Source organism: Archocentrus centrarchus, chromosome 11 (genome assembly GCF_007364275.1).
Source record: "Archocentrus centrarchus isolate MPI-CPG fArcCen1 chromosome 11, fArcCen1, whole genome shotgun sequence".
NCBI lineage: Eukaryota > Metazoa > Chordata > Actinopteri > Cichliformes > Cichlidae > Archocentrus > Archocentrus centrarchus.
The window spans coordinates 33,821,235-33,887,087 of record NC_044356.1 but is presented as its reverse complement, the minus strand read 5'-3'; the positions used below and the strand labels follow the sequence as shown (position 1 = coordinate 33,887,087).

Below are 65,853 nucleotides of genomic sequence, written 5' to 3'. Positions count from 1 at the left end.
ACCTTACTTCAGGTGACCTCAATAGGTCACATGATGGGATGGAGCAACATCTCACAGTGGTTTCACCCAAAACCCCTGATGGTAATGACCCACAGCTTTGTTCACAGCTTGGCTCGTGTGATGATGAACATGATTAATAGCAGGTCAACGACCACCTCCCAAGGGTTTAAATACCTGGGACTCTCCACCTTTTGCTTTTAGAACTGAAGAAGCCTCTTGGATGAGAGGTACGACAATCTTCTGTGAGCTGTCACAGATAAGACACAGTGAACAAATCTCTCTCAGCTTTATGTTTACATTAAATTCAATACTTAGAGTTCACATTTTCTTACAGTGAAATCAAGTGTTGAAAAGTCAAACTTGGAACAGTTTTATTCACTTCTAACTGTTGAAGAAATGGCTCCAAGTCCAGAGCGTGGGTCTGGGATGGTCAGTGACTCAGAGCCACTGAAAAAGCCTGGTATTTGTATCAGTATGAGAGGAAGTGAGAAGAGAGCAATGATTGAAGGTATGATTTACATGTGGATGTTAAATAGGAGACAAAAAGGTATGACATCAAGGGTCTGGAGACAGCAACGGGGTTACAAGATTAAAGATTAACACATAAACAAGAAAAACCAAAGTAAGGTCTAAAGCTCAAACACTCCAGGGGGTAGCCAACTGCCTTCTGCTTCTTAAAGGTATTTTATACACATTTGGTGGGTCAAACATCTGTATTTATTTCAATTCAAATTTGAATTGATGTTTGAATCATTTCACATTTACTTGGGAAATAAATCCAACTGTCCGTGAAGACATTTGTCCAACAGCTGTTCTTTAAGTTCATCAGAAAAAACATTTGTTTTAATTCAAACTGATCTCTCCACTAGATGTCATGAATGATGTAATTGTGTGCTCACTGTTCACTGCATGTTATACTGAGGACAGCTGCAGCTGACTGACTCTGTGTGTTTGCATATGTGTCCTGCCTCTCTGCTCCCAGCTGTTAAGAGGCCAGTGTTGATCAGAGGCTGTCCAGGCCTTTCACAGCCACTCACACAGCAGCAGCACAATGATGATGTCACTGACTCTCCTGCTGGCCACCCTGGGGCTCCTTGCTCAGGGTGAGACTCTCTGAGTGAAAACTTTGCTTCAGGATGCAGCCAGGTTCACCACAATGATGTTCTGCTCTGATGGAGAAACACTGAAACCAGCAGCATTGACCTTCTTCCATCTGTTCTCCATGTTAAAGAAATGATCCTCTTTTTTCTACTGTTTCAAAACTCAAGAGGACATCTCTGAACCTGACCCTGTACCCTACGACCTGTAACTACACATCAGGTCGACACAGCCTATAAGGTTTGAGATTACTCTGTAGAGTTCAGAGGTCATTTCCAGTTATGGACGTAGGCCCTGCAAAGACCCAACACAGAAGTCTAATTCCGGCCTGAGGGGGAAATCCTTATTGGCTTCACATATGAACGTGGTATCTGAGTCCCAGTGAGAGTCTCAGGACTGGGAACACTGGCCTCTTATGAGCATCTCTGAGACTGCAGAACAACATTAATTATGATGTTAATTAATTATGAATAATTATGATGTTGAAACACCAACACAGTGATAAATACACTGTAAGGCTGCACGTGTGCAGTCCACCACAGGGTAACCAGAACTCTGTAACAGCTTGATCAGTCTGAATGGAACACTAAGAGTCTGTTAGTGGAACAGTTTGGTTCTCAGCTCCTACATTCAATATGAGAACGTTTCTGCAGGTCCAACAAAACTTTCAGGACTGCCTTCAATGTGAACCTCCAGCTCTCTGAATGTTCTCTGAGCGGTGCTGAGAGAGGAGAGCAAATCAAACATCACACCAAAATCTGTGGCAGTCATTCAGAGCTTCAGACATCTGCACCCTCCAAAACAACAGCAGCTTCAGCTGATCCAGGGCCTGTCTGCTCCTCCAGCAGGACCTCCATCATCATACAGGACTCCACAGGAGCACTCCTTTTTGATAAAACTGTGGAAAGTTTGTAAACTGTTCAACAGTGTGACACACATTTCAAAGAGTATCTCAGAGATTTTCACAGAAGCAGAAACTGAACATAATAACACAACAAAAGCAAAATAAACAGAAACAGTCCTGGTATCAGCTACTGTCCAGTTTGTTACATATAAACATCACCATTAGAAAGTCAAAGGATAAAAACACAGGTCACAGTTTGAAGGTTAAAAATAGCTGCTGAGTTAAAAAATATGTTCATATTGTCCAGAAATGGGCTCACCTGCTGGCTCTTCATGATCAGCATTGTTTCATGGAGATAAAGGATGAACCCTTCAGTGTGTCAGATGAGGATGACCACGTCTGCATAAACACAAAAACACATAATTATTCCAGCGTCGTCATTATTACTGAGTTTTATAGTGAATTTGCTTTTGTAGTTATTACCTCTGCTGCTTTAGAAATTACACTTAATGAGGCGGACAAACATAAAACAGATTAGTAACAATTTCACAGATTTTTTTAGTTTATTCAACTTTTTAAAAAATGCTGGAAAAACTGGAACTTCACATTAATATTTAGCCGACAACATGCTCACAGTTCAAAGTTCATGGAACATTTTTATAATTATTTTATGATTTATATATTTAAGTTTCATTTGTAATAAATTATGTTTTCCTTTCCACTATTAGAATTTGTTGTCATTTTTTCATGCACACATAAACATAAATCCAGAAATACATCTTTAAAAGGACAGACACATTCAGAGACACATTTCCATAGAGAGCCACTTTGCATCAGCAGCACCATGCTCCAGTGCTCTGGGAGACTTTATAGTCCTGACAGTTGAACACTGGATGACTGACAGCTGTCCTTCATCACAACAGAAGCCACAGAAATCGTCCTCATCAAAAACATGACTTTGATCTGCGTCCTCATCTGGACTCTCCTCTGCTGCTGCTTCACAGGTAAAGTCCAGAGAATCAAACTCCTCTCCTCTATCAACATCTGTCCCTCTGAAATGAAGCTGACAAAACCATCAAGCTGCTTTATGTTTGTGTCTCTGTATCCTCAGAGTCCAGAGGACAGATCACAGTGACTCAGCCTGGAGCAGTGAGCTCTGCTGTGGGAGGATCTGTGAACATCAACTGTAGGACCAGTCAGAGTGTTTATAACTCCAACCATTTAGCCTGGTACCAACAGAAAGATGGAAAACCTCCCAAACGTCTCATTTATGGTGCTAGCAACAGAGATTCAGGGATTCCAGCTCGTTTTACAGGCAGTGGATCAAACTCTGACTTCACTCTGACCATCAGTGGAGTCCAGGCTGAAGATGCAGCAGTTTATTACTGTCAGAGTTATCACTATATCAACAGTCAGCATGTGTTCACACAGTGAAAAACAGTCGTACAAAAACCTCCCTCAGTCAGACTGAACAGAAAGTGAACTGACTGCTGCAGCTGGAAGCTACTGCAGAGACTGATACAGTTCACTGAGGACACACACACACACACACACACACACACACACACACACACACACACACACACACACACACACACACACATTTTATCTCATTTCTGAAAACATGAACATGAACTGAGCTGTGACAGTTAATGAGAAAATGCTCAGCCATGATGTCTGTACCTCAGCTTCACACTTCTCAGCTACCCTCACTTAAAATAATCCACACATGAAGACAAAGATCAGCATCAGAATCCTTCACAGTCACAAACACAAAAACACGACACACCCCTCAAAATATATTTTTAATATTTATAGAAAAAAGCTCAGTGTCAACAGGAATCATAAAAAAGTAAAAGTTTCCTCCTGTATGTTTAATAATTATTGAACATATTGTGTAGTTGATAAGTGAACACATTATGGATGAAGCTGCTGTGAAACCTTCAGTTATATCAATTGAAGGTTTTACATTAATACTTCTGATTCATATATGTTGTTGTAAAGCTCCACAGAAACTGATGGACAGACCTGGTGTTCCTGTTATTAAAAATCAAAGTTCTCTTTATAAATCACCGTCCATCTGAAAATGTGCACATGATTCATCTCATATCACACCCTCTAAACACTCACATTCAACCATAAAACCTCATGAATGTTCACACACATGAAGCTTATGATCCTGTTTGTCCAATCACATCGTCCCCCTGCAGTCACAGCTCAGCCCTCGTGCTGCATTAACGTTCCCAAATGATGATGGAAACAGTGGTGTCTCCCACCCTGGGATATCATTCAAAAATGAAACTTCTGTGAATATGAATGTGTGTTTATGAGTTTTTGTTAATTGGAGGTTTAAAGTATTCACACTTAGTGTTGGGGAAACAAATAACACTGCTGATTTAAATGTTAATATAAAGTAGATCTATGAGCAGCATCTGAAATGATATGTGTGAGTCATATTTCATTTTTACCCTTGCCATCAGTTCACCACCTCTCCATCTGTACCTCCAGTTTCTGTCTCCTAAATCTTTGGATGTCAGGGTCAGATGTTGCATTCAGGTTCACACCTTCTCCTGTTAACTTCAGCTTTAGAAATTCCAACTTTTGCAGTGGAAATGATGCACGTCTATTTCAGGCCATGTTTTCTTCATTTACCACATTTATAAATGAGACCCCTGAAATGTATTGATTTGATCACCAAGTATGAACTCTGTTATAAATTTCAAGCCAAAGTTATTAAAATCATCTTAAAGCAACATGAAAAGCTTCATAAAACTCACATTACTGCACACAGGTGTTACTCCATGAAGCTGAGACACAGAAATATGTGAGAGGAAGCACAGCTGCTCTGTCTTTGCTCTAACCTTATTCAGGATTTTACATGATGACGGCTTCTTTCTTCTCCCCAGATGGAGACAGGACTACACAGCAGGACAGCAGATTTATGTCCACACAGCAGCAGCAATACAAGCTCACACATGCATTCATTTCAAACAGCAGCTAAACTGAAACACAGGAACAACTATTTGAATAATGTTATTATTATTATTATTTGAAGTATTCAAACCATCAACAATGACACAAGCAAGAAAAGATGAATTTTGAACTCTGAGTGAAACAGAGACACAGAGAGAAGAGACTGGGAGCAGTAGCAGAGTCCCAGTCAGCTCAGGACTGGGAACACTGGTCTCTCCTCAGTGTCTCTGAGACCAGAGCCTGGGAGCCCTGGGTGGCCTCACAGGTCACAGAGCCCACCTTCCCCCACTGGTCTGCAGTGAGTGTCAGGGTGCTGCTCCAGCTGTAGAAGTCGTCATTCTCCAGCACCACAGGGCTCCTGCTCTCCTCCCCGTCACTGCTGCTGCTGCCGTCCATCTTCCAGGACAGCCTCCAGTCTGAGGGGAAGCCCTTGTTGGCCAGACACATGAGCGTGGCCTTCCCCTGCTGCAGCTCCTCACTGGAGGGACCCAGCACCTTCAGGGCGGGGCGCACATCACCTAGGAGACACCAATCAGCTTAGAGCACAGGAAAAACAAGCTGTTTGTCTCCTTGAAGAAGTTTCTGCCAGATGTTTTTCTGCTCCATCAGTCACTCACTCACACATTGTTTCACTTCCTTTAAGAAAGCTCTCATGCACATCAGCACAGAGAGAATCATCACAGTTTGACCTGAAATATGTTCAAACTACTCTGGAAATAAAAGCAGCAGATGTGACAACATTTATAAAACAAGTTAAGCTTAAAATCATCAGTTCTGTGTAACTTGGTAGAGATAAGAAACTTAATACCACCGCTTACTTCATGTGGATTTTAATCAGTTTTTGAACAATTTCATAATTTCAGCCTAAATTTGAAATCATTTCTGACACAATAAAAACATCTTTATCTTCACTCTGTCCAGTTTTACATGAGAACAGTAACAGTTAATTCATCCTAACAACAGTAACTGTGGAGGAAAACTAGAAAACAATCACAGCATGATTAAAGTTTATATTATTTACACATTACTGTGGGATCAGCATTGTTGGGTGTGCTGTTTGTGCCAGAGTGACCAACACAACCACATTGGCTGAACTGAACAAAATGCTGGTTGAAGAATGGGATGTCATCCTGCAGCAGTTGGTGACCAAGTTGGTGACTGGCATGAGGAGGAGGTGCCAGGCTGTTGTGGTTGTGTATGGTTCTTCCACATGCTGCTCTTTGTTAAATGAATGAATAGTTAAATTGCCAATATGTCTTATTGCTCCACATTTTAATCCTCCAATCCAATAAATGAAACTAAATGTCACATTCTGCAGGTGCAGGCAAAGCAGAGGACCCCAATGCAGGACTCAGAGGCAGGAGCTAAATTCAAGCTTTGGCTTTATTTACAAGAAGATACATCATAACGCTGGACTGGTTGGGATCCAGCAGCACACGACATAAAAAGAACTTAGAACTAAATTACAAACTATGAACTATGAGCATAGCACAAAACATAAAGCACACAGCAGGGCAGTGACACAGAGACGAGGACGCAACAAGGAACATGTGCGAACACAGACAATAAATACACAGAGGGATAATGAGGAAATGGGCAACAGATGAAGAGCACAGCTGAACACAATGCACAGACGAGCCGATGAGAAGCAAACTAAACACAAGCACACAGGACAGGAGACTGTCAAAATAAAACAGGAATTCACCAAACCTAGTAAACACAGACATAGAACATGGGGAGACTGGCACACAGAGGGAACCTAAACATGACCCAAACAGAAACCCAAAAACACACAGGGAAACACCGGGAAGTCAATCTAAACACAAGACATGAGACAAGGGACTAAGACATGAGAACAAAACAGATAGAGGAACAAAGACAGAATAAGAGGACATGGGAAGCCAAACATAAGACAGATAAACTATAACAGAGAAACATGGTAACCTAAAATCCTAATTCATATCTCCAAAACATAAAGAAACAGGATCATGATGCCAAACAAGAGCCAAGCTTTTCATGGACAGAAACCACAAAGTCAACTCTGCTGCTCAGCCCACAAATTCATTTTTCTTACAAACATGGCTCCATTTAAGGGAACATAAAGAAGCTTTCCAGCAGCACAGGATTTATTGCCAAGATGCTGTTACAGCAAAGAAAAAACTGACCAAATACAAATTTCATTACTTTCTGTGCCAAGTTTATTTACATGTAATAAAATGTTTGCACCTATTATTCCAGCTGTTTGCATGATTATTTAAATGCTGACCCGTTGTTTAAAGCCAAGAGGAATGGGATCAGATGAGCACACAGACAGAGGAAGTGGCCATCACAGAGGAGGACTTGAGGTGATTCTTGGCTCATTATTTCTAATAAACGTCACTGTAGTGAGATGTCACAACAGGCTTCCGTAGTGCGGGAGTTGTTGGTGAGAATGCGCTGTACATCCACAGGTGGCACTGAAAGAATAAAGAGGAGTTCGACAAGCTGCACCACTATAGTCCACGTCGTCTCTTTAATAACAATAGCTGTATATGACATGGTGTCAGAAGTGGCCGACAGGACGCCTACGGAGTGCGATATGGCAAAGTTCGGACCGCCAGAACCCTTTGACTTTTCCCGCCCGGCGGAATGTCCGATGTGGCGCCGTCGCTTTGACCGTTTCAGAGTGGCATCAAAGCTGGACAGAGAGAGCGGGGAAGTACAGGTTAACACGCTTCTCTACGCTATGGGAAGAGAGGCGGAGGCCATTTACGACTCGTTCGTGTACGAGGAGGAGACGAACCAAGAAGTTTCAGATGAGGAACCCGCAGAAACTCATCCCGAGCTGGACTACATGACGGTAATGGCAAAATTTAGCGACCATTTTGTGCCAAAACGGAATATTATTCACGACAGAGCGTGCTTCCATAGGAGAGTGCAGAAAGCTGGAGAGCCGGTCGAAGCGTTCGTTAGAAGTTTATACGAGCTAGCACAGTATTGTGAGTTCGGAGGGACCAAAGATGAACAAATCCGAGACAGGATCGTGATCGGCATATTGGACCGTGATGTTTCCCAAAAGCTGCAGCTCGAGGCAGACCTCACACTTGAACGAGCTATTCAAATAGCGTGCCAGAGCGAACAAATCAAGCAGCAGAGCGCGAGTCTGTGTGCAGAACATGCTGTGGACGGCATGAGTCAAGGGAGACGGCATTTTCATACAAACAAGGGCAAAAACGATGGTCACTGGCGGAAAAAGCAGGATTTCGGTGAGTCCAAAAATCCAGTTCCATGCTCTCGCTGTAACAGACAACATGGGAAAACGCAGGCCTGCCCAGCCAAGAACAAAAGGTGCCGAAAATGCAATAAAACGGGACACTTTGAAGCAGTGTGCAAAACAAAAATGCTGAAAGAGGTGACAGTGGCTTCAGATAACCTAGCCGACAGGGACGACATGTTTTTTCTTGGAGCAGTAATCGATACTAAGCCAGCTATAATTGAGCAGCCAGATTCAGAAAATGAGTGGCATGTGGAGTTACCCATAAATGGCTGTATTGTCAAATTTAAAATTGACACAGGTGCTGACATTGCAGTAATGTCACAGGCTGCATTCAACAGACTGCCAAGCAGCCCAAGAATGGTCACTGCAGGTAAAATGCCACTTGTCATCAGCCCAGGGGGTGAAGTCCAATGTGTGGGCGAGTTTCTGGCCACGACTCAGTTTAAAGGACAGAAATACCGGTTCTGGGTCACTGTCATAAAGGGACCTTATGCACATAACCTGCTGGGAGGGAGTGTTGCTAGGAGGATGGGTTTGGTTAAGAGGATTGACAACATAGACACAGACCTCCTAGAGGACGTTTTTGGAGAAATTGGCCTGCTTAAATGCGACCCTGTTAAAATCGAACTAAAAGCAAATGCAGAGCCCTACAGCCTGACAACGCCACGTCGTGTCCCATTTCCCCTTCTTGCTAAGGTTAAAACAGAACTGAAGCGCATGCTAGCTTTGGGCATAATAGAAGAGGTCACTGAGCCCACTGATTGGTGCGCCCCGATGGTTCCTGTTGAAAAGAAAAACAGAGATCAAGTAAGAGTGTGCGTGGATCTTAAACGCTTAAATAAAGCAGTAAAACGAGAGCGTTACATCTTGCCAACTTTGGAAGACATTGCCCCAAAGCTGGCTGGGGCCAAAGTGTTTTCCACCTTGGATGCTTCTTGTGGATTTTGGCAGATCCCTCTGGATGCAGGCAGCAGGAGACTGACAACATTCATAACCCCCATCGGCAGATTCTGCTTCAGACGACTGCCATTTGAAATCACGTCAGCTCCAGAAATCTTTCAAAGACAGCTATCCACTTTGCTGAACGATCACAAAGGCGTTGTCGTAGTGATGGATGACATACTCGTTTATGGAGCAACCAAAGAGGACCACGACAACTGCTTGAACGCAGTCCTGAAGACCGTCAAGGACAGTGGCTTGAAGCTGAACAAAGCAAAGTGCCATTTCAGCAAATCAGAGACTCGATACTTCGGGCACATCATCAGTGCCGAGGGCATAAAACCAGACCCAACTAAGGTGGAAGCCATCACGCGGATGCAGAGTCCTACAAATGTGGAGGAGCTTCGTCAAGTTCTGGGCTTGATTAATTATGTAGGGGGATTCCTACCAGGCCTCTCCACCAAACTACACCCAATCACCAGCCTGTTGAGGAAAGAGAACAAGTGGGTATGGGACGAACCGCAAGAACAGGCGTTCACTGCTGTCAAAGCCATGCTAGTGTCAGCCCCAGCACTTGCATATTATGATGCAAATCGGAAAACTGTCATCAGCGCTGATGCAAGCAGCTACGGCTTAGGAGCAGCGCTACTACAACAACACGAAGACGGCTTAAAGCCGGTGGCCTTCTGCTCACGCACGCTTTCGGATGCCGAGAGGAGATACTCTCAAATCGAGAAGGAGTGTTTGGCGGGCGTGTGGGCGTGTGAACGATTTGCACGCTACGTTCAGGGAATGGACAGTTTCCGCCTGCAAACAGACCACAAACCCCTGGTGCCGCTCATAAATACATATGACCTTGACAAAGCCCCTCCAAGGTGCCAGAGACTCCTGATGCGCCTTTTAAGGTTCAATGTGGAAGCTGAACATGTTCCAGGGAAACAGCTGGTGGTGGCCGACACTCTATCCAGGAGACCGCAGAAACACGTGAGTGATGAGACTACAGATCATGTAGTACAAGCACATGTAGAGTCAATAGTAGCGAATGCACCTGTCTCATCTGAAAGACTCAGCAAGATCCGTGTGGCTACTCAGCTTGATGATGAACTGCAACAGATTACAGGTTTCATCAGAAATGGATGGCCGCCCAAAACAAGGCTGTCCCCACATCTGCACCGTTATTATTCTGCAAGAGCACATCTCTCAGAAACTGATGGACTGGTGTTATATCAGGATCGGCTGGTCATTCCTGCTGCACAGAGAGCTGAAGTGTTGGCAGATTTGCATAAAGGACACCAGGGACTAACACGGTGCCGGGCACGTGCCAGGATGGCAGTGTGGTGGCCGAGCATCAGTGCTGAAATTAAACAGACAGTGTCATCGTGCAAATTCTGTATTGAAAACAAACCTACCCAGAGGCGTGAACCTCTCCTGACCACGCCCCTGCCCGAGGGCCCCTGGCAGCGCATAGCTACAGATCTGTGTGAGTTTGAGGGACAGAATTATCTCATCGTGACAGACTATTACTCCAGAGACACTGAAATAGCTCGCCTGCCTTCTATATCCAGCCGTGATGTCATCTGTCGACTTAAGGGCATATTTGTGAGGTGGGGAATACCACTGGAACTGGTCAGTGACAATGCAACTCAGTTTTCATCTGCTGAGTTCCAGGCCTTCTGTCGTGAGTATGGATTTGTGCACACAACCTCTAGCCCCTATTATCCCCAGGCGAACGGGGCTGCCGAACGAGCAGTTCAGACTGCTAAAAACATCCTGAAGCAGCCTGACCCACATCTCGCCCTGATGTGCTACAGAGCAACCCCGAGTGCTGCCACAGGTGTGAGCCCTGCGTTGCTTATGACTGGAAGAGAGATTAGAACTACACTTCCAATGCTGGAGGACAAATTGCAAGTTACTCTGGTGGACAGGCAACAGGTTCAGCAGAAGGACGACCAGACAAAGACAGCTTATCGTTTTTTTCATGACCGCCGTCACTCTGCACAACCCCTTCCCACACTACAACCTGGACAGGATGTCAGAATAAAACTGGACGGGGAAAAAGGTTGGAAAACCCCAGCTAGAGTCATCACCACATGCCACGAGCCACGATCCTATTTGGTGGAGACAGAGAATGGAGTGGTGCTGCGACGGAATCGGAGACATCTGCAAGCCGTCCCACAGTCCACTGATCAATCGGATCAGCTGCAGTCACCCAGTTCCCCAGTGGAACCAACCAGAAACCCTGCTCAGAGACCGTCGAGCCCCGTGGTGGAGGGTTCCACTCCATGTAAGGGTTCACAAGTTACATCCCGGGGTAGAGTAGTGAGAATTCCTCTCAGGTACAGAGACACTTAGTTACTCAAACTCCTGTTTTTCATGTGTTCCGGTTCACTGACTTATTTAGAGGTGAGACCTTGAGTTCAGACATTTGTTAAATTTACTGTTCTGCTAAATTCAGGGGTTAACAAGGCAAATTCTGTTGCATGCCATACAGTTCTATTATTATTTCTATAGAAGACTGATTTGTTTAAAAAAAAACAAAAAAAAAAGGGAAAAATAAAAAAAAGGGTTAAAGTGAAGTTGTACTGGTACACTATAAAGTTTCACTTATTATAGATGTTGGAGCTGTGAGCTGTTCTCTAAAAGGACAAAAGACTTTAAATTGATTTATACTAGTGGTAGGAACAGTAACTATTGAGGGCAGAATAATCCCTACGTTACTGCGGACTGAGGGCAGTCTACCCCGATGTCCTAGTGTTCAGAAATGTTATTTTCTAACTGGTTAGTATGTGTGTACAGCATCCATGTAATGTTAAGCATGTGTGTCTTATTGCTGGAAGGGGAAGATGTAGTGAGATGTCACAACAGGCTTCCGTAGTGCGGGAGTTGTTGGTGAGAATGCGCTGTACATCCACAGGTGGCACTGAAAGAATAAAGAGGAGTTCGACAAGCTGCACCACTATAGTCCACGTCGTCTCTTTAATAACAATAGCTGTATATGACAATCACCATTAGCCCTTCACCAGGGATACTGGCCTCCACTAGAATCTACTGTGTAGTCCTGGAGTGGACACACTTGGTTCAGCTCATTCTAACATGGGTCTCTTTTTTTTTCTCCGTCTTTAAACTTCAGTCTGATATCATGGATGTAAACCAGATCTTCAAGGACCTGGCTGTGATGATTCATGACCAGGGAGAGATGATTGGTGAGTAGTAACAGGAAGGATGTTATTCCCATGAGTCAGTTTGTGAAATAACCAGTAATCAGTTACAATGTCACTATTCTATCAAGCTTCCCTAAAAACATTAAGTTCACTTACAGTTCAGATCAACCTGTTAAATAACTTGTTTAATTGATTTACTAAGTTATTGACCTAAAAAATTTGTGGGCAGCGCAGTGGTTAGCACTGCTGCCTCACAGCTAGAAGGATATCTAGAAGGTCTGGGTTTGATTCTGTGTGGAGTTTGCATGTTCTCCCCGTGTCTGTGTGGGTTTCCTCCCACAGTCCAAAGACATGCACTTACAGGGGTTAGGTTGATTGGTTACTCTAAATTGTCCAAAGGTGTGAATGGTCGTCTGTCTCTCTGTGTTGGCCCTCTGACAGGCTGGTGACCTGTACAGGGTGTACCCTGCCTCTCACCCTATGTCAGCTGGGATAGCCCCCCCGACCCGGAACAGGATAGGTGGAAGAGAATGGATGGATGGATTGTGACAAATATCATTATCAGGCAGCCACAGGTTTAGTTAAGTGTGGAATCTTGTACTTGTCATTTATTTCAGGATCCCAGCAGTGCTGATAGGAGGTGGGATGTGAAGGTTCTGTTGAAGTTTGACACCATTTGTCTTTTCATCCATGCGCTGAATTCAGGGTCATGGTGGGGCACACCCTGGACAGGCCTGCAGTTTATCACAGGATTAACAGAGAGAGACAGACAATCATTTAGCCTCATATTCACTCCTATAGCTAATTTACAATCACCTGCTGCTCTAACAGACATGAGTTTGGACTGTGGAGGAAGCTGGAGTACCTGGAGAGAACCCACACAGGCACAGGGAGAGCATTCAACTCCACACAGAAAGGTGTCAGGTGGTGGATTGGAATCTTCTTGCTATGTGTCAGCAGTGCTGACCACTGTGCTGCCTCTGATATTGTCCACCTATTATTGCCACCTTTCCAAACAACAGAAAACAAGAGCTTGCTTATCCCTGTACCAAGATCAGCAGAGCACAGCTCTACAGAGGGCGAGTCAATGTGGAAAATGTAGATATCTGAACTAATTAAGCCTGTTTATTTGTTTCAAAAACTGAATCAAGTGATTAAAGAGAAAGTGGAGGTCTGGGTTGATGCAGGGGAGCAATTTAAGAACAGAGATTCCTAAATTAGTCTCACTCATACATTTCTTCTTATTAACTGCACTAACACTAGCTGTCACTGTTTTGCAAATGTAAAAATATTGTTGGAAATTATATATATAAACAAAACACAGCTTCTTTAGTTAATTGGTGACATTTAGGATTGTATTGTTTTTTAACATGTTGTTGTGGCCCCTTCTGATGTCTATTGTGTGCAGAGAGCTGTATGTCCAGCTGTGGCTCCTCACCTAAACAGGAGCTCAGTATTCTCTTGGTAATGACAACAGTGGTGAAACCACACATGCTGTAACCTCAAAGCTAAAAATGTTACCAGTATAAGTCAAATTCAAGGCTGCAAATATTCAGTTAAAACCTTGGAATCATAAATAATGACACTTTTGAATGAAATGTTTTACGTTGATTTCTATGAATGGTGACAGTATGCAGAATAAATGTCTTAAACATTTCATCTTTTTTCTTATATTTTATCCTCCTGCTCTGTACATGTTGACTTTAACTGAGTTAAAATTTTGGGAAAATAAAGAAAAAAAGACTTTTAATTGCCAGAATCACAATAAACCTTTCATCAACACTAATCTCACTGAAGGAAATGTGGATCTGATTGTCTTTAATCAATTTTCAATGATGATGCCCATTGGCCAAGAAATGGAAGAAGACAGATGCTCATATGAATCCTTTAATTTTACACAAGTCCTTAAAATTAAGACGGGAACATGTGCGTGCTGTTCCCAAAGTTAGAAAACTCTCAAGTGAGTCACCATCTCTGAAACACCCACACAGGAAGCAAAAATGTGAAACTTAATGTAGGAAAATATATTTTGGAAATCATTTTTGAACTCTAGTACAGACCTGCTGAATCAAGAAATCAAAACAAACATTGAAAACAAATATTAATATTTCTGAGGACTGTTTTGTGTCTGTGCTTATAATTTGGTGTCTAAGGCAATGAGGATCCTGATATGTACTGTGGGCTCAGTGGGGGCCCACCAACTGTGTTCTGCCCTGGGGTCCCAGAGGAGGCTGATGCAGATTGTGGATGAGGAGATGCTGGAAACGGGAGTTAAATGTAATGTTTTGAACTGTTGCCATGTAGCCTAGCAGCACTCTATAGAACACATAAACACCTGCAGCATTTGTAAAATCAGCATCTTACAGTTTGTACCAGAACCATCACTGAGCATCATTGTAAGTACTTACATCGATAGTTTTAAGGTCATTGAAGTTCATACAGTCAAACTTCTAAATAATACACTTGACTCTTTTCTACATAAATATTTCCCTAAAACTCGTGTCTGGCTGTTTGCTGTGTAGAAAGTTCAGTTTGAATTACTGACATGTTGTGTGATAGAGCAACAAATGAAGTCATTTGCATCATTTTAAGAAATTAAAAGAAGAAAATATCAAATATATTTGAATGATATTGAACAAAAAGTGCAGTATTATCAGAAAAATATACGTACAGCAGCAGTTTATGTCACACAGTACACTGTTGGTACAAATGAGTCAACGTTTGGGATGATTTGATCTCTAACGATCATATTGTATTAGTTTGTCACAGGAATGCCTGTAAAACTTTAATCTGCAGAGGAACCTGTTACTGCAGCTGTTAAATAAATGAACAATATTTCTCTCTGCAACATAGTTCAGTTTAAGCAGTTATTAAATCATAGATGTCACCATCTTAATGTTGTAACTGGCTGAGCTGAAGCTGAACTAAACAGAAACAAATCAAATTAATAACACTCATGTAGCTTATTAGCATTATTAAATATTTTGTATCTGGTAATTAATAATGATTATGTAAAATAAAATGCACACACACACACACACACAGCTGAAAACAAATCACTATATCATGTATAACGGGGTAACTGCATGTGTAACAGTGCATTATATTTGACTCTGATCGTGTTATATAACACAGTACAAAGTAAGAACTATAGTTTGCTTTCAGTCAGTTCATAAACACTTTTAAAGGTATTTGACTTCTTTATTTAAAGGTAAATACTTCAAGTTTTTGTTAAATACTCTAAAACTAACTGATTTTACTGCTAAGTGCTCCTTGTTCCCACATAATGTTTGTCCTTAGTTTAGTTCTGTGTGATAAATCATATAAGATGTCAGTCCCACTGTAAGAGGATCAAAACTATGAAAGTGTGCCACAGGATCTCAGACAGTTTGTCATTCTTATGGAATTTCAGAGAATCAGCACAAACGTCTTCAGTGGACGTCATGAAGGAGTCAGAGAGCGCTATAGAGGGGATACCCTGTAAGGTCTTGGATTCCATGCTTGAGACGGCCTTACGTGACCTCTTGGGGGAAACAGAGACTCGTCCACTTTCACCAACACCTTCTTTCCCCACTGAGCCACCCACAGTGAGTCATAATTCAAAAGTAATAATTGAGGAGAGCAAAGTGAAGCTGTCAAGAACAATAGAAACTATGGATGAATGCAGTTTAATGCAGATGTTCTCTGATCTCTGTACTCTGTGTTGTTCATGCAATCTTCTCTGAATCTGAAGGATTAGATTACCAAGGGTTCAGTCTCTCTACACATACTCTTTGTTTCTGTGCTGCTCATCATGTTGTCTTTGAAATGCTGCACTAAGTGTCAGTATTATGGATCCTGAACCTTCTCCATCCTCCACAGAACCTGCTGCATCAGCGGCCTTTAACCAGCATCCCCACAGCAGCAGCGGCCGCTGTTCCTCCTCCTGCTCCTTCAAACCCTGTAAGCTCCTGTTCTCACACTGTGCTCTCCCACATATTACTGACCTCTGTGACCTCTGTCAGCTTCATTGCTTATGTCTAAAGGAGAGGGTAAATTCTGCCACCTGGTGGATAGATGACAATAATGCAGCTTGTCTGATCACCTGTCCTGTGGTTTTTGTGTTTACAGTGTAACGTGCCTGTGATTCCAGACAGCATGGTCCAGTACCTCCGTCCTGTTGGAGTACTGGAAGTAAAACACACGAGTGAACACAGCTGCTGAACATCTGTATCTTCATAAACTCTGTTGTCTCATATCTGTGCAGAAACGGTGTGCTGGTCTGTGACTTTGATTTTTCTGCTCCTCCAGTCGGTGCACCCACTCCAAAGTAAGTTTGCTCTGCTGCTTTTAGACCTTTTAGACGGCTCCTGATCTGCAGGTATCTGCAGCCATGAATTATTGTAATGAGCCTCCTTCAATGGAGCTTTGATTCAGCCATACGGCTTTACTCATGTTTTTAAAATACTTTCCCCACAGTTGTACACAGCGGTAACGTGCTCGTACTCTGTGTTTTATTCCTGCAGAAAGAGGAAGCGTTCAGTCCAGCAGGAAGACGACCGGCCATCGTTAAGAAGCCACCCAACGCCATCATGATGTTTCTGAAGGAGCCGAGAGTGATGGTGGAGTGCAGCATACATGGAAGTGCAGCTGTGAACACAGTTGTGGGAGAGAGAGTAAGCGTGTCACTCTGCATAGATTTATGCATCTGTTAATGTTTTATGCTCATGTTTGTGCATGTGTACCTGCTGTCCTGTAGTTATGTGTAGTAGCAGTGTGGATGCTGACCAGGGACCAGCAGGAGCCTTACTACAGGCAAGCTGAGGAACAACGGGTCCTCCACACCCAGCTGCACCCAGACTGGTCACCTAAAGACAACTACGTATGTCCAAAGTGAAAACACACAAGTCGCACACGTCCACATCAGTGCACTGAAGCTGATGAAACACTGTCACTGCACAGTTTGTAACAGCTCATCAAAAGTCTGATGTGTTTGTTTTCAGGGCAAAAAGAGAAGAAGAGCTTCCACCCCAGCACAGCTAAGAGGAGATTTCTGGGAATCACAGGGAATTTTTCATGTGAAATGTGATGAAAACCAGACAAAAATGGATTCTTACTGGATCAGATCACAGACTGTAAATTCTGTGCATTTCAATAGATGACAAATATATTTGTGAACTATTTTTACTGAGATGTGTTCAGCAGTTTGAGTGATGCTGAACATTAAAACAGGAGAGACCTGCTCACTCAGACCTTCAGGTGAAGGTCAGCGTTATTACAGATGTTCAAAACACTGTCAGTTTTACCACCATCACAAAACAGCTGTCCTCCAGAACAACACAGCTGACGCACAGAAGCTCCTCCTCTCCTGAAGAACGACCTCGCCATGACTCTCATATCCAGTGACAGTTTCTTTAATATTTCCATTAAATGTTGCTTACTGCAGGTTTAAGAAGTGACAGCTTGTCTTGAAGGTGTTTTTAAAAGTCTCAGAAGACTCACTGCATGTTTGTTTGTGCTGCAATTTAGCTTGAAGACCTGCAGCCCGTCCGTCCTGCCACAGAGCCTCAGGAGCCCATCGTCCAATCACAGCTCTGGACCTTTTACTTATTAACAATTTGTATATGCTTGTTAGTTTTATTTACTTATTAGTTGTATTTAATAATTAGCTGTGTTTAATAATTAGTTGTATTTAATAATTAGTTGTATTTACTTAATAGTTGTGTTTAATAATTAGTTATGTTTAATAATTAGTTTTATTTACTTATTAGTTGTGTTTAATAATTAGTTTTATTTACTTATTAGTTGTGTTTAATAATTAGTTGTATTTACTTAATAGTTGTGTTTAATAATTAGTTATGTTTAATAATTAGTTTTATTTACTTATTAGTTGTTTAATAATTAGTTGTATTTACTTATTAGTTGTGTTTAATAATTAGTTTTATTTACTTATTAGTTGTGTTTAATAATTAGTTGTATTTACTTAATAGTTGTGTTTAATAATTAGTTATGTTTAATAATTAGTTTTATTTACTTATTAGTTGTTTAATAATTAGTTGTATTTAATAATTAGCTGTGTTTAATAATTAGTTGTATTTAATAATAGTTGTATTTACTTAATAGTTGTGTTTAATAATTAGTTATGTTTAATAATTAGTTTTATTTACTTATTAGTTGTTTAATAATTAGTTGTGTTTAATAATTAGTTGGGTTTAATAATTAGTTGTGTTTAATAATTAGTTGTGTTTTAATAATTAGTTGTATTTAGTTAACATTTTATTTACTTATTACTTATTGATCTTTGTTGTTAGTTGTTCTGTAAATAAATGATTGCAAACTAAAAAAAAGGTTTCTGTCAGTGTGTTTTGGGGTGGCTGTAGCTCAGGTAGAGCAGGTCATCTACTAATTGGAAGGTTGGCGGTTCGATCCCTTGCTGCTCCAGTCTGCATGCCAAAGTATCCTTGGGCAGGATACTGAACACCGAGCTGCTCTCTGATGCAACCATCAGAGGATGAATGTGTGAATGGATGAATGATGGTTGTATTATGTGCTGTGAGTGCTCAGAGGAGAAAAGCACTAAATAAGAACGAGTCCATCTACAGCAGGACGTGAGGAAGAACTAACTCGTGTTTTTGTCTTCATGAATGTTGTACAAGTCATTTTATTTATAGTGTTTATCACAGTATTTTACTGACCCTATGATGAGTCCCCACAAGAATGGTTTTGAAATTGCATTTTTTTAACGCTACAAACCTTATTTAATTCTTTTGTTTTCCTTTCAAACATATTACGTGCTCATCAGGGTTACCCACAGATATCAAAACTGGCTGTTCTATAATCAAAATATTAATGACTGAGGTTTGTGTTAAATGACTGATCACATGCTGGACCTTCGACTCGCCCAGAGCACCAAAATGCTGCTCTGTGTGAACGGCTCAAAGAAGCAAGAACAAAAACTGAGAAATGAAAATGAAGGTTTTGGAGCGGCCTCATCAAAGTCTTTACTTACAGCTGACTGAGATGCTTTGGCGTGACCTTAAACAGGTCATTCAACCCTCCAAAGAGGCCGAATAAAAGCAATTCTGCAAAGATGTGTGAGCCAGAAGTCCTCCAAGTGAGAGAGTTATCACAAAAACTTGATGGCAGTTTTTTAGGTTACTCACTTCTCCACATGGAGCCGGGAGGCTTGGAAAGCTTTTTTCCCACAGTTAATAAAATCATTTAAAAACAGCATTTGTGTTTCCTCAGGTTTTGTTGAATGTCACAATGTGTTTGATGATCTGAAACATGTAAGTGTGACACATGATGCAAAAAAAGAAGGTCAACAACAGAAAGCCATTTACCTCCATCTGAGGACTGACAATGATATTCATCAGTGAAGGAAAAAGAGGGATTTGGCATTAACAAATCTTTCTAGTAAATAAAATACTGATAATGATATTTTTAAGACTTGGAAACAAAGTGGTGAGTAAACTGAGAGGTTTTCTGTAACTGATAGCACAATCAGGTGGGAATAAATGAGTTTTGTTTTGGAGACATTAATGAGCTCACTAAGGGAAAACTGAACCAAAGAGGGCAAAAATGAGCTGAATGTGAGTGCAGTGATTCCCTCTGACAGCAGCATTTAATACCCATTTGATTCAGTCAGTGAAAGAATGAGCAGCAAGCTTCAAACCAACTGAGGCTCCACCGAGGAACACAGCAAACTCATTTTTCATCACTCAGTTTAAAAGGAAATCATTCTTTAAAGACTTTGAAATCTAAAGATATATTTGGGCTGGATTCTAATGTTATAAAAATATGCTGATAATTTTTCTATTAAATCTGGAGAATTCCCTCAATTACTCAAAGGAGGAGTTGTAACAGCAATTATTATATTTGGGCGACCTCATCAAATGTGTAATAGCAGACCGGTTTCAGTTCTTCCTGCAGTCTCAGAGGTTACTGAAGAGTTTGTGGCAGAGTTGTTAATAATTTATCTTGAAAAAAAGAAGCATCTCCACCCAAAAACATGCGATCTTACAGAAGAAACCAACTGAACTCATTAATCTGTGACAGTGGCTCAGAAATGATCAGTGTGTTTTTCTATCAGATGCAAATTATGTAATGATTCAATAATTATTGATCAGAAAGAAATACAGCAAGTTTATCAGTTTAAATGTTTTTCTGGATCACAAAATAAAATTTGAAACACATGCATGTATTAGGAATAAGCCTAAAACTGTAACTTGGAACTGCTTCTGACTTCTATGACCTTGTCACTGTATGTTAAAATCAGCAATAAATCAGCAATAAAACCTGTATTATTAATATACAAACAAGCTTTAAAGATTTTGGACTAGAAGCCAGTTCAACGACGTGTCTTAAAAGCCTAACCAGGGACAAGGTCTGCAAACTAGCTGTGGTGAGAAGTCCTGTGCATATTTCCTCAGCTGCTTTTTGCTTAAATGCTGCAATGCTAACATGTATTTGGGACTTCTGGAGCATGTGCCTGGGCAGCCTTGTTTACTGCGGGCACAAATCTCTCCCTGATCTTTTTAATCTTCTCTTCCCTGCTGAGTCCTCACAAGCAACAATTACACCACCCTTGAGAGGAGACTTTGTTCTTTACAAAAATGTGGTTCCCAGTTTTGTGTTCCTTGTGCTGTACAGTTCTATATGCACATGTGGACCTCTGTCTGTATACCTGCAAGTGTGGGTTAAACTGAACACCAGCCTCAGTCGTGGAGACCCTTCTGGCACGAGAAGCACGTCTCACCAAAGGGCCCAAATCATCAGTTTGCTAATGAGATGTAGAGCAGTCTCATTAGGAGGAGAGACTACACCTGCACACCTGTGATCACTCCAAAACAACTTAGTTTAATCGTGTCTTTGCTGCAACCTGCTCTGAACCGTTCTTCTTCAAAGTCTTTATCTGAGCCTTCGTGTACGTGCGCTGGAGCTCCTGTGGTTGCATGTAATGTGTTTATGAGTGTAATGTGAAACTGCAAGTATTATGTTTATGTAATCCACAGCAGATTCACAAAGTTTCCTCTCATACACATACAGTCTGGAAGAAGGACTAAACACCACAGTGAAAGCATCACGGTCACATAAGCGCTTTGAGTGTTCATACTGAGTAGAAAAGCGCTATATAAGAACTAGTCCATTTACCATTTACCATTTATTTGCTACCAGAACCCCTCAGGAACGGATTTCAGAGCCCAAAAACACACATCACATCTCTGAGTAGCAGGTTCAGAGGGCAGTGTGGTAGCAAGAACAAAAGCTGAAGTCGTGTCTTAAGTGGATTCTTTATCATGATGTGTGGACTGTTCCTCTCTGTGCGTCTGCAGAAGCAGTCAGGTCCTCTCTCTTCTCTTTCCCTTTTGTGTGGTCATTACGACCATCTGTCCAGTCTCATGGTTATTCTCAAGTCTTCATCCGGTTACACAACAGACACCCTTATCCAGCCTGGTCCAGTCTGAGTTGCCACCTCAGCTCTAATGTGGTCAGTCTGAATTCTCCACAGACTGCGCAGAGCTCAGCTGCAAATCTCTGCAACTCCCACAATGTCCCCGTTTGCCCCACAGTCTGTGGACTAATCCTGGTTCCACAGTTACCGTCTCTGAGGGTCATTCCCACTGCTTCCGTGGCCTTGTCCTCTCCCTCTGTTTGACCCCAGTGCAGAGCTCTGGGAGGTCTGACAGTCATCACAGAGCAGAACTAAGCTACATCGGGTTTGGTGAGTTTTATGTTTATTTTCCTGCATTTTCACCGTGTCGTACTTTTTCTTTTGGCGGAGGGCTAATGCTAAAAAATGTAGCCGTTACAAAGAAATGCTCTGTCATAAACTGTTACCTGATTAATATATTGGGTTTATGAAGAAGAGTTTATTTGTATAATTTGAGGATTTAAAAGGAGTTTTATTGTGTTTGTGACCTGTTACACAGGTCAGGTTTTTTGCTTGGTTGGAAGCTCGGTCGGAGCGAGGATTGGTTTGCCGTGTGCGGCGTGCACATTCACAGACGGGATTCAAGATGGCGAGCCAGACCCAGACCTTCAATTCATCTTCTCCATCGCATTAGGGAGGGATTCTCCTGCGTGTGGTAATTCGCTGCCGGAGCGGTAGGAATATCAGGAACTAGTTCGAACTGAACTGACCAGAACTGAGAACTGATTGAATTATTATCCTTTTTGGACTGAGTCAAACTGAAGCTTTTCACTGAACTGAGTACCTGAATTTACATTTTGACTTGAACTTGAATTTAAAGTGCCATACTTTGATTTTCATATGTTTATGTGTCTGAATGTGATTTGAATAGTTGTGGTCCACTTTGATTTAATTGTGTTTGAAGGTATTTTTCTTACCTCTAAAAGAAAGGAGATTGAGTTAACTCAGGAAGAAAAATAGGAATCTTAAAATAGATGCAACCTAGGAAAAAAAGACTGGTTTAACTAACTCAAATTAGTCTTATTGAAATAAGCTAGGTAAACTAAAGAGCAAAAAGAAAGAGTGACATACTCTTTATTTTTTTTCCTTTTCAATTATATTTGCCTCCTTATTAAGAACCTGCAGGGTAATTTTTGTTTCATGTATTGTATTTTATGTGTGTGTTTTTGCATTCAGTAAATTGCCGGCCTGTTCCACTTAAAGCAGCGGTCTCTGGTGGTGTTATTCTTGCTCCCCACTCCTTAGAGCCTAGAACTGGTCCAGTGGCGCAGTTAGCGGTGTGACACCGGTGCTACATGGTGCACTCTGTGAAGACCCCGCTGTCCCTTGGCCTCGATTCTCCTGCTGCTCCTGCAGTTGTTCCTCTGATTTCCCTCATAGTCTTCTGGGAGGTGGGAGACAGTCAAGATCTGAATCCTGAGACACAAACTTTTTTCAGTCTTGTAGTAAACCCTTTTATTTTAGCATTTATTACTCCTCTCTCTTTTCTTTTATAAAAATGCTTTTCTTAAGTTCAGATCAGCAGGCTCATCATCCTATTGCCAAGGTTCTACTAAACGAGATGTCTCTTGAGATGTCAGTCAACCCAGTTAACCCTGTGACACTCTTGTCTTCTCCACACTAAATCACACTGGGAGTAAAAATAAGAGTTTTTCAGATACTCAACTTTCTCCTCTTTGATTGAAGTGGTGAGCAAGCCTGGCCCTCACCTGAAAGAAGCTTCTATGTAGATTTTGTATATTACAGTTACATGTCCTACTCAGTGTTCTTTTTGTCTCAAAGCAAATGCGCAGCCTGCTATACAAATCTATATGAAGGTCAAAAAGAAGACAATAAGTCTGAGATGATTCAACTTTTTGGGACCACTTAATATGACTAAATTATGCAGTGACAAGTCAACTGACCTGACCAGGCCAATCACAGAAAAAGAAATAAGAGAAACCATCCAGAAACTTAAAAATAATAAGTCTACAAATGGGCTCACCTGAAGTTTATGTAAAACGATACACAAGAAACAGGAGAACTCATGTTGTTTCCCCCTAAATCAATGGGCAATTGCTATTATAACAGTAAAAAAGGAGCCCACCCTTTGCACAGGCTACAGAACTATAAGTATCTGATTTGTGGATTTAAAGATTTTAACATTCAAGTCAAAATAAACTAAAATTCAAAACAATGCTATCTGGAATCTGACGACTGCAATTCAATGATCTGCTGTTAGAGTTGTAGTTTTGTAATATTGTGCTATAGTTTTTATACTTATTTGTTTTTATGTAAACACGAAGTACTGCAGCAATTTCCTAATGTTGTGAACCTGTTCACCCATATGGCAATAAAACCTTCTGATTCTGATTCTCCCAGAAAAGCCTTGAATACCTTGGAATTACACTAACATTCAGATTCAAATTATAAAGAGCTAACAAAATAAATAAAAGAAGATTTAACAAGTTGGGAGATTCTTCCATTATCTCTCTTTGGAAGGATTGAAACAGTGAAAATGAACATACTGCCGAGGCTCCTATACCTGTTTCCGTTCAATCCTGTATGCGTACCTATGTCTACTTTTGCCTTGTTAGATAAACTCATATCCATTTTTTTGACAGAATAATAAACTCAGAGTAAGATTAAAAAGACTGTGCTCAGCTCAGTTTTCTGCCATATTTTAGTTCACAATGACATAAAAAGAGATAAAAAAAAAAAAAAGTTGGATTCAAATAGGATGGAATTCATTCCAAGGTATTTCTGTGTTCCTCTGGTGAGATGCAACAACAACAACAACAACAACAAAAAAAAAAGATGTCTGACATACAAACGTTTTCTCTGTTAATCTGAAATAAAGGAGACTGAGAACCAAAATGATTGACAGCCATCTCTGGTCCCACCACAGAACTTACACCTTATCTGCCAGCCATCCATCAATGCTGCATCACTGCTCCCACAATACTGTCCCCATTGTAGAGAATTAAAAAATATATTCCACAGTATTCAAGTGTTAAATAATCCAGTCACTTGTAATCGCTTTCAACAATCTTGACAGATAGCATCTCAATTTCCCCTTATTTTCTGTCATGGCTGAAGGGAAGGTGAGGACTCAATAGGCAGACGGTTTGACTCACTTTATTTACAGTGCTCAAAAAAAAGAATGCAAGTCAAACCTTCTGGAACCATGGAGTGCATACCTCACCCACTCTCATGGAGTGCATACCTCACCCACTCTCATGAAGTGCATACCTCACCCACTCTCATGGAGTGCATACCTCACCCACTCTCATGGAGTGCATACCTCACCCACTCTCATGGAGTGCATACCTCACCCACTCTCATGGAGTGCATACCTCACCCACTCTCAGGTATGCACTCCATGGTTCCAGGTACTAGACAGAGAAGAAACAGAAGGTCAACAGACATCCACAGGAAAATAACAACAAGACACTTGACCACTTACATCTACTGACTGGGAGGTAAGTAACAATCCAGTGTCAAGGGTAGGTCTTCCTCCACTTAAATAGGCCAGATGATCACCCAAATCATAATCAGCTGCTGAAACCGGTCCAAGTGTGCTAGTAGCTGAGGGTTGGAGGAGGACTGCCAGAAAAGCACAGGATAGGTTAAACACATGACCAGAATGGGAGAGGCCAGTGGGGTCCATGACATTTTCCCCTTTATGTGTGAAGGGAGATCACCATCCTCACTAAGAAGCAGTCTGTGTCTTCTGTTTTGAAAATAAGCTGCCAGTCCTTATAAATGAAAAGCCATTAAACACTGTGGTGTAAGATGTTTTTTTTTTTCCCATTAAGCATATGCAGTTATCAATCATAATTTACTTACATTTGATTGATAATGCTAATGTTAATACACTAGAAGTGAGCAAATATACTTCATCTGTCAGGTACTATATTTTTCTGCATGTGGCCCTCAGTGACAAAGTTTGGACACCCCTGCTTTATGAATATGTGCTAAAGTCACAGCAAGTGTGGGCAGAGCACTGTCTTTATCACAAGCCATGCAAGTAGCTGGTAACAGATTTCCTCCCATCATTGTGGGACAATGGACACTCCAAAGGCCTGAGTACAATAAAACAGCTCTTAGATTATAGCAGAATAAAGTCATTTGCACAATTACAAAATCAGTTTACCCTTTCACTACTGACAAAAAAGGCCACTACATCCTGAGTCACCTGGAGATGAAGGCCTGAAGGGAGATCAATATTTTGTTACAGTAAATGAAAAATATCTGCCAACTAAGAATCATATCTTACATATCTATAGGATGCTGGGAAATGACTTGGCAGAAAACACCCTGAGTATAGAGTCACAGAGATATTAATATTCATCTGTGGAAGGAATTTGATTGGAAGGTGAAGGAGGTCTTTCAGATAATGATAATTTTCATGATTTTTCTTTATAAATCATTGGTTGTTCGGATGAGCAATTTCAGTTAATTATATCATATAGTGATATTTGAGAAGTGAAATGAAGTTTATAGGATTTACAGAAGGTGTGCAATAATTATTTTAACAAAATTAGGCAGGTGCATAAGTTTGGGCCCCCTTGTTGTTTTATTGATTTGAATACCTTACTACTACTACTGTACCTACTGTGTTTTGCTGCTCAGTAGGAGGATTAGGAAGTGGACGATAAGCCTGTTGTGCCCTCACACATTCACACACCAGACACTTCATTAGTTACACCCTTGCTGTTACTGGGTTTGACCCACTTTTGCCTTCAGAATTGCCAATTCTTCATGATACGGGTTCAACAAAGTGCTGCAAACATTCCTCAGAGATGTTGGTCTATACCAGGGGTATTCAACTACATTTTTCTATGGGCCAAATTGTCATGAGGCTATTTGCCAGTGGGCCACATATTTCTCGGGACACTTACTCTTGTGCATACTTATCGGTCCAGTTGAGGACCGATAAGTATGTTCTATTTTCGCTGTCCACCTTCTCTTTTGAATGCGACATGTTTTCATCAGAAACTGCTGTCTGGCCTCCTGCCAACTCCTCAGCAAGGACAGTAGCTATTGGATGTCCTAAAAGTCACTATATGACATCATCACCAAATTTGCATAATTGGTTATTTGCGTGTAGTTGCAATCAAGGCTGTAGGAGAGAGGAATAACATATTTGGAGAGACAAAAAGTGAAGAAAAAATATGTTTAGAACTACTAGGGCTGGGGAATATGGACCAAAATAATATCTCGATATTTTTTACCTGATATACAAAATATATCTTGATATTTTTTTCTTCCCAAAGGTATAAACAAAAAGGCACCTCTGAGTCAAAGCTACAGGTCCCAAATGTCACACAGACACTTTTATTGGCATTCAGCTGTAGATGTACATGAGAAACGGATGTAAGTACAAAGGCTGTATGTACGCAAAACACGGCAATAGCGGAGGATTTCAGGTTAACAAAAAAACTCTCAAAAAGTCACCAACCTTAAAGAGAAAACTCGCTAAATTTGTCACTAGTTGCTTTTAGGAAAAAACTCGCTAGAGGGGTCTGAAAAGCCACTAGCTCTAGCGACAAAGCCGCCAATTTGGCAACACTGATAAAATGTCATTCTTCTTCTTCTTTTTCTTCTTGAGTTTAATGGCAGTTGGTAATCTATGGTGCGTTACCAACACCACCTATAAGGAGTGTGAACTACATGCCGTGCTTACAGTTTAGTCACAGCTTCTTTTAAAATTTTTATTTAACAGAAGTAAATGGGCAGTGGGCCGGTCCAGAATGACTGATGGGCCGGTTCTGGCCCTTGGGCCGCCAGTTGAATACATCTGGTCTATACTGACGTGATAATTTCACACATTTCCTGCAGATTTGTCAGCTGCACATCCATAATGCAAATCTCCCCATCCATGACATCCTGTAGGTGCTCTACCAGATTGAGATCTGGAGAGTGGAGGCCATTTGACACCAGTGAATTCATCCATCCATCCTCTCCCACTTATCCTGTTCAAGGTCGTGGAGGGGCTGGAGCCTATGCCAGCTGTCATAGGGCGAGAGGCAGGGTACACCCTGTACAGGTCCCCAGCCTCTCGGAAGGCCAACACAGAGAGACAAACAACCATTCACACCTATGCACAATTTAGAGCAACCAATTAACCTAACCCCAGTAAGTGCATGTCTTTGGACTGTGGGACAAAACCCACGGGGAAAGCACGCAAACTCCACACAGAGAGGCCTGGGAGGATTCAAACCCAGACCTTCTAGATGTGATTCTAGCTGTGAGGCAGTAGTGCTAACACCACGCCACCATGCTGCAGGAATTCATTTTCATGTTCAAGAAAAAAGTTTGATGATTTGAGCTTTGTGACATCATCTGCTATTGTGCTGAAGCAGCCATCAGAAGTCAGGTACACTGTGGTAATAAATGGATGTGGTGAGTAAAATACTGAGGTAGACTGTAGCCTTTAAATAATACTCAGTTGGTAGTACGGGGCCCAAAGTGTGCCAAGAAAATATCCCCCCCACACCATAACACCACTACCAGCAGCCTGAACTGCTACAGTGGCTTGCAAAAGTATTCATACCCCTTGAACTTTTCCATATTTTGTCACATTACAACCACAAACATAAATATATTTCACTGGAAATTAATGTGAAAGACCAACAGAATATGGTTACAATTGTGAAGTGGAAAGAAAATTATACATGATTCAAAACATTTTTTACAAATAAAAAACTGAAAGGTATATCCTCAAAATCATATCACGACATTTCAAAGAAATTTGTAATTTTTCTGATGATATAGAAAACAATAGTGAGGAATGTTTTTATCTGTGACTACAGCTCTGAGACAGGAGCATTTATTATATTATATTATATTATATTATATTATATTATATTATATTATATTATATTATATTATAGTGCAAACAAAATAGAGGGAACTTAAAATCTTTCTTTGTCTATGAGTTATGAGTTATTGGTGATACACTGCCTAATTCAAAGTATGAATTATGTAGCACTGTAATATAGCAGCAGCATATTACTGCTTTTCCACCATGTAACTGCATCTGTAACATCCGTCCACCATGAGTTACACTTTGTATGGCAGGAAGAGCTGCCAGGTGCTCCAGCCACCCTGGTCGAGTTATTTGTTTGCTTTTCAGTCACCGACTGGTAACGTCTCTATATAGATAGGATATTATCTCATCCTATCTATATAACTAATGTATCTATGTTTTGTGCTCAAGAGAAGAATAAGTTGGGAGAAGATCTGGAAAAATGGAAAGAGTTGTTGAAAGAAGAGGGCTGAAAGTATCAACAGCTAAGACAGAATATGTGTGTTTACACTGAATAGCAGATGGAAGCATCCAGATGGATGGAGAATGACTGCAAGTGTCTTGGGAGTACACTGCAAACTGACGGAGAAGTGGAGGCAGAAGTGAATAAAAGGATCCAGTGTAACAACTGGAGAAAAATCCCACCAGCCGCCAAAGGGAAAATCCAGAAGATGCCTGTGCAACATGCCATGTTATATGCAATGGAAACCCTGCCACTGTCAAACCGGAATACAAAGACATTGGAAGACTCTGCATCAGACTGTCTATACTTAGAAGATAATTCCATGTTGATCCAATGAATCAAACAAGATCTGTACGAAATGAGACCTCCTTCATTCAGAGCCTCATTTTATAGCGGTGACAATGAAACCTGAAGTTTGGTCAGAGGCAGGAGGACGAAGGAGACGATGAGCAGCAGATCAGAGACTCGAGGAAAGCTCACAGAAAGAATCAGATGTTGTTGTGCTCCCTCCGCTCCAGCAGGAGCGCTCTTCGTGATCCCCAATCCCCTCCGCTCTCCTCGACGCGGAACTCGGAGCGTGTTTACCTCCCTGCTGCCTCTCTTTGTCCCGGAGGGTCCCGGTGCAGAAAAGCCGCAGAATGTGCGCCGTACAGCTGCTGCGAGTGTCGGTGCACCAGCGGATCAGCGCCGCCGCCGAAGACTTCCTGCTGCAGCTGGAAAAAGGAGAAGAAGCGGCCGAGCTGTCGGCACTGAGAGCGCTGCTGACCGAGCGGCTGACGGCGGCTGCAGAGGAGATCGTCGCTCTGTTGGAGGAAACCGTGGCGGAGTACGAAGACAGAGTGGAGCGCTCAGAGCGGGAGATCTGCCGGCAGAGGAGGCTGCTCGATGCCGTGCTGAAGCCCGAAGTCCGACTGCACGCAGCAGGTCAGTGCCCGGAAACAGCCGCTCCGAGCGCTTGTTGTATTCGGCCAGGGTCCCTGCGCACGGAGTTCAGAGCGGAAACTACCTCAAGGAGTTTTCACACAGAAAGAAGGAAGAAAAAGCTGAGAGACAAGCAGGAGGCTGTTAGGCTGGAACCACAACTCCCAGGAGGCAACGAAGCACAACCCCATGGGAGCTGTAGTTTTAGAGCCTTCCTCATGAAACATACCTGCGCTCTCTCTGTGAGCTCTGGGCCACTTCAAGCTCCTCTAGCGTAAATATTTGCTAGTTTTTCAGAGTTTGTCCAGCTCAGAATGGCTGTAGGAGGTGAAAACAGGAGGAGGCCGTAGAACTTTGTGAAAGGAGTCTGATACGAGTTGATGAGTCAGGGAAACTCACTTCTGTCTGATGACAGCGATGCTGAACTTTAAAGTCAGTAAGAGCTGCTGTTTTTGCCACTGTTAGTGAAACTGTGAAGGGGATGTAACTTTATTAGACTCTGATGCTTAGTGAATAAACTCTCATACGATGTGAGAATGTAATCAAACTTTATCAGAGGAAAGTGTGATTTTTTTTTTTTTATTAATTTATTATTATTATTTAGGACACTCAAGCCGAACATTAGCTGGCATAATGTTAGCTTATAACCAGCTGTTGTTGATTAGCCGGCTCCTGTCAGCTGTCTGGAGCCAGGAGGTTGCAGGTCTGATTTGCTGACAGCAAGTAATGGCAACAATATTAGGAATAAATAAGTGTGTTTATGCATGTTTTTGTGTGTAGCAGCCCTGACTTCAGGAGATAAAGCTTGAGAGGAGGAGGGAGAGGATGACATTTTATTAAGATGCTGGTCACGGTTCCTCTTTAGTTCAAGGTTTTGCTGCTTTGGTTCAGGGGAGCCATTCCCAGATGATAAAACATAGGTATGATCCTTCATATCTTGAGTTTGAAGGTGCAGGTATGAATCTGAATGCCCCTCTACTGCACACAAACACCTACGACTTCTCCACCCTTGACGTGCTATGTATGTGGCCGGTGTAGTACGCCATCAGTCAGAAGGGAGAGGTCCTTCCCAGCCACTATATTCAAGTATGGTGGGGGGAACATGGAGACTTCCACAAACCGGTACCCACTCCTGTGTATCTTAAATGGATTAATCATAAGTTCATGAGTATGCATCAGTTTGCTGGAAGATGTAAATACACAATAATCAATGTATGAGTACAATATTCTTTTTTTGTATTAAATAACTGACTGTACCTTTAACTGAAGCTTGTGAGTGCCTGTCAAATGCATTCCTGTTCATTCAGACATCTCCTCAGACTTCAGCAAACCTTCCTCCAACTGATATTTATTTATTCCTGGTTATTAAAGGTCACACGAGAGGAAAAGCAGCTGCTGTTAAAGTTTAAATGACTGAAAATTTCGGTGGCCGATGATCAGCTTATTGACTTGCCATCAGATGAAGGACAAAGTTTCAAAGTAAAAACAATGAAACAAGGAAGTGATCAGTTTACAGAATGAAAAATTAAATATCAATCAGTATACCTTTACAAAATATTTAGAAAATAACATTTTTTTAAAACTAAAACAAACTATGAATGCAAGTTCATCTTTGTGAGCTGAAAAATGAGATTGCCAAGTTTTCAGAGCATAAACACCAGATTCAGCTCATTATCAATACACTTTTATTATTTAAAAATCACAATCAGAAGATCAGAACAGGATTAGAGTTAAGTTATATTTTAACTAAATGTTTCTTGTGAAGCAAGCAGTGTAAACCATTTAGTTCAATAATTGAAGTTTTTAAGTTTTTGGAGAGGCGAGCAGGAGATTGACAGGCAGATTGTGCATATGTGTATATGTTTATACATGTGTGTATATATACACACACAACTGTGAGAGAGAGAAAATGGGGAGAAAAAAAATCACAGTTTATAAACTTTACTGCATTTTTGATATTTCACAAACTAGTCAAGACTTAAAATGAATACACAGCTTGATCCCGCCCACTGGAGTCTGAGTCCCTCTGCTAGACAAATCTTATGAAGTCACCATTTGTTCTTATTTGACTACATGATACAATCTATCTCTGCTAGGACTAATTGGTCTGAAATCAAACAGCTGAAACTGAACTGAAATCACACTTTCTGTGTCTGTGTTTCAGTCTTTCCTTCAGATGGTCAGGAGCTGTTGGAGAGCAGAGATGAAGTTTCCCCCGAGCACCAGGAGAGGTTCTCCAGTCTGGACCGGGAGGAACACCCACTGCCCCCACAGATTAAAGAGGAAGAGGAGGAAGCCTGGACCAGTCAGTCAGGAGAGCAGCTTCAGGACCTGCAGGTGGCTGAAATCACCACATTCACATTCAGTCCTGTCCACGTGAAGTGTGAAGATGAGGAGAAACCTGAGTCCTCACAACTTCATCACAGACAGAATGAGGAGAGCAGAGACTGTGAGGGAGGACCAGAATCAGACAGGAACTCAGATCCAGATCCACTTTTACAGCCTGTTAGTGAAGACAACTCTCTGGATTCGACTGAAACTGAAGAAAGTGACTGTGACTGGACACAAACAAATGAAGCTCAGTCAGGGGTAGAAGTTAAAAATCCTGAGAGTGATGTTAGCATGGCAGTGAAGGAGAGACCATTTCCATGCTCCTATTGTGGGAAAAGATTTAGCCTAAAGGGAAATTTGAACAGACACATAAGAGACCACACAGGAGAGAGACCATTTCCCTGCACAGACTGTGATAAGTCATTTAAAGACAGTGGCTCATTAACAGCACACATGAGATGTCACACTGGAGAACAGCCATACAGCTGTTTGTTCTGTGGGAAAAATTTCAGCGGGAGGGGAAACATGACCAGACACATGAGGATCCACACAGGAGAGAAACCGTTCACCTGCTCAGTGTGCAATAAAAGTTTTCATGTCAAAGAGCACCTCAACAGACATATGAAGTACCACACAGGAGAGAAACCCTTCAGCTGCTCCATCTGTGGAAAAGGCTGTGCTCAGAAAACAGACCTGAAGAAGCACATGAGAGTTCACACAGGAGAGAAACCATTCAGCTGCCCCTTTTGTGGAAAGTGCTGTGCTGAAAAAGGAGACCTGACAAAACACCTGAGAGTCCACACAGGAGAGAAACCATTCAGCTGTAACATCTGTGGGAAAAGCTGTGCCCAAAAGGGGAGCCTGAAGATCCATATGAGGGTTCACACAGGAGAAAAACCATTCAGCTGCTCTGTCTGTGGAAAGTGCTTCACTGTTACAGGACATCTAAAGAGACACATGAAGCTGCACGCAAATGAGAGTCATCCGCCTGAGTCTGCAGATTCACATCCCACCAAAGCACAACCTGAGGATTCAGCTAATGCGTTGTGATCCTCAGAGGATCTTAGACTGATCAGCTGTTGTTAAAGATAAACTGATAAAACATAGAGTAATTTACAATGAAGAGGATGCAATGAATAAGAATGTTTCTTTGTTCTAGAACCAGATCAAGGTAGGCTGGAAAGTGACAGGAGTGGATTAATAGGAATGTATGAGAGTTTGTTAGAGGAATTCAAACCAGAGATGCACTCACAGCTCCAGGCAAAAAAAAAAGAAATCCCCTGAGGTCCCATTTATAAAAGAGTGTGCAGGATATACAATTAAAATGTATGTAAAGAAAGAACCCAAAAAATTGTGTACTCATATAGAGACAGTATTCTCTTCACAGATCACTGGGTAATACATGGATGTGGGTCCAGCTGATGCCCCACTTCCCAAACCCCCACATTCAACTGTAAATGGCCAATGGAAAGCTCTGAAGTATGTATGTTTGCACCAATCAGATCAAATTTTATAGGGTCAAAGTGCCTTGCAATATATAAATAAAATTACTGAATAAATCTGCAGCTTTGCAAATGGGTGCAGTAGTCCCAACAGTGGGATATTGTTTGAAAATGAAACTTTGATGAATGTGATTTAATCATTTATTTCATGGTGAACATGGTCCCATTATGATCAGAACTCAGGACGAGGATGTGCTGAGTAGTAAGTGCCCAGATGTGGAGGTGAGACTGGAGAAGGCAAATATGGGTCTTTTGAGTGAGAAGAGGCATAAGACCTGTTTATAAATAAGGCCCCAGGTGTTTGATTTGTGTTGGAGAAGCAAGATGTCTTACTCAAATGAAGGAGAACTGCTAGACTATCTGTCTACACATGTGACGTCCAAAGAGATTATCTGCAAAAGTCTCAGTCAATTCTAGACTGAAGAAAAACCTGCAAACCATATGAGGAAGCAATGGATGCTCAAATAAACAGTAGATTCATGACTCAACAAGTTCTACTTTATGATTTAAATAACCTAACCATGTGCTTCAGAATTTCTGCACTTGGTAGTACGCTGGTGTGCTACTCCAACCTCTGTGGATCCAGAAAGCTTGAAATCATGCTTAAAAGTTTGTGATCCCTTTGAGAGTTTCTATATAAATATAACAAAAACATCAGTTTCACACAAAGTGGAGAAAGAGAAGCCAGTGGAAAAAGGAAAGGCATAAATCTTAGATTTATTGCACCAGTCCAGTTTTGCATTCATGTGAGGGGAAAAGAGAACTGTTTAATGTGTATCTGTGACTGACTGACTTTGGATGGTCAGATCTAAGAAAAAACAATAAGTTTGTGTTTGAAAAGGATTCTGGAGGAATCAAGTTCTGAACTCATATGGTTCATTTTATCTCCACAGCTGTATAAGTCAGTTTTGAGCTGATTTTCTTCAAACTCACTCATTGGACCCATGAGGACCTGCACAGTTTGTTTAAATGATAAAACATCTGTCTGTCAAACAAACAGCTGCAGGACATAAAGACAAGCAGCAGTATGACTCTCTAAGAAAAAAATCTGCTTTACTCTTTTTATATATATATATATATATATATATATATATATAAATCATATTTTGGGACTAACAGCCTGATGTCTGTTGTTACGTTTCTTACATTATTTTGCCTGAAAATCATTTGCAGCAATTTTTTTTTTTTTTTTTTGGTCAAAAGTTGATTTTTAAGATGAAATCAGCTGTTTGAATCCTCTGATGTAACACTACAGTAAAATAAAAACTTATATGATCATGAAAAGCTTTAATTTAACAGAATATTAAAATATTTAAGGATCATTCCACTTTATTTCAGCCTGCTGTGTTTTCCTTTAGTGTGACACTGACTGATGTTACAGTGTGTATCGTGACATACAACTCGAGCTGTTCCTGTTATGGGAATACAGATGTGGCATGTCATGTTCAGCTTCACTACATGCTGCACTTTTCTTTATGTGGTTTTTCACAGTATTGGTCAGTTTAACATTCTTTATAATCATGAATACATTTGATATGTAGGAAATCTCAGAGAAGATGATAAATATCCTTGTTCTACCTGTTCTGCTTTTGCATGGACTATATCAAAGGGCTGAATAGAATAAAATAAATGAATGAAAAATGGACGCAGCATTACTGGCATGCTTTCCTCCTTCGGCTGATGGTGGCATCAGCTTTAGTTTGAATTCAAATTTCCATTCCTGACAAAACCTTTTTTTTTTTTTTTCCAAGACTTCAACATTTATAAGAAATGTTGCCTGACACTGAGACTTCTGAGAGAAGTCAGTGAGATTTCAGATTTATTTACAAAAACATTACTCATCTGAGGTCAATACCGTAAACTACTGTAAACCAATTGGAGTGACATGTTTAGCCGCATGTTCTCCTTAAATCACTGGTTGTCTGAGTGGTGTCCAAAACCTGGTCTTGTTAGGAGAGATGATATCCATCCCACTTTGGATGGAGCAGCTGTCAATTCTAGAAATCTGGCCAAATTTGTTAAACCACCCAAAATGGGTTGAGACCAGGAAGCAGAGTAAAACAGTTGAATGTGGATTATTAAACATTAGGTCTCTCTCTTCTAAGTCCCTGTTAGTAAATGATTTAATAATTGATCAACATATTGATTGATTCTTCCTCACAGAAACCTTGTTACAGCAGGATGAATATTTAGTTTTAATGAATTTCCGTCTGATTTCTCAGACTTTTAATCTGATTCAGTACTCAATTCAGAAAAAATAATTATAGTGGGTGATTTTAACGTCCATGTAGATGCTGAAAATGAAAATGACAGCCTCAACACTGCATTTAATCTATTATTAGACTCATTGGCTTCTCTCAAAATGTAAATGAGTCCACCCACCACTTTAACAACACACTGGATCTTGTTCTGACATGTGGCATAAAAACTGAAGACTTTAACTGTATTCCCTGAAAACCCTCTTTTGCCTGATTATTTCTCAATAATGTTTAAATTTATGGATTACACAGCAGTTGGGAATATGTTTTATTACAGTAGAAGTTTTGTAAAAGTGCTGTGATGAAGTTCAAGGATATAGACTGTTCTTATATAGTGTTTTGTTTTGTTTTTACTCCAATTAAAACCCTGAAAGCACAAACACAACATGCCTCGTTTACACAAGCAGCTAAGTGCTTTCTATCTAACATTCACACTCCAGGGAACAGATAGCAAAGCAACTTGGGGTTCAATATCTTGCCTAAGGACACTTTGGTATGCAGACTGGAGCAACCAGGGATCAAAACACCAACTTTCCAATTGGAAGGTGACCTGCTCTACATCCTGAGCTACAACACAGTGAAGAGCAGCAACCTAAACTCTGCTCTCACAGAGGTCAATTATCTCACCAGTAGTTTCACATCCTCATTGTATATGAATTTGGATGCTGTGACTCCTCTGAAAAATAAAAGCCTCAAATCAGAAGTTCTTGACTCCCTGGTATAACTCAAACGCACAGCTTAAAGCAGATAACCTGTAAGCTGGAGTTTAAATGTCATCTCACTAATTTAGAAGATCTTCATTTAGCCTGATAAAATAGTTTGGCGCTCTATTTAAAAAAAAAAAAAAAAAGCCCTCTGTAAAGCTACAACATCTTACTATTCATCACTTATTGAAGAAAATAAGAACCCCAGGTTTCTTTTCAGCGCTGTATCCAGGCTGACAGTCAGAGCTCTGTTGAGCTGAGTATTCCTTTAACAAGTTATGACTTCATGAATTTCTTCACAAATACAATTTTAACCATTAGAGATAAAATAATTCATAACCATCTCAAAGACATATCTTTATGTACAGCTACTTTCAGTACTACAGATATTTATTTAGACTTTCTCTCCGACTGATCTTTCTGAGCTAACTTGAATAGTTACTTCACCCAAACCTTCAGTGTGACTATTAGACCCCATTCTTACTAGACTGCTCCAAGAAGTCCAACCATTAATTAATGCTACAACCTTAAATATTGTCACCCTCTTAAAATAATGGCCTAAGTCATTTTTAATGCATTTTTTTATTTTTGCCTAAATCCTCATATTTTCAATATTTGGTTCAGTTTTTTGTGTTTTCTGAAAAACCTGAAAAAATTTATTCATTAGTTTATCAGGGTGACAATATGATCAATCTGTCTTTATTAGTTGATTATGTACCACAGAATTTTAAGATGGCTGTAATTAAACCGTTACTTAAAAAGACATCACTTGACCCAGCTGTCTTTGCTAATTATAGGCCAATCTCCAACCTTATTTTTCTCTCAAAGATTCTTGAAAGAGTAGTTGTAAAACAGCTAACTGATCATCTGCAGAGGAACGGTTTATTTGAAGAGTTTCAGTCAGGTTTCAGAATTCATCACAGTACTGAAACAGCATTAGTAAAGGTCACAAATGATCTTCACCCTCTGACAGTGGACTCATCTCTGTTCTTGTCCTGCTTCAGTGCAGCTTTTGATACTGTTGACCACAACATTTTATTACAGAGATTACAGCATGTCATAGGTATTAAAGGTACTGCACTGCAGTGGTTTGAATCATATTTATCTAAGAGACTCTAATTTGTTCATGTAAATGGGGAGTCTTCTTCACACTAAAGTTAATTATGAAGTTCCACAGGGTTTAGTCTGCCCCATCTTAGCTTAAAGACCTCATAATACCATATCACCACAATAGAGCACTTCACTCTCAGACTACTGGCTTACTTGTGGTTAGCACAACTAGTTATTAGGTTTAGGGGTAATACTGTTAGCATTTACAACACACAAATGCTAAGAATTTTTCAATACTACTGTGACTAGAGGTAGCCTAATGCTCCCCTGGTATTGGTCAATGTAACTACAAGCTAAAATAATTATGTGTACAAATGGATGACAACATTGAGTAAATTAACTGCTTATTGGTTGAATTTTTTTCCCCTATATCTTAAACAATGAATCTACAAATTTAATACCAAAATCAAAATGTATTTCCTTGATTTTAATTTCAGATGTTTAAAAACTTTTATGACCTGCAGAAACCCTGAGTGTGCAGGAGTCTGAAATGCTTTTAGGAGTCACAGAAATCTATTAAAGTAGGAAGAAGGGAAAAAGATTCTACAAGAAAACAAATTCAAGAACAAACTGTATTTAGACAAAAACAAGACAAACACACACAATAAATAAAGTTTTGATCAATTTGGTAGAATTACTATTATTTTCTTTTTCTAAAATGTTCAATTTTTTTTGTATCCACAATATTAATGGGTTGAAAATCTGATATGGTGATGGCCCTAGCTTAAATCTAACTCCGGTCTCTTGGTCTCTTTCCAAAAGTCACTGTCAACACTGTCATCACTCTGAGGCTGCAGAGTTTCTGACGTCTGGTCTTCAGAGAGGCTCAAAAGATGGCTGACAGAGTTTAAACCCAGCTGAACTTCACCGGTCTCTGCTCTTTTGCTGTCATCAGTATCTGTGTCGGCTGGCTTTGAAGCCTTGTTTTCAGTCTCTGGTTGTACACGTTCATCTGCATCTGAGCTCCTGGCTGGTTCTGGTCCTTTGCAGTTCTCTTTATCAGCTGTTTCCATCTTTTCAGGTGCCTCTGTGTTCTCCTCAGTCTGGCTGTGATGAAGATACTGATGCTGTTTGAGTTTATTTTGGCAGGTGAATCTCGTGTGACAAATACAGCAGCTGTAAAGTTTCTTGCTGCCATCATTGTTCGTGTTTTTAATCAAATGTTGTTTCCATGAAAAATCTTTTCGACAAACTGAGTAGCGAAACTGTGTTTGTCTTGTGTGGCTTCTCATGTGCTGAACTAGTGAGTCTGTTTCACCAAAACCTGCGTTACAAACTGAACATCTTAACAAGTCTTTTCTTGTGTGCTCTCCAAAGTGAAAATTTAAATCTTCTCGTCTGGCAAATCTTTCCCCACACTGAGAGCACCTTAGCACCTTGTTGGATGTGCTTTGTTCCTGAGCTTGAGTCGAATCACAAACACACTGGTGATTTATGAGGTCTGACTCCAAAGTGAAGGCTTGCTCACAGTTGATGCAGCTGAGCTGTTCCTCTCCTGTATGGGCAGAAATGTGTTTTGTCAACCATCCTCCTGTTAAAAATCCTTTCCCACAAAATAAGCAGCTAAGTAATTTATCTTTATTATGACTTCCTGCATCAGTTACTTCATTTTTTTGATTGTTTATACCTGACTGCGGTGGCTTGGGCTGTTTCCAGAAATTATCTGCATCACTCTTAAGAGATGCAAAACTGTTAAAATCTGAATCTGAGTTCCTGGCTGGTTCTGGCCCAGGAGTGTGACTCTGGGTCCGGATGCATTTGTGATATTTGATCTGTGAATGCCAGTTGAAGCTTTTACCACAAATGTGGCACTTGAAGCGTTTCTCACCAGTGTGAACAGACATGTGCATTTTCATGATTAATTTTGTAGTGAAGGTTTTGCTGCAGAGGGGGCAGCTGAAGGGTCTCTCTCCCGTGTGAGTCCTCAGGTGAGTTTCCAGATTCCCCTTTCGGCGAAAACATTTTCCGCACTCGGGACAGACAAATGATTTCTGCCCATCCTCACATCTAGAGTCTCCTGCAGGGGTTTCCGAGCAGTTTGAATCTAACTGATTTTCATTGGTTTCCTCCCAGTCACCATCACTGACATCTGTCTCTGAGGAATCTGAAGTCTGGAGACATAAATTTGGATGATTTTTGTTCTCTTCAGGGTGACTGAGATGAAGCTGTGAAGTCTGAGGTTTCTCCTTCACTTCTTCACTCTTCACAGGGGCTTGACTGAACAACAGTGTGGTGATATCAGCTTCCTCTGGTTCTTCTTTAATCTGTGGCTCCTCCTGCTTTACGTGATCCCGTTCCCCTGTAGCAAACCTGATGTTTTGGCTCAGATCTTCTCTGTATGTACACTGCTGCATGTCTGTCTGTGCATAAAGTGTCACATAACTTTCAGAGACTTCTTTACGTTCCACAGAGGTTAAACTGGCCATCAGTGGCTTTGTCTCTTTATAAAAATCTCTGCCTTTGCTTTCATTGTCATTGGGTTCAATTTTAATCTTGTCATCAGGACAGACCTGTGGTTTCTTTTCTGTTTTGGAGCCATTTTGACCTGCAGAGATGTTTTTATTTCTCTTATAAGTGAAACCTGACCGATGATGCCTGGTCTCTTTCCAGAAATGATTGTCAGCGCTGTCATCCGTTTCAACAGACACTGAAGACTTTTTGTATGTGTCTCGTCTTAACTTTCCATCTGATTTGGCAGGACATTTGTGCTTTTTGCTTTGATAATTCCAACAGAATCTTTTCCCACAACTATCACAGCCAAATGGTTTCACTGTTAAATGGACTGCCACATGTTGTGTTAACATGGCTTTTCGTGAAAATTTTCTTGAACAGCTTGGGCACTTGTAAGGCTTTTCTCCTGTGTGGCTTCTCATATGGAGCTTCATTTGCGATTGAAACTGACGCTGCAGACCACAGACCGTGCATGTGAACCGTTTTATGCTCTGATGTGTTTTCCTGTGGGTTGTCAGAAGAGATCTGTCTAAAAACATGTCCCCACATTCAGAGCAGGTCAGCGGTTTCTTTGGTTTTTCTCTCTGAGATACTGACACACACTTATGGGCCTTGATTTGTGCCGGCCACCTAAAAGACTTATTGCAGATGTTGCAGCTGAATGGTTTCCCTCCAGTGTGAATCAACGTGTGGTATTTCAAATGTCCTTTCTTTCTAAATTGTTTAGGACAAAAGGTGCAGCTAAATGATTTCTCCCCTGTATGAATTTTTAAGTGGTAGCTCAGACCTCCTATCTTAGTAAACCTCTTACCACACAAAGAGCAACAGAAAGGTTTTTTCCCTGTTTGAGCTTCTATGTGTGAATCCAAATTTCCCACTTGTTCTCTTTCTCCACATTTAGAGTTGTGAACTTCTCTGACTTTCTTCTGTTCATCTGGGTTTTCATTGTCAGCTTCAGGAAAGTCTGAATGTCTGTCTGAATTTGACCTTCCCTCACTTCCTGTTTCCTCCTTTGTAATAAGTGGTGCCTCCAGCTGGATGTATGGAGCAATCACTGAAAAACAGAAACAAACATGAGTTTATGTTACAGGTAAACTTGTCTTTGCCATGTTGGAGTCTTAAAGAGCATAACATCACTGTCGTGATATGTTTTCATTTGTCACATATCAAATAATATGTTTGTTTTCTTTTTATCGCTACATTTACAGAATACTTCTGATAATGCTTGGCCTCTGTCATGGGCTATCTAAGACCACAGGGAAAAATATGCATACATACATTTGCATACAGACCAAATCTGGAGTGGATGATGCAATCATCTACATGCTGTAGAGAACTTCTGTCTAGACAGTAATGCACAGTAAAGACCACCTTCATTGATTTCTCAAGCACATTGAACACGAGTCATCCACTGCTACTGAGAGAGAAGCTACAGGAAATGTCAGTAAGCACACCCACTACCTGACAGCCAGGCTGCAGGACTGGAGACTGGTCAGTGCTCTGCCTAATTTGTGCAGTACAGGAGCTCCACAGGGGACTGTGTTGTCTCCATTCCTCTTCACCTGGTACACCTCAGACTTTCAGTAAAATCTCTGGGTCATGCCACCTACAGAAATTCAACTCTGTAGTTTGGATGTATTGATGATGGGCAGAAAGAGAAGTACAAAGCAATAGTGGCAGGCTGTGTTTTCTAAATCATGGAGATTTTCTATCACTCACTTGTGGTGAGTGCAGTGTACTTTGCTGTGCTCTGCTAAGAGAGCAGCATCAGAGCAGACTCCAGCAGACTGAATAAACTCATCAAGAAGGCTGGCTCTGTGACTGGCTGCAAACTGGACGCTTCTGAAGCTGTGGAGGAGAGCAGCCTCTTTCTGGTAGGACACCTAGAAGACATCCAGTAGGCATCCCAATCAGAACCACCTCAACTGGCTCCTTTTGATGTGGACGAGTAGCAGCTCTACCCTGAGTGGCACCTGAATGGCTGAACTCCTCACGCTATTGCTAACAGAGGGCACAGACACCATTTAGAGGAACTTCTTTTCCAACTCTTGTAGCCACAAAGTCATACTTATAGTTACTGCCCTGAGCTTATGACCATATGTGAGGGTAGGAACTCGGGCTGTGCAATTAATCGAATTTTGATTTTGATTTTGCCTCCAAATGATCACAAAAACAGTGTAATCAACAAAAAAATGATTGTTATTAAAATGTCACATTATGCTCTGCAAGTGTACTCTTAGGCTGGAATTATGCTTCTGCATTGGGTCTTTGCGTGGCTTACTCCGTATCAAGAAATCCCTCTGAATTCAACGCAGTGGCCTACAGCGTGATCTGACGTTTTGTTTTGGTTTTTTGACGTGCAACTCCTGAGAAATGTAACACGTCAGGTTGATGCAGCCCACAACATTTCTGATTGATTCTGATCTGACTGCTTTTCTTTAGAATAGAATGCCTTTATTGTCATTATACAGGATGTACAATGAGATTGGAGATTTCCCTGCAGTTTTTGAATTGATCAGGGAGAAAATAATAATAATCTTCTCAATATAAGGAATAACGATCATAGCATCAATATAAGGATTCACAAGCACCAGCAAATTCCTGTAGGGGGATTGCCGCAACTATCGGAATGGATGTGAGGGAATGAACAAAGTGGAGAAACTAGAGGAACAAATATGTTCACACCCGAAACAAGGAAAAAAAAAAAAACTGATCCAGGAGGGAAGAGCCCCGACATTTTATTTGTTTCTGTCGGCCGCACTGCATGTAAAATACCGGGACACAACTGCAAGCTAATTAACAGATTTGCTGCATGGTGGGATCTGCACCATCGGCAACACAAACACTGCAGCATTGCCGGTATAACAGTATTTGCTGTGTCGGCCTGAATAATTCTGATTTAATGTGAAGCTGAACATGGTTTCTGTTTGCTCTGGGCTATAATGAGCCAGCCTGACTGGAATCAGGGGCGTAGAATTAGGTAGGGATGGTAGGGACACCGTAATCACCGACTCATCACCAAAACCCCCGGAAACCAATCACATCCTTACCAATGTTAATGCCAAACCTTTTGAATAGGATATTTTCCATAATTGAGCAGCCCTAGTAGGAGTGTAGACTAAAACATGAATTTAAAAGAAAAAAAAAATTCTTTGTAAAGAAAATGTATACAAAAATGTTTTTATCTTGATTGCCTTGTTTTTCATAATTGTCAGAAGCTAAAGTCAAAACTGAAATTAAAATTTAATCATCCAGCTGTGATAACTGAAATATTACATACAATTATAATAATCAAAAATAAGGAAGAGCAAAGAGAAAATGTAACATTGTACATGTTTATGTTTCAGCAGGTTGTTTTAAGAGTGATAATCATAATAATCCCCCAAATTATGGTTTATTAAAGTCTTGAAATATTAAAGACAATTAAAGTCCCAAATCAGAGGTCTCAGTGTGATCAGTTTATCAGCCTGTCATGAACTGTCAAACAGCTGACAGAGACCGAAAAGGAATTTATCGCAATAACATGTCTGTTTCATTTACAACTGGAGTAATTGCTCATATTTACATACAGAAAAATAAATAGTTGATTAAGTGTAAAATCTAAAGCCATTACTCTTTATGACTGCAGTTCTCTCTCTCCCCAACAGGCTGCACTAACACACCTACAGCTGCCTCAAACTTTAGCTTCAAACAGCACCTGCCTCTCAGTGTAACCGAGGAAGCCGGCAGAGGTTGCAATAAAATTATCTCAAACTTTGTACTCAACTGTGCCATGAGGGCACTCGGGCCATCTGAAAGAGAAAAATGACCAAAGCTCAAAGGACAAAGGAGATGACCGGCCATAATCATGCTATGCTGTTAGCAGCATAGCAAGTGGGAAAGAGGTTTCCATCATCACTACTCTGAAAGCAATTCAAAGCATGGCAGAGGACTTCAGTGCACAGTTTGCTTTGACGCATGTTAACCAGCGTGACCACTGTGGTACAATTCAACACGGATGAGGTTGAGAACAGCAGGGGAAAAAAAAACAAAACAAAAACAAAAACAGTGAGCTGGAGACAAAAACTGGACAAAAGAAAAATCTAAACAAGAAATCAGAAGAAGGAATGAAAGAACTAAAATACCAGATAGTGTTGACTGAAACTACCTGTGTGGGCCGCACAGACAGACAGAAGGCTGAAGGTTACATTTTGATATTTTTGTTAGTACTTGTCAGTTCAAACCTAACCTTGAGCCAAACACTTGTTCCTCAGTTCATTTTTCATTGCAGCTTCACACGCTGGTGTTCAGTTGATCAGTGTGATTCACTTCATTAAACATGAGGTCTTAAAGACTTGGTCAAAATGAAAACATTATTCTCATTCTTCAGCTGGTGAATATTAAAGTGTGTGTCACTGCTTGAAACACCCAGTGGGGAGATTGCATTTTATTTGGACAGCAGGTGGCCACCTGGACACCTGCTGAAATCATCTGATTTCAGCAGGTGTCCAGGTGGCATTAATACACACAGAACTAACAGGGAGGGCACTGGTTGAAACGGATTTCCTTTTCTGTATTAGGGTTGCATGAGGAAGTGCATCAAAGCGCTGCCATCTGCTATAGGACGCTATAGCATCTCTCTGGCTGGCCTCTGCTGATCTTGAAGGACTGGTAATGGTGACTCCATCTCTGTTGAGCACTTGTTTATTTGCAGCAGCTCCACTCATGGTCATGGACTGTATGGTGTATTCCTAGTTATGCCCACCCACTTCACAAGACAAGTATAAGACTAATGCCCAAAACAGAAAAATGCCTAAAGGCGTTTCTGACATAACTTCAGAAACAAAATCATTCAACTCAGCAGATAATGTTACAACAATTGAAAGTGACTGCTTCTAGATGAATGGGACAACAGGTGGCCTGTAAATTTTACATTAATTTAACTTCCACACAATCAGATTTTCCGTCACTGACTCCGCATCGTCATGGAATCTGAAGAAGACTCAGACTTGTTTTTAGTGGACTGCTTTTCAGAGTCAGTTTCACTCCAACAATATACACCTGCAGCCTATAAACATGTTGGTGAAAGCTGAAGTGATAGTGAGTAACTTGATAATGTTGGCAAAGCTCAGACATTAACAGAAAGAAGCTGTTTGCACTGCATAATGGCCAGAAAGGCCCCGAAGTCTTCAGTGTGGCTGTTTGTTTCTGTTTCTAGTAAACTGTTTCAACACCTCCTGGTGTAACGATCTGACCGGTCACATCTGCCGGCGGAGATTCGGCTCGGCTGTTTCCGGGCACTGACCTGCTGCGTGTAGCCGGACTTCGGGCTTCAGCACGGCATCGAGCAGCCTCCTCTGCCGGCAGATCTCCCGCTCTGAGCGCTCCACTCTGTCTTCGTACTCCGCCACGGTTTCCTCCAACAGAGCGACGATCTCCTCTGCAGCCGCCGTCAGCCGCTCGGTCAGCAGCGCTCTCAGCGCCGGCAGCTCGGCCGCTTCTCCTTTTTCCAGCTGCAGCAAAAAGTCTTCAGCGGCAGCGCTGATTCGCTCGTGGACCGACACCCGCAGCAACTTCACGGTGCACATTCTCCGGCTTTTCTGCAGCGGGACCCTCCGGGACTAAGAGAGACAGCGGGGAGGTAAACACGCTCCGAGTTCCGCGTCGAGGAGAGCGGAGCGGAAAGCGCGGAGAGCGCCCTTGCTGGAGCGGAGGGGGCAGCGCCGCGCTGGAGATCCGTGAGCATGCGCCGAATCCGGACCATCCATCCATCCATCCATCCATTCGCTTCCGCTTATCCTGGTCAGGGTCGCGGGGGGGCTGGAGCCTATCCCAGCTGTCATAGGGCGAGAGGCAGGGTACACCCCGAACAGGTCGCCAGCCTGTCACTGGGCCAACACAGAAAGACGAACAACCTTTCACACACACATTCACACCTATGGGCAATTTAGAGTAGCCAATTAACCTAACCCCAGTAAGTGCATGTCTTTGGAATGTGGGAGGAAACCGGAGTACCCGGAGGAAACCCACGCAAGCACGGGGAGAACATGCAAACTCCACACAGAGAGAGGGTGAGGCCTGGGCCAAGGTGGAATCGAACCCAGGCCTTCCAGATGGTATTCTATCTGCGAGGCAACAGCGCTAACCACTGCGCCACCGTGCTGCCCCCGAATCCGGACCGTCTTCGTGATTTTTTTCTTGTTCTGAAGGACGTTTTCAGACAGAAATGCTGGTATTTCAGAAGTAAACTGTGTATCAATCAACAGTTGAAGCCGGAACTGATAAGAAAGCTCTGAAGTTTGTTTCTTTTTGTTTAAATAAATCTGAGCTGTGACACAGGTCATCATTTATTTATTTATTTATAACCCCTGTCAGAATGCTTTTCTGTTTGGTAAATGATGATAGTTTCTTAACAGAGTTTAGATAAACAAAGATGTGGTTTAGATTGAGTCCACGTGGGCAGATTTAGGGTGGGAGACACCAGCTTACGTCCTCCTCTCCTCTTCTGCTCCAGCTCAGATCCATCAGCTGCCTCGTTGGCTCTGAGGAGTGAATCTGTTCTCATGCTTCCAGCTTAGAGACTTTGTGTTTTACTGTTACAGAGGAGTTCCTCATTAAGCTGCTGTTTGTCAATCAGTTCTCAACCACCACTCTTTCTGTGCACATCCAGGTTTCCTTTACACACCAGTGATGTAACCCCCTAGTAAGACCACAGAAGAAGAAAACAGCAACATTACTCAGGAGCGTCTCTGATAAGAAGCTTGTTGTGTTCACCAGTGCATCTTTTCCACATCTGAATGTGAGCCAGAATGAAAAAGCTCCAACGTCAGCACATTTCTGAAAACAGTTTGTGAGCTGCTGCTCTTTAAGTTTAAAATAAACTTTAGAGCCAGTAAGAATCTCAGCATGGAATATGTTGGATCAGCTGCCACCAGCAGGGGGAGCCATGCAGAGGTTCACCTGACACAGGTGCAGCTCACAGTTTCTCACTTTCTACGTTTCAACTGACGAGGTGCCGGTGCTTGTGTCAGTGCTAGTGCTGGTTTCAATGAACCGGCAAACCGCTTAAAAATGAGCCTGCATTTCCACTGCACTTTGCAAGCTGATCCTTACGTATGAATGTGGGCAGGTCCTCGTCTGAAAACGGAAGCCAAAGGGCACAAACGTAGGAGAGCACGCTCCCCTTTTGCAAACTTAAGTTCATGAGCTGCAAACATATTTTACTGTCCAGAGAAAACTACTGCAGCATCTGTGCGCAGCACAGCCGTAAACACAGACAGCAATTACGAGCAAGACAACAAGTACACACTTTGTGTCCTTTTATATGTGATATGAACATCACTTTTCTCGTGTAATACACACCATGCAGTGAAATAGCAGTAGAAAACTTTACATCTAGATGGCAGTGGCCCTTCCGACTCTTGCATCATGCTTTCTTGGTTCCAGACCAGCTAGTAGAGTGCTGTAGTTTTTTTTGTTTTTTGTTTTTTTTTACAAAAACACAAAAAGCTTCCCAAACAATTACTTCGATCTCTGACGAGAAGAGCTTTTGCTCAAATGACCTAGAGACAAAAAATGCTACATTTTTTGAATTCTATAAAAGTTTGTACAAATCTGAGCAATGTGACAACTCCCAATTTTTAATGGAAACTTTTTTTTTTTTTCACAAATTAAGCTGCCTAATCTACCAGATGAAAAATGAAAGATCTAAACACAGAAATATCTGTGGCAGAGGTGGAGAGAGCCAGTAAATCTTTTCGGGTGGGAAAGCACCAGGCCCAGATGGGCTCACATCTGAATTTTACAGAGAATTTATTTCAGGGAAGCTAATATGTCCTTAATTCTTAAAAAAAAAAAAAAAAAAAAAAAACTCCAGAAAATTGTGGCTCTTATAGACACATTTCATTACCCAAATACAGTGGGGACCCCACGGTATTTGGAATGAACACTAATTGGAGGCCCATAAAATTTCTTTATATGCGATGATGTTTCATTATTTCTTTCCAGGCCAGCTATTTCAGTATGCAGACTCATCACAATTATTAATCAGTTTGGCTCATTCTCTGGGTACTTCTTGAAATCCAAGGCCATGCCCCTTGGGTAAACAACTCTACATTCCCAGCTCCCCTTTTAAGTGGTCTCCTGCAGGATTTAAATACTGGTATATTGGTATTGGTCTTGGTATATTTATTACACCCAGCTTCGATCAGATGTTCAGAGCAAACTTTATCCCACTATTTTGACAAAATTAAGCTAGACCCTGAATGCTGGAATTACCATCCCATATCTTGGTTAGGCAGAATTTCACTTCTTAAAATGACCATTCTCCCTCACTTGCTTTATCCCATTGGAATGATTCCTATTCTGTTCACTCAGAAGTGGATCCAAAAGCTATAAGGTTGGTTTAGTTCCTTTATCTGAAGCAAAAAAAAAAGGGGGGGGGGGGCCTTCATAAAAATGTCAACATTGCAGCTTCCAAGACACATGGGAGGCTTAGACCTTCTAGATCTCAAAAAATACCAAATGTGTTCTCTTCTTTATATACCCAAGAGTGGATATTCGGAAATCCATCCACAGTGCGGCTGGATATAGAGGCCTCACTATGCAGCTGCCCTCTTAAAAGTCTGCTTTTTCTTAAAAATATGAAAATGATAAATAAATGCTGTAACAATCCAATTAATGTTAATACAGTCAAGGCATCGAGAACAGTACAACATATTGAGGGGAAATCTGGGAAAACATCCCCCTTTACCCCCTTTGTCCATAACCCTGACTTTCTTCCAGGCATGCTGGATGTGGGTTTTGGGGAATGGGTGGCTAAAGGTATTTCTGCTTTTGGTAGTCTCCTGAAAGAGGGGATTCTCATGTCATTTAATCAAGTTATAGAAGCCTTTGGAATAGGAAAAAATAATCTTTTTGCTTTTTTTAGATAAGAGACTTTGTTAAAAAAGAAACAACTTTACTTGAGGACACTAAGATCTCAGGCATTGAAAAACTGTTTTTTGGAACTCGTGAAGTGTCGCTTAGTATGTGTTATGAAACATTAAAATGTCATTATAAGTCTGGCTTATTAAGTCTGGCCCAGACTTGGGTAGGAGAACTGGATACTGAAATCACAGAAGAAATGTGGAGCAGTATTTAGAACTCTGCACAAAAAAAAATTTCTGACTGTAGTCGCTCCTGAGCTTTACAACTTAAATTACTGCACACTTGGCCCCAAACTGGGTGTCTATGTTTATACCAGGCTCCTCTCCACAGGGCCCTAAATGTAAAATGCATGAAGGTAGCCTCATACACTGCCTCTGGTCATGTCCCAAGATTCAGGAATACTAGAAATCCGTTCTGGTTGAAATCAGGAAAATTATTAAAATTAACATCACTCTCAATCCAGTGTCTCTTCTCCTTGGTCTACCGAGTAAATATATTAAGAACAAAAACAAGAGTAAGTTGTATAATATTTTAACTTACTGTGCTCAAAATAATATTTTACTGTAATGAATTTCTAATAAGTCGCCTACTGTTTTTGGGCTTATTTTGGAATACATCCCATTTGACTTTTTAACATGCCTTGTCCACTCTAAGAGTGATATCTTTAGCTGCATATGGAAACTCTTCCTGGACTATACTGAAGGACACGTGTCTAGCATCATGTCTTGAGCATTTATTACCTCCTAATACTTGGACTTAAAAAATGATGAAAAAATATGTAAGCCCCCTAACTTTCTTTGGTCTTTCCTTTAATTTCCTTTCTTTCTTTTTTTTTTATTTTTTTGTTTGTTTGTTTGTTTTACTTTTTAATTATTATTATTTTTTGTAGACTGTGCTGCTGAGCCTTTGGGTTGTGTTCTTTTCTTAAAAATGAAAATTAATAAATATATTTGGGAACCCGTTTTTCAGCCGAGCACCGAGTGAGTTCTCAGTGGAAAAAAATCGAGCATTTGGCACCAGCACCGGCACCTGGTCAGTGGAAAAAGTGCCATTGTGTTGTTTTTCGGAGTGCTTATTGGATGAAGTCAAATTGTTAATAAAGATTGTCAGTAATAACATTTATTGAGATTTTTAGTTTTCTTTGCTCTTCTTTTTCACTGCATCCTTCAGCAACTGTTTTGGCCTTTGATGAATCAGCTGTTTCCTCTTCAGTGGCCAAACTCCAGTTTCATCTCTGTGAGAACAAACTTCTGACCACAGTCACGGTCCCTATAAATAACACAAATCTTAACAAATGAAAGGATAATCATCCATAAAAACAGGGGAAAAAACAACAAAAACTGAAAACAGCTACAGTGCTCTTTTTCAGCTAAGACACTGGTGACAAACATACACACATACAGCAACTCTAGACAAATTTCCTGAACATCTACAAGCAGCAGGTGAGTGAGCACCCGATCATCAACTGGCAGTTTATAATAAGCTACCATGCACTGTGGCTGAGCATGAGAAAGGGATCTCGATAAAACCCTTGAGCCCAAGACAGCTGCTTGTGGCTACAGTCACAGATGTCACAGAGGAACTCAGTTTGACCCTAAAGTGACCAAGCCATTCTAAATGACAGTTTATGCAGGCTCCATACCTACAGTGTTTTATTATGGTGGTCATCAACAATGGTTTCTAATCAGCTTTATGATCTTTATGCTGGTTCAAAAGGGCCACATTGCCTGAAGCTGCAGTCGCCTCTGCAACTCCATGATAATGCTGAGAAGTGAATAGAATAGAATGCCTTTATTGTCATTATACAGGATGTACAATGAGATTGGAGGGCCACTCCTGTTCAGTGCCATGTAACAGAAAATCAAACTCTCTAAAATAAAAATATTATAATCTAGTATAATCAATATAATCAAGAGATATACAGAAATAAACAATGTGTAAAATATACAAAAAATAGAATGTATAAAAATATATACATACAGTCATACATTGGTGCATCTGTACATTGTAAGAAAAGTAAATATGTGTATACATATAATGAAGATGATGAATATTGCACTTGGTGAATGAATATTGCACTAGTGAATGAATACTGGATATTACACAATATAGGAATGTTAGATATTGTTCAGTATGAAGAGATGTGGGTGTTGCACAGTTACAGTGGGTGAGTGTGTGAGTTCAGGGTGGTGATTGCTCTGGCGAAGAAACTGTTCTTGAGTCTGTTTGTTCTGGCTTTGATGCACCTGTAGCACCTGCCAGAGGGCAGCAGGTCAAACAGGTCAAAGCCAGGGTGTGAGCTGTCCTTGATGATGTTCCTGGCTCTGCTGATGCAGCGGGAGGTGTAGATGTCCATCAGGGAGGGGAGAGGGCAGCCAACGATTCTTTGTGCTGTCTTGACTACCCTCTGAAGCCTGACCCTGTCTGCCTCAGTGCAGCTGCCGTACCATACTGTGATACAGTACGTCAGCAGGCTCTCAATGGATAAGCGGTAGAAGGTCAGCAGCAGGTTTGAGTCCAAGTTGTTCTTCCTGAGGACCCTCAGGAAGTGAAGTCGCTGCTGAGCCTTCTTGATAACAGCTGTGATGTTATCTGACCAAGAGAGATCAGCTCCAAGTGCTCCGGTATCTTAAAAAATCTGACATACTGATATCTAGATTAGGATTAGAAGTGACAGATATATTTTAACTGCATGCAAGTTTCCCAATTCTTGCTGAGTAAATGAGGATAAAAAGAAGTTTAAGTTGTAATGTCAAAGCCGCCAGTCAGCGATTAGCCTATTTAGAGACAGCTTCATCTCTAAGGCTGAGCGCAGACATGCTCAAAGGAAGCTTATTTCTGCTCCTTGTGTCCTCAGCCTTATTCTTCTCATCAGCCCCCACAGCTTGCAGTCATAGTTGAGGGCAGGACTGTGGACTGACTCATAAATCGACAGCTTTGTCTTCATGCTCAGTTGTCTGTTCCACAACAAACCAGCTTCCACATCACTGCAGACCTGTCACCAATCTTTCTGTCTCCCACTCTCCCCTCACTCATGAGATGCTTAAACTCCCCCACTTATGCTAGTAACTTGTTTCCACCCTACCCCCTCTGTGAATGGGCACCTTATCACGGTGAAGGGGTATGCTTGCTAAAGTCATGCCAGGCACTTTGCTGGTAGGGTCTTCCAAGGCAAAGTGGTCCTGGTCAGCTGCCAGACTAACAATGACTTACTCTCTGATGTTAAAAAAAAAAAAAAAGGTAACAGCTCATTGTACCCGAGACAGGGTTAACAGTCCTGTAGGTGGTGCCATAGAGGTTTAGTGCTTTGTGGACTGGACAGCCCTAACAGTCCAATCTCTGGCTGCTAAAACTGGCAACAGTCCTCTTACACTCTTATTGCCTTTTACTGTCCCAACAATGACTAAAATACCTGTTCCCATTATTTAAGCTGCATTTCTGTCTGTGAATCACGTTTGGGTTTCAGGGAGTTGTAATATGGACTGGGATGTCTCTTCTGAGATAACAATTCTGAGCTCTTTTGACCCTAATGCATCCTTGTGTGAAACTGAAAAAACAGCTAACTTTTGTTTAAAAAAAAAAAAGACTCTAGAAGTTCTGTTGAGTCAAATACATAGCAGGAAAAATTTCTGTGATTAAAAACAACACATAAATATATACACTGTGGCTCATAAATGTTCCGTTCAGTCACTTGAAGCTTATACCACTCCAGAAATACAAAATAGATTTTTTTTTAATTTTATTTTTAAAATTTGTAGCTGTGAACAATCAGTCTTTACCAACATCTTTATATGTTTATTATGTTGTTCAATAAACAATCAAGAAATAATAAGAAAAACACTCAATTTGATTAAAAAAAAAAACATGGAAAACCAGAAACTATTTTTACTTGTAGAGCTCTCAGAATAATTTATTTGTACTGAAAAAATATTTTGCTAATTATAAACTTAATCAATTTCCTGATGATGGAATTCTGGATTGAGTTTTCTTAAACTTTGTCAGGAGAAACTTTCAGCTCTGAGATTTTGAGACACTGTTCCTAGACTAGCAGAAAGTCCTGTCCCCAGAGAGGGTGCTGGTTTCTCTGCTGGAGCTTCTAAGTGTCAGTATGAAGAGTTTTACATGTTTTGTTAAGCTGATTTAAAAGTGATAGATGGAAATCTAAAGGCTCTGTTCTAGTTTAAATATAAAAGAGTCAAATGAACATGTCTGCATGAGAGCAGTCACCCTGACCGACAGGCAACTCATCTTTACAGTAATTTCACCTTGAAGGCCTCAAACATTCACCGCAACTCCAATTCTGCCACTCTGTCTGTAACATCTCTGAAAAATTGGTAACATGAAAATACTTTAACAGCTTCATGAAGCAGCAGCATCTCAAACTGAGATCTTAACAGTACTTAATGAACCCTGACACACCAGCAGGGGGTGTTGTGTCTGCAGCTCACAGCTGGATGAAATCAGGTTGAAGTCCTTCCTGTCTCTTCAAGTTGAGGGTGACAGCTGAGTCTTTTACAGGTTGTTCTTCACCGTGGACCTTCATGTGTGAGTCCACTGAACGTTTCTCCTGGTACCTCTTCCCACACACCTGACAGCTGTAGGGTTTCTCCCCAGTGTGCGTCAGCATGTGTCTTTTTAGGTCAATCTTCTGCACAAAGCCTTTGCTGCAAAGCTGGCAGCTGTACAGTTTCTCTTTCTTGTGGAACCTCTCATGTGTTTCCAGTGAGATTTTCTGGCGAAACCTCTTCCCACAAAGGCTGCAGATGAATGGCTTCTCGCCTGTGTGGATCCTCATATGAGAGTCCAGGTTTCCAATCTGCCTGAAGTTCTTCCCACACTCTCTGCAGGTGTATGGCTTCTCTCCAGTGTGGATCCTCTTGTGCACATCCAGGTGTTGGCTCATGGTGAATTTTTTACCACAGACCTCACAGGAGTATATTCGCGGTTTCCCTCCAACGTGGCTCTTGATGTGCCTCTTCAGGACCGTGTTTTCTATGAAAGTCTTTCCACAGAACTCGCAGATGAATGGCCGCTCACCAGCGTGCAGCTTCATGTGTCTCTCAAGCGAGCCCTTCCTGGGAAAGTCCTTTCCGCAGTCTTTGCAGCTGAAAGGTTTCTGGCCAGTGTGCGTCCTCATGTGGATCTCCATGTCCCTGAAACTGATGCCACAGATGTCGCAGATCCGACTGGTTTCTCTGTGACTCTGGATGTGAAGCTGCAGACTCTCGGAAGACTCAGCGCGCTCTCCACAGATGCCACATAGACAATCAGGGTGGTTTAGATGTGTCTCTGCGTGCCGCACAAAGTTCCCTTTGTTGTGAAAAGCATTGCTGCAGACCTTGCAGCAGTGAGAAGGGGTCAGACTGGGTTTCCTGTGTTGGTTACTGATGGTAGGCTGCTCATCTGACCCATGGCTCCGGATGTGTCGCCTCAGCGCAACACTTTTTGTGAAGCATTTCCCACAGACACTGCAGCTGAATGGTGTCTGTCCATCATGAGCTTTCATGTGTCGCTCAAGTGAGCTGCCTTGGCTGAACTCCTTATGGCAGATGTTGCAGGTGAATGGCTTCTCTGCCGTGTGGATCCTCATGTGCGTCACCATGTTGCCCTTCTGGTTGAAGCCTTTCCCACAGACGAGGCAGGTGAAAGGCTTCTCTCCAGTGTGTAGCCTTCTGTGTGTCTCCTGAGCTCGGATTGAGGGAAATTTCTTGCCACAGACGTCACATGTCCTGGTGGTGTCGCGGTGCATCTGTAGGTGCAACTTCAGGTCGTCACTGGACTCAAAACCCTCACCACACAGACCACACAGACAGTTGGCCTCTTTCAAATGTTTCTCCACATGCTTCATTAAAAAGCCTTTCCTGTCGAAGGACTTCCCACACACTCTGCAGCAGTGAGAAGCCGACTGTTTGTCGTTCTCACATTCTTCATCTTCATTTGGATCATCTGGAGAGGCCGGCTGGCGGTCCAATTCAGAGGTGGTCTGTGGTCTGGAGGAGGTGCCAGGCAAAATCTCCTTCAGTCGGTTGTCTATCGAGTTGTCTGCCTTCAGACATTTCTCATCAGAGTGATTCGTGACGCCAACTGACAAACACAACTCTGGAGAGAAAACACATGACACGTGATTATTTGAACCATGTGACCCTGCAGCTGGGAAAAACATTGATGTTTCCATATCAATATCATTTATCATTTCAAATAAAATATTTTAGAAAATGTTGTTCATCTCAAGTTTGATTAGTTGCCTAAACTCTTTGTTCACTAAACTTGTGCCAGTATTTGCAGTCCTGCCCACATGCTCCGCCTGCTCAGTCCACACACTTGTGCTTCCTGTCACTGCCGTAGTTTCAAAGGAATCATTTTCTTGCTGATGTTGGATTAAACTTACTCAACTATTGTTACCTGATATTTGTATATTACATTAATGTTGATATCAATGTTGTAAGGATATTTAAACTTTATATTTTTGCTTGTTTCTGCAAAGATTTTCTTTCAACTAAGTGACTTATTCTATTGCAATGACACTCTATTGTCTCTCCCTGAGTTTGGGTAATTACATAAATTAGCAAAAGAAACCTTTACAATACCACCAAAATAATACATTATTCAATTGTCACATATTACAAATATAATTAAATGAATTATTAACCAAAAGTATCTTTTTACAGTTACTTTATGAAGCAGATTTCTTAGTCCACAAGTTATGGAGTCAATTACAAAAAATACAAAGCTTGTCTGACTTGCATATACAGTACTGTGAAAAGGTTTTGAGTTACCACTCATTTCTTTAGATTTTGATAGGAAAATTGGAAAAAGGTGCAGTGATTTACTGAAACGTGCAAACATACATGGAAATCCAGTACAGCCCCTGCAAAAACATGGACAGATCTAAACATATTTGGTATGAGAACCTTTGTTCTTCAGCACAGCCTGAACTCTCTGAGGCAGCTTTCTGTCATTTCTTTAAGCTGATTTTCTTCTTGAAGGACATTTAAAGCTCTTCTTTGGATGTTTGTGCCTTTTGTTCTGTTCTCTGTCAGGATGATCCCACACTGCTTCAATATTGCTGAAGTCCGGGCTCTGGGGAACCCAATCCATGAATGATAGTGTTCCTCTATGAGTTCTTCTATCCAGGTATACTTTTACTGCACTGGCAAAATGGAAAAACTAGAAAATGAAGCTGCTGCTAATCAAATGCTTTCTAGACGGTATTGCATGGTGAATCAAAATCTGATGGCACTTCCATCAATTTTGACAATATCTCCAACACCACTGGCTGAAATGCAGCTCCAAACCATGACAGAGCCTCCAAAGTGTTTAACAGATGGCTGTAGACGCACACATCTTTCCTGACCTCCTCTGTACATACTGATGAAGATTTCAACCAAAAATTTCACATCACTCATGTGAAATCACTCTATCAGAGCTGTTGATGCTGATTTTCACTCCAGTTCTTGTGTAATGTGGCATACATGAGCCTTTCCTCCCTGTTTTCATTCCTTAAGAATGGCTTCTTGACAGCCACTTATAACATTGCTGATGAGACTTCAGTGAACAGTAGATGGATCAGCTGAAGGTCCAGATGCATCCCTCAGGTCCTATGTCAAGCTTGTTTCTTGAGGATGTGATGTTCAGATACTGTTCATTTCCTATAGATAGTTCTTCTGTCCTGCACCCCTAGATTTTTTTAAGGTCACACTGCATACCATGCTAAGATATGCAATGTTTTTGGATAATAGCTCTTTGGGAATTTGTTGGTACAGAAATTGTTGTTGGTACAGAAATACTATTTTAGAAATACCATTTTATGCTATCAAACTGAGTTATGTTTGGCATTTTTCATAGATTTGACTAAAGAAATGGGAACAAATTATTTGTTTTTGTGACAGGCTGGTATATGCACAGTACTGTACACGTTCATACGTTCCCATGCGCACACACACACACACACACACAGAGTTGTTTCCATCCTGTTTTTTTCTTACTGCTCATCTCCCTGGTGACTTCCTGCTTTCTCTCCCTTCAGTACCACCTTCACTCACTCTGTCTCTTCCACTTGTATGCAGTCCTGCTTTCTGATGAGAGTTCAGTTATAATCACTGCTCAAGAAAAGCTCTGAGAACTTTCTGCTCTGAACCCAATGTCGCATGTTTCATTCATTTCTGGAGGTTCTGTATCCTGATAGCTTGCTGAGTTTGGGAGTGCCTCAGCAGTGTAGGGGATAAAGATGAAATACAGACTGCTGTGTTCTTCATAATACAATGTTGTGCCGTTTGGATAATCTGGCCCTGTACACAAGGTGCCTGATGACCAGCACAACTGCTCTACTTCTTGTTAATCAAATGTAAGGAAAACTACAGTGTTAAGAATAAGATTTTTGTATTTTAGAAATACACAGAGCATGTTTTCTTTGTCTCTGACCATCTCCAGCATCAGTTTCATCTTGATGGCTCATCTCCTCCATTCAGAGCCACAGTTTAATATGGTTGTGTTCTCTTCCAGAATCAGCTCACTGTGATTTGAATCTTAAGTGTTCTGAATTAGTCCTTCACTCGAGTTTTTGTTGAAATATTTATGTGTGAGTTTGTAGCACAACCTGAGAGTGCCCAACATGATTTACGAGCTAAAATCTCAGAGCTTTGAATTGATAGAGAAACACAACCGTGTTAAAAAAAAAAAAAAAAAAAAAACTCCATTAAACATACAGTAGTCACAGTACTCTAAAGGCAAGAACTGCTTAAGTTCACTGAGAAAAGTAAAGTGAAGGCGCAGTGGGAGCTTCTGCGGTTTAAAAACTAAATGTCTCACCGGGAGGTGGGACTGATTATGAGTCCCGAATATGACCTTAGTACTAAAACTCCTTAATGCCGCTCCCAGGTGGCGCAGGGAGCGCGCCCTCACACGGGACTTATTGAGGCTGTGGGATGCGGACACTGACCTCTCCGCTCCGTTCTGGGACTGTCGCCGGGCTCTTGTATGCCTCTCGCGGCCGCTCTGCTCGCTTCGAAGGCGTTGAGGATGAGCTCGGCGGCCGCGGAGAGCCGCTCCGTCAGCAGCTCCCGCAACTCCCGCAGCTCCGCCTGGCCGCGGTCCTGCAGGAGCCGGAAGATCTCCTGAGCAGCCGCCGCCATCTGCTGCTCGATGGCGGCCTTCAGCCTGCGGCTCTCGGACCGCTTTTTCGACATTTTTCGTTTTTCGCACCGAACAAAGAGCAGAATGTAAACAACACAAGACACTTCCGGGATCAGCGGGAGGCGGACGCTCTGATAGCGTCATTTCCTGCACCAACCGGAACGTGGCTCTACGGTTGCTAGTATGTGAGTAACTTAAGCAGTTTGAAAGCTTTTTTGTGTAATTTTGTTTGTTTTGTTTTTTTGTCTCCTTTTTGCTTCAACGTATCCGGCTTTTACTTTTCACTTCGAATGTCGTGTAAACGCTTCAAATTTCACAACGCATCACTGTTGACCAAACTCCCTTCAAAAAATACCTCCGTTTAACCTTTCTTTCCACAGAGATTTATAACTCTAGCAATAAATCTGTAGGTCTGGTGTCAGCAACTAACTTTAAATGCATGTGGAGGACTTGGAAAAGATGCCACGAAGTTCTGCAAACGGTGTAACGTCTGCCCAGCTGACAGGTATCCTTCCACTGTTTGTATAAAGATGAAATGGTCACGTTTCACAAATAATAACAGCTATCTATCAAATTTAAAACAATAATTAAAAAAAATTAAAACACCTCACATTTTCTAATGCTGTTTCTCCAGGTTTAGTTCTGGCATAAAACAGAAAGCAGGCATGTACCAGCTGATCTGAGAGGTCTGGATTTTATTTTATTTTTTTCAATTATGTCAGGATATCCGAATATCCGATCCGATGCACAGATTTAGCTAGCTATCTTTCAGTACAACTCTTTAATGTTATTATTTTTACAGGATTTAAAAAAAAAAAAAAAACTTTTTTACTTCATGTAATTCACTGACGTTGTTTCACTTGCTGTTTTTAGCGACACTGCTTTGGCTCCATACGGGAGCCTTCACTGTATTTCCGGTTACACTGTGCTCTTATTCTGAAGTACACAGGAAGCATCCCTGTCGCACCGTTAGCTGTTAGCAATATTGAGCGTTCCCAGCGAGGTCCTCCCGGTCCTGAACATGTCCCGTGTCCAGAAGCTGCGGCTCTTTGTCAGCCAGCGACTCAACGCGGCGGTCGAAGAGATTTTAGCTGCTTTTGAAAAGATAATCGTGAAGTATGAGCAGGAGGCGGCTCTGAGCCTGGAGGTGATCTCCCGCCAGCACGCGCTGCTCTGCGCGCTCCGCAGCCCGCTCATGGAGTTGCCGTCGGCAGGTAAGCCTCACCTGAGGGGTCTGGGCTCCGGTGCGGTCCTGATGTTTCTGTATGTGAGACCTTTGCTTATACTGATGCAGGGACCGCAGGCAGCAGGATCTATAAAGGGCTTATATAAAATAAAGAAACGCCCTGTTTTGTCTTTGTGAATCTGCGTTATTGTACCGACATTATTATGAATGCGGTTCTTTTTGGCCAAACATCTTGATAAAACTGTGATGTTATATAAGTTTCTGCTGCCCTCTTGGCCAGATCTCTCATGGAAAATACATTTTTCATGTCAGTGACACTTTTTTACCTGGACAAATAAAGCGTGTTTAAAGTTGAGTCTGCCAAAAACGATCGCAGCTTCTTATGATACGAATGTTCTTTCTCAGAATGACTTGATATCATTCACAGGAGCTTTGTTTGACCGATTATAGGCCAACAAGTATTTTATAATAGTTTAAGTACTGGTAGTCATTTAATGGCACAACGCCAGAACGGCTGGTAGGCTTCAGAGGTCAGGGGCAAATTCAGGGTTACAGTAATAGTCCTAATCTCAGGGTGCCGGAGAAAGTGAAGTTACACTATATCACCAAAAGTATTTGCTTGTCTGTCTTCACACGCATGTGAACTTGAGTGATATCCCATTCTTAATCCATAGGGTTTAATATGACGTCGGCCCATCCTTTGCAGCTGTAACAGCTTCAACTCTTCTGGGAAGGCTTTCCATAAGGTTTAGGAGTGTGTTTATCAGAATTTTTAGCCATTCTTCCAGAAACACATTTGTGAGGTCAGACACTGATGTTGGACGAGAAGGCCTGGCTTGCAGTCTCACTCTAATTCATCCCAAAGGTGTTCTCTCAGGTTGAGGTCAGGACTCTGTGCATTCCAGTCAAGGTCTTCCACACCAAACTCGCTCCATGTTTTTATGGTCCTGTCTTTGTGCACTGGTGCGCAGTCATGTTGGAACAGGATGGGGCCATCCCCAAACTTTTCCCACAAAGTTGGAAGCATGAAATTGTCCAAAATATCTTGGTATGCTGAAGCATTAAGAGTTCCTTTCCCTGGAACTAAGAGGCTGAACCCAACTCCTGAAAAACAACCCCACACGATAATCCCCACCACCACCAAACTTCACACTTGGCACAATGCAGCCAAACAAGTACCGTTCTTCTTTGAACCGCCAAACCCAGATTCATCCATCAGCTTGCCAGATGGAGAAGCATGATTCATCACTCCAAAGAACACGTCTCCACTGCTCTAAAGTCCAGTGGCGGTGTGCTTTACACCCCCGCATCCAACTCTTTGCATTATACTTGGTGATGTGAGGCTTGGATCCAGCTGCTGATTGACAATTGACTCTGCAGAAAGTTGGTGACCTCTGCGCACTGTGTGCCTCAGCATCTACTGACCCCACTCTGTGATTTTATGTGGTCTACCACTTCATGGCTGAGTTGCTGTTGTTTCTGATCACTTCCACTGTGTTATAATATCACAAACAGTTGACTGTGCAATATTTAATAGTGAGGAGCTCCTGAGAGGTTTTATGGGCAAAGTAGCTTCACAGAGAGAAACATTAAAGGACAGAAAAGTCATTTCAAAGACTCTTGGCTTAGAAGCCATGAGTAATTCTGAAGTCCACCGATACAGGGCTTTATCACGTAGGAGTGGAAAGTTAAAAGTATTTTTAGAGCTCAGCATGTTTCTAAATTATAAAGGCATAAAATATTATCAGTGTTTACATTTTTTGTTTATGTCTTAAAAAGTTGGAAACACCCTGCACCTATTTTTAAGCTTGAATCAAGGTAAACTGTGGCTCAAAAACCGTTCATGTTTTTCTGCAGATGTCTTCACGCATCAGCTAGACGTGAGGAAAGAAGCTGTTCCACCCATCCACTCGGACCCGAACCCAGATCTGAACCTGAACCTGGAGCCCTCACATGCGAAAGAGGAACAGGACAGAGAGCAGCTCCAGGATCTGGACGAGGCCGACATCATCCAGTTCACGTATAGTTCCAGGTGTGCAGTGAGGTCAGGTGAGGGTCTAGATTTTCCAACTAAACCAGAACCAGCAGATCCAGATCAGGATGTCCAGCCGGTGTTGTCATCTGAGACTGAAGACAGTGAGGACTACAGTAAAGACCCCAATGACCCCACTCTCAGACCTACATCTGACAAACCGCAGACTGCTTGTAGACCGGGATCCGGGATCAGCTGCCGGGTCTGCAGCCGCACCTTTAAAGCTTACAGGTTTTTATTGAGACATGTTAAAACTCACCTGCAGGAGGCGCAGAAGGTCTGTGGTCTATGTGGGAAAAGGTTTGAGGCTGATGACAGCCTGAAGTTTCACCTCCAGACTCATCGGAGGAGGAGGGAGGAGCAGTACCAGACCAGGACTCGGAGCAGAAAGAGGCAGGCTCAGCTGGACTCAGAGGATCAGAAATCCAAGAGCTGTGACGACCATGGGAAAATGTTCCTTCGGGTGATGAAGAAGAGGCACATGTGCAGGGAAGACCAGGACCCAGAGAGTCCAGGTGGAACAATGAAGAAGAAGAAGAAGAGATGCTGAAGGATGTTTTCATTTTGTTCAGTTGTTTATTATTAAATGATTCAAATGTCTTGTTTCACACAGAAATAATCTGAGAGCTTCAGCAATCAGCTGGAATTTTCTTAAAAAATATTTGAAGGTTTGCAGAGTGATAAATGTTCCAATAATCTAAAAACTGTTCACGGAAAAGCATCATAAAATTTTTTTTTTTTTACAAAGTTTAGGATTGTTTCCTCGCAAATGTTTGATTTTAAAGAAGAAGGAAGAAATAAGTTTTTCAGAAGAAAAACATTTATATAATAAAAATGTTGCACATTTAGATGTAAAATTTTACAAAATCTACTTTGGACATTTTTCCTCACCTTATTTTTTCTTTTTTTTGTAAATGGGCTGGTTTTTATGACACTTTTCTCCTCTGTGTACTCAGAGCACTTTATACACCCGCACATTTACACACAAGTTCTTTTTTCTGTACGAAGTGCCTTTGTCTCACACTCACTCACACAGATGTGTCGTGGGCATCTTACCCAAGGACAGACAGACTGGAGTAACTGGGAATCAGTCTACCAACCTCCGATTGGTAAACAGCCCTCTCTACCACGTGAGCCACAGCCACCCCCAACAGTTACAGTGTTGTTTAGTTTTATAAATAAAACCATTTTTTGAGATACTTGTGTTATTTTACTGTTTCCACAATTAAAGTAAGATGATGGAGAAACGGGTAGCTTTCTGAGTGTTTTCTGGTTCTTTACAGTTCTGTAGTAACTTCTGATTGTTGACATTTTGCAGCTTTTTGTCAGAAATGTTTCTTTAGTTTGCAGATTCACAGATGCTGCTGCTGGTTTTCTGTCCAGTTTTTTAGTTTCTTGTATTCTTGTTGTTTGGTAATCTGGACCCTGTTCCATGAAGCAGGTTCAACAAAGTCTGAGTTTATTCTTAAATTCTGAGATCAGCAGCTCTGAGTTTCCAGAAAGATTGTCAGAGTTAGTTCAGTCAGCTCTGAGCATGTTCAGACATTTCATGATAAAATGTTTGACATTCTATCAAACATTTTATTCTGTCTGTGGTCATCATTCAGCCAGCTTCAACTTTGATTAGAGGAAGCTGAATCCTAATTTTACATTTGATTTTAAGTCATGATTCAGCTGAAACCTGACAGGTCAAAATGTTGAAGAGAGAAAGTGAAGATAAAATGTGGAGAAACAGACCAAAGTTTACTGATGGACCTGTGATATTAGTTACCCAGATAGCAACAGACTCGGCCAGATCCACCCTCAGCTCAGTTTCTATTCGGTAACAGCCTCATTTTTTGTTCTTTCTGCTGTTACTGGATTAAAAACTCTGCTCTAATGTTCCCAGTGTGAGCATTTCTAATGTGAGCTTCAATGATAGATGATGGCTCTCTGACAGCCAGCACCTGTTAAAGGTCAGAGTTCAGCTACAGTAAAAATTCAGGACAGCGTTCCAAGTCTGTAATGAATGGAAATTTTATCCATGAAAAAAACACGTTAGAAGAAATGTCTCAGCTATTATAGAGTTTAGATATTTACAGATCATTTTGGAAGGTGGAGACATTCTGAATAAGGAACTGGAAGTTGTTACAGTTACAGACTATGTCGTGACAAAATGAGCCACTATGATCAAGAACAGATCTGGATGGAATGAGCTGGGAAATGAGAGGAGTTGACCTGGATTCGGGCCTGATCTGGCCTGGAGTTGTGATCCTTATCCAGTTTGGATCCATCCTGCTGTGCAAGTGGACCCGGACTTGGTCTTTTGATTCGTGATGGAGCTTATGATTCCTTCAGGTTGATTTGGGTCGAACCACTGAGACTGATTTAGGTGACTGTCGGTGAAAATATGTCAAGCTTCACACTCTGTACCTTTAAAATGTTGTTTGGTGTCCTTTAATGACTGAATCTCAATCTGTGAACACATTTCAACATGAAATGTTGAAATGATCACTCTTCCTTGTTTGGCATCACTTATCAGGAGAAGCCGTCACTCAAAAATGGTTATCAACTGGCCCTCTTTGACCCTCTGGAGTCCACTGACATGCAGGCGTGTCCAAATTACATCATTGATGTAAGATGATGTAGCAGCATGACTCAGCCTCACTGAATCTCTTCAACTTGTTTTGAAAGTGTGAACTTCAAACAGAGTTATGATCAATAATTTATGCCATGCTCTTTTCTCAATATTGTCCTCAGGTGTGATGCGTGTTTGGTGCAGGAAGAAACAGTAAAAAAAACAAGATCTTCCAAAAAAAAAAAATCATGACATACCCTTTCCTATTGGTGGAAAAATGCACCACAATCAATCAACCAATCAAAACATTATATGGCAGCTGTGGCATTTGGTTGGTAAAAGTTGTGGGAGTGACGGGGCAAAAGACAGACAGTGATATTTAGGGCAAGGTTTGAAATTTGAGAGATCTGAGTGTGTGGAGTGTGTAGTGTAGTGTGTTTAGTGTGTTGTGTAGTCAGACAAGACAGACAGTGCTAAAAAGCCACCAAAGACAGACTTGAACGTAATCGCTGTTTCCAGGTATACAACAGGAGGAGGGACAAATGGAAGTGTCAGGCCTGTGCTGGGCCTCTCTGTCTGTGCTGGACAGGAACTGTTTTTTGGAGTGGCACAAATAATTTGTGTGTCATCTTATGGTGACACCTGATTGTTCTGTACAAAAACACCTGAGGCATTGCCTGCATTTCAGTGTGAATAGTTGTGTTTAACTTTGCTAAATTTGTACATATGATTTTAAAATTACAATTTATACTTGTATTTTAAGTTATAAAAATAGTTTGATAAACATGTTTGTGGTTTTCAGAGTGAAAAAAATCCACTTTGATTTAATGTTTTTTGTGTGATTTTTGAAGTTCAGTGCACTAATACAGTTTGTCAAAAATAAAATATAACTGTGCAGTCACATGAATTATGAAATGATACCAAACAAGGCAAAGTAAACAGTTTAGGGTGAAATATAAAAGTAAAATCAAAAGCAGTCAAAAAGTCTAAAAGATCAAATTTGGCAAATTATTGGCATGGACAACAGGGCTTGTGTGTTATCTCTGTTATTCAGTGTAAAGAGAGTGACATGTTTGTGAGATGGACAACTTTCAAGTAAGCTAAAACATCTGCTGGGGTGGATTTGTTCTGCCCAGCAACATTTCTTGTTTGCAAATATCAGTGACCACTGTGTGGTAGCTGCAGTCAGACAATCAAAACTCCTGAAGACCACAAATAGTGATGGACTCATTTCTAATCCTGTCCATCCCGGTCACGCTCAGTGAAGATCGGGACATCTTCAGCTCTGCCACCTCCAGCTTGGCGTCCTGTCTTTGTGTTAGTTCCAGCATCTCCAAAACATCCATCATAGCAGGTCTCACTACCATCTTGTAAACTTTCCCTTTCACTCCTGCTGCTCTCCTTCCATCACAGATCACCCCTGACACTTACCTCCACCCTGCCCGCACTCTCTTCTTCACCTCTCTTGTGCGCTGTGTGTCACGGCTCAGCTGTGTGGCAGGCAAAATAGGACCAAAACCCAGAACTTTGAGACCAAAGCGTAAATTTAAACACAGCTTCACCACTCACAGGTGAGGATATACAATACACAAACTAGATTTAGCTGACAGAAACATTAAAACCTGGAGACAACATGGAAACCCACAGAACAAAGAAACACACAGCGTAACAAAGAACGGGGCTGAGATAATAAATTCACGAGGTAACAATGAGAGAGTGGAGACAGCAGGAGAGAACCGGTGAACTGAATCTTAACTAATAAGAGAAGCAAAACGGAACACAAAGCACATGACGCAAAGGGGCTGGCAAAGGAAAACAGGAAG

General features: G+C 41.4%; 4 protein-coding genes and 1 gene segment (V, D, J or C); 2 read left to right on the top strand and 3 right to left on the bottom strand.

Moving 5' to 3' along the window:
* Positions 1-5,012: 5,012 nt before the first annotated feature.
* On the bottom strand, positions 5,013-7,453 carry LOC115787761 (Ig kappa-b4 chain C region-like). The segment is given in 2 exon segments: positions 5,013-5,433; positions 7,312-7,453. Coding segments are annotated over 2 exon segments (468 nt in total).
* A 22,096-nt stretch (positions 7,454-29,549) lies between these two features.
* LOC115788775 (gastrula zinc finger protein XlCGF57.1-like) lies at positions 29,550-34,707 on the top strand. The gene is made up of 2 exons (XM_030741955.1): positions 29,550-29,863; positions 32,025-34,707. Exons 1-2 carry the CDS (start codon positions 29,578-29,580, stop codon positions 33,239-33,241), a joined length of 1,503 nt encoding a protein of 500 aa, XP_030597815.1. The 5' UTR covers positions 29,550-29,577; the 3' UTR covers positions 33,242-34,707.
* A 3,552-nt stretch (positions 34,708-38,259) lies between these two features.
* LOC115788757 (zinc finger and SCAN domain-containing protein 2-like) lies at positions 38,260-45,811 on the bottom strand. The gene is made up of 2 exons (XM_030741922.1): positions 45,501-45,811; positions 38,260-41,270 (listed from the first exon to the last, which is right to left on the bottom strand). Exons 1-2 carry the CDS (start codon positions 45,781-45,783, stop codon positions 38,485-38,487), a joined length of 3,069 nt encoding a protein of 1,022 aa, XP_030597782.1. The 5' UTR covers positions 45,784-45,811; the 3' UTR covers positions 38,260-38,484.
* A 7,078-nt stretch (positions 45,812-52,889) lies between these two features.
* Positions 52,890-58,369, bottom strand: LOC115788766 (gastrula zinc finger protein XlCGF57.1-like). Its single transcript, XM_030741938.1, has 2 exons — positions 58,062-58,369; positions 52,890-55,222 (listed from the first exon to the last, which is right to left on the bottom strand). Exons 1-2 carry the CDS (start codon positions 58,306-58,308, stop codon positions 53,568-53,570), a joined length of 1,902 nt encoding a protein of 633 aa, XP_030597798.1. The 5' UTR covers positions 58,309-58,369; the 3' UTR covers positions 52,890-53,567.
* LOC115788788 (zinc finger protein 202-like) lies at positions 58,370-62,711 on the top strand. Of its 5 annotated transcripts, none has more exons than XM_030741979.1 (5): positions 58,370-58,440; positions 58,636-58,760; positions 58,890-58,941; positions 59,198-59,469; positions 61,299-62,711. In XM_030741979.1, exons 4-5 carry the CDS (start codon positions 59,277-59,279, stop codon positions 62,021-62,023), a joined length of 918 nt encoding a protein of 305 aa, XP_030597839.1. In that variant the 5' UTR covers positions 58,370-58,440; positions 58,636-58,760; positions 58,890-58,941; positions 59,198-59,276; the 3' UTR covers positions 62,024-62,711. The 5 variants fall into 5 exon arrangements, with proteins under 5 accessions (XP_030597839.1, XP_030597843.1, XP_030597842.1 ...); XM_030741980.1 differs by having other exon boundaries at positions 58,409-58,436; XM_030741981.1 differs by having other exon boundaries at positions 58,420-58,440; positions 58,666-58,760.
* Positions 62,712-65,853: the final 3,142 nt, after the last annotated feature.

What these genes read in the sequence shown, in the direction of transcription:
- LOC115788775 (XM_030741955.1), top strand. Translation starts at nt 29,578, where the DNA reads ATGTGCGCCGTACAGCTGCTGCGAGTGTCGGTGCACCAGCGGATCAGC. An exon ending in AGTCCGACTGCACGCAGCAG is followed by an intron (nt 29,864 to 32,024) that starts GTCAGTGCCCGG and finishes TCTGTGTTTCAG; the next exon opens with TCTTTCCTTCAGATGGTCAG.
- LOC115788766 (XM_030741938.1), bottom strand. Translation starts at nt 58,308, where the DNA reads ATGTCGAAAAAGCGGTCCGAGAGCCGCAGGCTGAAGGCCGCCATCGAG. An exon ending in TCCCAGAACGGAGCGGAGAG is followed by an intron (nt 55,223 to 58,061) that starts GTCAGTGTCCGC and finishes TTTTCTCTCCAG; the next exon opens with AGTTGTGTTTGTCAGTTGGC.
- LOC115788757 (XM_030741922.1), bottom strand. Translation starts at nt 45,783, where the DNA reads ATGTGCACCGTGAAGTTGCTGCGGGTGTCGGTCCACGAGCGAATCAGC. An exon ending in AGTCCGGCTACACGCAGCAG is followed by an intron (nt 41,271 to 45,500) that starts GTCAGTGCCCGG and finishes TCTGTTTTTCAG; the next exon opens with TGATTGCTCCATACATCCAG.
- LOC115788788 (XM_030741982.1), top strand. Translation starts at nt 59,277, where the DNA reads ATGTCCCGTGTCCAGAAGCTGCGGCTCTTTGTCAGCCAGCGACTCAAC. An exon ending in CATGGAGTTGCCGTCGGCAG is followed by an intron (nt 59,470 to 61,298) that starts GTAAGCCTCACC and finishes GTTTTTCTGCAG; the next exon opens with ATGTCTTCACGCATCAGCTA.